Source organism: Cupressus sempervirens, chromosome 4 (assembly GCF_028749045.1).
Source record: "Cupressus sempervirens isolate cs-2001-9-10 chromosome 4, ASM2874904v1, whole genome shotgun sequence".
NCBI classification, from domain to species: Eukaryota; Viridiplantae; Streptophyta; class Pinopsida; order Cupressales; family Cupressaceae; genus Cupressus; species Cupressus sempervirens.
In genome coordinates this window covers 399,984,443-400,056,531 of record NC_143121.1, presented here as the reverse complement: position 1 = coordinate 400,056,531, position 72,089 = coordinate 399,984,443, and positions in this window count along the sequence as shown.

Sequence of the window (72,089 nt, the reverse complement as noted above, 5' to 3'; positions counted from 1 at the left end):
TGCCAACACCTAAGGAGACAAAACCACTATTGACACAGTTGTTAGAAATTGTGAACAAGTGAGCAATGAAGACCAAGACACAAATGCCAAACTTTTAGAATGGTTAGAAAGAAAATTTCAAGGGAAAATCAATGAGAAGATATCTAGTGACATAGTACTGACACAAGTTGCATTGGCAACATAGATTGAGAAAGTGAAGAAAGTAATTGAGAATATATTCTCATTATATACCGAAATGTGTGACCCTAAATTATTCGCTCAAGACACAAGCCATATAATTCTAAGTTTGGAGAGGAATTTAAAAGTGTTAGGTATGCAACTACCTCAAAACCCAACTTAGAGTGAGAAGTATTTTCATACATTACTTCAATCACAAAGTCAACTAGCTGTGTTAATAGTACAAGAGGCTAATATAAGAGCCAAATTGACCAATATCCAAGCCTCCTTTACACCCCATATGGAAATACTTCATAAAGAACTAGGATATGAAGAAACTTTGTTGAAGAAAGATCCTAATCTTTCTATATTAGATGGACTAATTCACCGTACTACAAAGATAGCTATCCAAATAAAGTCATTGGATGTTGCATGTGACAACTGGGATGCTGCTCTAAAAATAATCATGGAAGTTCATAAATCTTTCTTGGACAAATATCCTCTAAGTATATAGACCATTTGAAATAAGTGTCAAAAAAGGGGGGGATAAAGAATAAAAAAATAAGGGGAGATAAAGGAAAGATAAAGGAAAGGGGGAGAAAAAGAGACAAAGTAGATTCAAAGGAGAAAGAATACAAAATGGGGGAACAAACAAAGGAAGAATGAACAAAGGATGAGATAAAAAAATAGAATAGAAACAAACAATATCAGATGAAAGTGTATAAGCAGATTGAAGTCAAATAATATCAGTAGAGGAAAACCTACTCAACACGGAGAATAAATTTTGGATACAAATCAAGCATATTAACTCACTGGGGGTTATAAAATTTGAGGTATAAAGGTTATTACAAAATTTTGCACTTTTGAAGTTTTGTATACAAGCCGGTTTGTGAATATATTATACTTGATAAGATTAAAATGATTATGTATAGTTAAGTGATGGGGACACAACCCAAGCACAGAATGGACACAACAGGAAAGGGAAAATTTTATTAACTTTGTCAATAAGCTAATACATTCAGTATAGAGAAAATAGACTTCAAAACATGCTCTATGGGCTTACAATAGCATAAATCTGGAGATAAATTCTTCTCCTAGTACCTTCTCTCAAACTCAACTCCGAACTACTTTTTACAATGCCAGAAATGCTCTTAAATAGACCCCAGAGGGTTAAGGATTAGGAATACATTCTAGAAAGTGCTAGTTGGCATCCACCAACCAAATAGAAGTCTCTAGAAGTCGCATTAGAAGTTGGCACAAAATTAGAAGAATCTAGAAACGGTAATCGGACTTCCAGGAGGCATAACTTTTGAACCGTAGCTCCAATTGACGAATCATTTACATTTTCAAAAAGCTCTCGAAGTTTTCTATAGCCCTATGGACCAGATTTGCACATCCCCTATTTTTCAGCCCTATTTGAGGTCATTTAATGCCCCTAACCTGTCTTTGAAGCATTCTTACGAGGTCTCCAAAAACTGAAAAACTGCGATAACTTTCAAACTGTGGGGCCTTTTGACCTGATTCCTTTTCTGGAATGCTCTAAATTACAATTACAATCATCCGACCAATTTACTCCTTCTAGTTCACCAAAATGATGGCTCAATTACATAATCCTATTTTTGTGGTAGTTACACGTATCCCAAGGTGCTCAAACACTCTATCTTAGAACACTGATAGTGGAACTGAGAGAGTTGGAACCTTTATTTGACCCAAATGGGTATCCAAATATAAAAACACATGAAACATAAACTAAGTCTAAGTACATTTTTTTGGTTGACACAGGATTGCCCTTATACCTCTAGATGCTCCTGCATCATTAAGTGTTTTTGACACTCATGTCAAAGGGGGAGATTGTTAATCTCATATTAGTTTTGACAATTGAGTGCTAATATAGTTAAGACATTTACTTAGTTTATGTCAAACTAGTAATGAATGCCAATTATAATATGTAAATACAAGACCATGTTGAGTCACAATGAGTGATGAATCATTCATGTGTTGATTCACTCAAGTGCCAAGTAGATAGACCATGCTAAGTGATTCAAGTGTTGAGCAAGGCAATCAATGTTGAGTAGTTAAAGTGTCAAGCTCAAAACAAAATTATAGTATGTGTCGAGCATCAGTAACTTCAACTGTTGAGTAACACAAATTTGACATACTTGTTTGTAATGGCACAAAGAACTATGTAAACCATTTTTATTCCAACTTATGGATAAATCTTGATCTTTTAAAGATAAGGATGAATCTATTTGAATTCTCTATGCAATTATATGAAACCAATCAAAAAATATGAAGAGTTAAGTGGAAAAATGGATGAAACTCAATTGTAGATTCATACCTAATCCTAAGCCATCGAAGTCTTTATAAGGAAGACAAAGCCCCAAAAATTTAGTATCAAGAGAGCAATGATAGAAGGAAGATATCAAAAGGTGAATATTGAATTGTTCAGAGAACATTCAAGGTGACTTAGTAGTGTGAAATAATTGCAAAATTGGTTAAGTATAGAATAGAGGATCAAGGATACAACATTGTTATATCAGATCAAAGAGGATCAAGAAGGACTGAAATGTGATCTCAAATCTATAGGATAAAGGTGTAAGTTGTATCAGATCAAAATCTCTACTATTACTCTCTAGTAGTTGTATCATTTAGGGTAAAATCCTTTGCACTAAGGTTGAATTAACAGTCATTAGAAAATCCTTTAACTGGGTGGCATTCCAAGCAAATGTTCTAAATTCCTTTAACCATGCACACTTCTAATAGGGTATTAAAATCCTCTAACAGGGTGGGACTTAATTGTCTTTCTAAGCCTTTAACATGGTAGGCCTTTCACAGGTTAGATCATGTTTCATGGTCAACTTATTGTAACCTTAATTGGCTACACTTTAGTGTTGTAGGAGTAAAGATTTGTGGGTATCATCCCCACCCCATTTTTATCTTCTCATTTGGAGGGTTTCTAGGTAATCATATTGGCATCAAGTGTGTATGTGTGATTACATGTTTTAGATGCATATTTTTTTAACATGCTATTTCAGTTTATATATTGAATGCATCTAATAAATGGTGAAAGTTTTAATTGCTAAAGTTTGAACTTCTAATTCACCTCCCCCTCTCAGAAGTATATGTTTCCTATTTGTAATTTCAACATAAGTGATAACTTAATTTATATTTAAATAACCTTACATTTTTCATTTTATTCAAAATATGATAAAAAGTTAAAAATATTATGGTGATCATGATATTTCAATAAATTTACATTTGATTTGAAAATAGGAAGTAATCAATAAATAAATTAAGATTCAATATTTTATATGAACATTTATATATAAATATTCATTTGAACTTTTTATTTTCAAATCAAACTTCAATATTATTTATTGGTCTCCTGTTGGACATTGATAAAATTATCTTATATATCTTATCTTATACAATTTAAATTTCATGATCATTGACTAGGATTGAAGAATCAGGAAACTAGATTCATGAATCATGAATCATGATGTTACATGTATCATAAGTTAAACTTTAACAAACAATTTTTTATCTATTTAATATTTTAAAATAAATTAATAATAGTTAAAACTATTATAACTAATAACTATTAACTTGGAAGTATTGAAATTTAGAGGACATACATAAACATATTAGTATATTAATATTACAAATTTTCATTGGATAATTTTCAATTGAATAAATTTTTACTATAAATCATTAATCAAATATGAAACCATAAAGGGATTTTTGAAACCATATTTTTGTGTCTAACTTTATAATAGTTAATTTTTTATAATAGAGTCATGGACTAACAGGAATAATAATTTGAGAAGCCAAAAATTATTGTTTTCTTTGATTATATTTGAGATTGTAAAATGTATACACTACTAATTCATAGCATAGATATTCAAAATAGCTTATTAAATTAACCTAATTTTACTATTTTATAATTTACATTAAAGGAAAAGGCCCAATTTGAAGAGAAAAATATCTTAAAAATATTTTTTCCCGAAAGGGAAAAGGTTAAGGAAACAAGAAACAAGGAACAAGAGAAATAAGAAACCTAGAGTATCAGCAGGCTAAGGGCTTGAAGCCTTCAATCAAAAATGTCTTCAAGCGCCTTTGCAAGGAATCTCTTGAAGATGATAATGCCACTAAACTCATATAGCCATGTGAAGTTGGTATCACTAATGTCATCCAACAACAACCACTTCTGTAGAAAATCCCTCCCAAGCCATGCCCACTTCTGATGGTGAGTCAATTGATGTTCATTCATGTCAAGAAGGAAGGGATGCTTCTATACAATGCTCCCTATGCCTTTCTACCAACACTTGTCTGCAACATCTGGAAAAGGGATGTCAATGCCTAGCCTTGGTAACTTCTCCAGCAATACAAGAATTTTGACATCATCTTCTAAAAATGTTTCCTCAAAAATGTTTCATAGAAGCATCAAAATGTCTTCTTGATTGTCTCCAAGGTTGAGAAGAGACGTGAGGAAGTAGGAGGTAATACCTATAGACATGCAATACCTCTTCTCATTTCTTAAGAATTCATGGCCTAGGACCATGAACAAATCATTATGGATAAAAGGACCTATGGCATCTCCCTAGAAAACCATGGCTAGGACATCCTTAGCTATCATGCCTAGAAAGGGCTTTTGTAGACCAATTGTGGTGCATTTCAATCAAATTGGTGAATCCATGGCAATTGATAGTTACAATTTACAACCCTAGGATTTTAAGAAACTCTACAAACTAGATTGAGATTCAATAATTTGAGAAATGATAATAGAAGGGGAATTGAAGAGACTCTTTAATGGTAGTTGCATTAGATTGTTTGACATTCATGATCTTTCATATTTTTTTTTTCATATATCTAGTAATTTGCAAGTGTGGGAAATGTACTAACATTAATGTCAGACAGTTAGAGTGCTTGCAAGGGTGGCTATATATGGAATGTAATAATTGTAACTATCAGTACCACATTTATGATTTTAATCTCTATGTGATGTTCACTACATTCCAGTTAATGGTTTCCATTAAAACATACCATGTGTTTCTATTCCAAAGATTTTCATGCCACTCTAGCTCTTTCCAAGCAACTAGCCCCAAAATATATCTTTTGTCATTGATCTCTAATTAATCAATGGTTGATAAAACTAACGTATTGATGACACAAAAGTGAGTCATATAGTATCCAAGTTGGTAATTACTAATGGTGACCACTAGTATTGATGTTATTAATAATAGATAGTACACTAGTCAGTAGGCAATATAGTTTGTCAGTAGCCAATAGTGACATTGACATTATTAATAATAGAAATTACACTAGACAATACAATTGGTTACTAATGGTCACTAGCCAATACACTTGCAATTTTTCTTTCAGATTAAAAAATAGTTTTCCACTAAAGATTATCCAAGACCATTATTATTCATTTTCCTACAAAACACATCATTCATACAATCTCATTTTTTCCAAGGAAAAAATAGCCATTATTTATTTATCTATCAACAAGAAAAATCTTTAATTCGCCACATTTAAAATAATTTTTGTTAGGGCAAGAAAAAAATCACCAACATACAATATTTTATTTTCCTACATGGAACAAAAAATTTCCCTCGACATTAAATTTTTCCCTCCCACAATAGGCATTTTTTTTCAGGAGAGGTTTCTTAAAGTTATCCCTAATTGGATGCCCATAAAAAGTAAACTAGTATTTTTGCTCTATGTCTATCTTGGAATGATATTCTAAAACTTGCAATGGATTTTATTTCTTAGTTGGAGCCTATTATGTGAAATGGGTAGTGATGGATCAAGGAGAATGCATTGAAATGAGAAATTAGGTGGATAGTTTCAACACTCTCGATGGTATAAGCATAATCTATTTGTGGGATTAAAAAATGAAGGAGGCTTCCACTAGAGGGATAAGTTGTATGTTGTGCATTGAGTCATAAGACACATGTTTCCAATAAAAATGGAACTCATTCAAATAGCCTACCAAGTAACTTGGATGCATAGACAAAACTCCTTGAGCATGTCATCTACAAGTTTCCATATACTTATGAAGTATTCTACAAATACTGGTATAGTGTCAAAGCCTCAGATCAAGGATGAATGCGAGTTGAGTTTTATTTATAGTTGGAGATTAATTCCTTCGTATCTTTGCAAGTATTTTCTAAATAAGAATATAATAAAAAAATCAAATGTTGGTAGATGGGGCGATTCATATCAAGGTGTGTATGCAGATGTAAGCACCATTTTTCATCAAATTACATACACACATATAGAAACTATGTTTTAGTATGAACAGGCGATACTTTGAAATCATGGAATGATGTCATTTAGGATGTTGATCAAGTCTTAGTGTGAGTGAAAGCTATGGGGTGTCTTCCCTACTCACAAAAGGGTTTGGTTATAAAGAGAACATCTTCCATATATCCTACAATGGTTATAGGGGGCTTACTTTATGTTGTTTTCATATACATATACTTTTTACTTAAGTTGTCTTAAGACACACACTTTACATCAAGGAGAACTCATGTGGTGGGACCTAGGTTGACTGAGGAGGTGAGGAAGTAAATTTTGAACAAACCCACAAGTGGAAACATGATGGTGACTTGGACCTGTAGACAAATAAGTAGACTCAACATGACTAGCTAGTAAGGAGCGACATGTGGAAAGTAGTTGCTTTGTCACTAGTGATTTGGCAGATTCTAGAGTTCATAGTGACAAAGCAAGGGATTGACATGTGGTAAAACATGCTTGGAGATGGACCAACTAAAAACCTCAACATGGCATAGTTTACAAGGCACAATGACTTTGTAGAGGATGAAACATGGTGAAGCATCACTATATCACAAGTGACGTGGCATATGCTATCGTGACTTCATGAAAAACTAACATTGTGACGTGTGGTGAGGTAAACTTGATGACCAAATGCAATAGGATTTTGACACACGATAGTAGATCAACCACTATCATTTTTTCACTAAACAAAGTTGCACACTACTTAACCATTGTGACAAGGCGAGCCAATAAGAGGTTGCCACATAGTAGCAGGTACAATTGTGATGTGGCAAAATTTTAGATGAATTAGGAAACACCATGTAGTGCCTAGGTGGTAGAGGGCCTTGGTAGATGTTGACATGGTAGTTAACATGGAAGTGAGAAGGACATAATGGGTCAATGAGGAGATGCATCATGTCACATCAAGTCAACCAAGTTTGACCAAAATTGGAAGGAAGCCAAAAATCACAAAATGATTTTCAACATAATTTTGTAATTTTCCCTCATAGAAGTTGAAAAAACATAAATTTTTAAATGAAAGGGGGTTTTATCATAAAGTTTTAACTTTGTAGTAAAGTACATATGAGCAAAATTTAATGGCATGATCATCTATTTATCTAGGAACATCAACTAGATTCCCTAGGTTAGATTTTTAAGAAAATATATGAATATCATATATCATTGGAAAGCTCTTAGAGTCTAGTTTTTGGTTTTACTACCAAACCATGTGTAGGTAACAATGGGTGAAAGTTATTCCCAGATTTGTTTGATGTGCTTCATTTCCAACAATATTCTAGTTTGGTACTCAAGTTTCAGTTTGTGACCAAATGGTGAAGTAGGTAGTCACCAAATTTGGAGAAGATATTGATACAAGTGTTATTATGCCTTCTAATTAGTTTGGTGAGAATTTTGGAAACATTTTGGTAGAAAATATGCTATTCTTGGCCAAGAGGGTTTCTCATCATTTGGGGATTGATATTTGCAAGTTTTTTGTGCCAAATGATGAGATTTTATTTGGTTTTTAGTTGTAGAGAGAGGAGAGAAGCTTTACTTAAGTAGTAGATGAAGATTCAAGTGGACAAGTGGAAACTATTGATTAGATTTGGGATTTTCATTCTTCTATATCTTCTCCTTCTCTTTCTTTATATAGGGTTGGTTCTAGTATTTTGGACAAGTTTTTCCACCATTTTCTCAACATTCTTTCTTGTATGAAAAAGAACAATGAAGTTATAGTGTGAAAGTTCTTGTCTATTTTGTGTTTCATGGGTTATTTCATGTATCTTTAATGTATCTATTTCAAGAGAATGAATATAAAGTATAAAATGAAATTAGTTTCATTCTAATTCTTGTCTCTTATATATGTTGTTTGCAATTTCTTGGTGATTTGTGGACAAAAAACATAGGTCCCAGTTGCAACTCATTTTGGGTTGTACATTTTGATGTGCTTTTCCATTGATTCAAAGAATCAAGTAAATGCTTGATATGTCTTGTGAGGGTTACAAATTTCATAGAAGGATTTTGATGAGCATGAGATTCATTATAAACATTGATGTCTAGTTAAAAAATTGAATCGATAGATCACCGATATCCTATGTGTGTTGTAATTTGTGGAATGCCCAATGGATAAGACATTGATTAGTCATATGATCTACATGCTTCTTGTTTTTTCATATGTGGGTTATATTGAAATCAATCAATATCAAAATATTTTCCTTTTCATGTTGTGGAGTTGAAAAGAATAACCACGCTTAGCTTGTCAATATCATTGGTCATGTTAGTAAATATTTCATGCCTTTGTCATTTGATAAGTATAGAAGAAATTTAGGTTTTCATCTACTTAATATAGATTTAGATTTATGCTTTTCACACTGGTGACATAAAGGAATCTAAGGTCTACCCAGCTAGGTTTTGCAGAGCTTGAAGTCTAGAATGAGTTTATCCTTATAGTTGGCTCAGATTCTATTTTAGATTGCATCTATGATAGGAGTTAGCTATCCTTAGATGCATTTTGTTACAACTACTGGTAGTTAAAATTGCTATTAAATTAGGACCCAATAAAATGACAACTCTACTAGGGAACAGGGCTATGAGGTCTTGTAAAAGGAGCTTGACTATCTATTCTACCTTGTTCATTTACAATAGTAGCTTTGAGAGTTGAATTTAAATTATATTATTACCAATGAATTCATCATCAATCAGTTCAACTATGTGCAAAGGGATGTGGTAAAATTTAGAGTCAAGAATGATCAAGTTTGTTTTCTCTTGTCCAAGTGTGTAAATCTTCAAAATTGGTTTGATTATCTGCAAGTTTCCCACAAGTTGAAAGTCTAGATCAAATTTTTCATGTAGTGAATCATGTTGTAAAATTTTCTCACAAATGTGAGTGATGACTCAAAGATCTCCATACTAGGTGCAATTGATTTTGTATATAATATTTAAAAGAATTTCAACATTTTGTTGGGTAGATCTAAAGCTTTTGTAAGTAGTTCTTGAAAAGATAAGTTATAAGTTCTTGATTGAAAAGTTTGATTGTTGTTTTCTTCTGCTAATTTCATGGTAGTTGAAGTGCTAAAAAGAAAATAACAGTGGTGATTTCGTAGTCCCCATTTCAAGGAGGTGGTGGCTCTACATTATTTTCATGTGATATGAAATAATTTACATCTACAATGGTACCCAATCATCAAATTAAGTCTTAGCATCAAAACTTACAGTATTTTGATTTTCATGTGTTCTCATTTTATGCAAACTAAGTGGTAAAAGTAGAGCCTCTATTTGATGTTTTTAGCACTAGGAGAAAGAGGTATAGGTTTTAGAATGGAGTCAATTTTTAGATCTAAAAGTGGTTTACCAACTTATGAGAGTGTGTGTGAAGGAATTGCGGTATTAAGAAAGGATCTTTGGAATTAGGTAATCATTGTTATAAGGTATGAGGTAGGAAGTGTTCAAGGTTTAAATGATGTTCAAGTTTGCATGAAATTTAAATTGGCAGTCATGATTCTTAATTTCTCTTTAAGACCCAAAGAAATCATTATGGCCTATTGTCTTCCTAGATGTTTTCATGCCTGATTAAATTAATTGGTCAACATATTTGAGATTAAAAAGGCTATACATATTGAATAATCTATAAACAGGATTGAGAGGTATTTGCTTAAAAATAAGTATTATATTGATTATTTAAATGGTGAATGTGAAAGTGTTGAGAATCCTAGTAAGTATGATGGATCTTATGATGATTATACACCTTATGATTTTGAAGATAAGGATTTCCAACTTGATGAATCAAATGAATGTAATAAGTAGTTTGAAGATAAGTATGTGGTAGGTTCTCCCTTTTATGACAATGCATATTTGAAGGAAGAAAAGTATGAGACCAGTGAGGATCATTGTTCTTGTGATAAATATGGCAATGTAAAGAAGAGAAAATGTGTTGTGATAATGCTCCTAATTACTCAGATTATGCTATGGATGATCCTACTATTTAATTTTTTCACATCATTTGGATTGTATTCACATCCAAGGAGAGAATAATTATAATGAAATCATACTAAATACTAATGAAATTTTGGTACTATTGGCTCATGACTTTGAAAGGTATGCATCTAATGATCATTCAAAGCTTTATTTACTAGTATATGTTAATTCCAATGAGGGTGAAAGTGTCACTAGAGCTATAAGGTATGATGCATATCTAGATTTTTCTTCCTTTCATGATCAACATGCATTTTGTGAAGAGATTAAACATAAATATGAAGTATTTGATGAAGGAGCATCCTGGATGTAAGAGCAATCTTGCATCACCCAAAAATATTTTATTTTTAGTCTTTTCTATTTTAATAAGGACTACTAGACATGATGGTTACTATTTATGGGAACCTGCTATATTTAGTAAGTTTGTCATATGAGCTCAAAATGTTCTCATTTTCTACAAGATGGTTCATTTTAGAATTATAAGCTTACCATAAAAAATATCATTGCTCAAGCTTAAGTATCAGAGAAGTTATTACAGATTTTTGGTGGAAAAAATTGTAGAAAAATCTTCAGGCTCACCATTGGAGGCCTTAGAGTGCTTGAATAAGGTCTAAAAATTTGACACAAGGGCACTAGTGTGGTTTTAAGCCTATAGTTCAGGTGCTAGCATTTCTTAAAAGTGGTTATGATAGCCAATCAGAGAAACAGTTCAAGAGTTATGAACTTAAAAAGTTGGGCTACCTGAAATATCTAAAATAATTGTCAAAGATGTATTTGACCAACTCTATATGTATCGTTGGGGTTTGTCACCCCTAGGTATTAAGTTCCAATGTCTAGAGCCTTCCTGGGTGGCATAAAATTGCCTATTTAAGAAAGACCTAAACATTGTCTAGGACAACTCTAGGTAGTAGTTTCCAATGTAGTCTTGTAGATTTTTGTAATGAAGGCACCCATGTGGGTTATCATATTGTACTTATGAGTTCTATAATTCCACATGCAATGCAAATAAGAAGTCCATATTTTGTTCTGACGTTTGTTGTTGTTTCTTTGTTTTTGTAATTTGTTTATGGTATTAAGGGAAGCACCCTTCATTAGTATTGCATAGTAATAGTGCATGTAGTAAAGATGGATTTATTGCTACCTCATAGGATGAAGAATTGAAGTTAATATTTGCACATATTATTAAAGACATTCATTATTTTCCTTATTATATTTTCTCATGATGGAGTCATTCTTCCAAAGTTTAATGTTGAGGGTAGTGAAATATTAGAGTACTCTTTGTCAAATATTGAAGGTGTAATGACAATATTTCAAATATATGTGTCCATGATCATGATGACTTATGCAATAAAGATAGAATCCATGATGATGTATCTAGTTCTGATTTTGATGTCCCTTATATTGAGCACACTTTAGTGATGTGTAATGACCAAGATGATGGAGAAGTTGTTCCTTTATCAAAGTTGGGCAAGGTAGATGATAGTAGTGTTCATTCACATGTGATTGAATTTGATAAGTCATGCCAAGAAGAAGATGGTAATGAGAGTTGGGGATCAGATTGAGAATTTTCCTCCTGTGTTAATAAAACTCATGACAATAAGTTTGATGAACTCAAGGTTTTCCATAATGACCTTTATAATGATGTAAATGAGGTAAATAATATTTTAGAGCATGACCACTTTCATAACATTTCTTTTAGCTTGGTGATTGTGAAGGAGTTCCAATACTTTTTGAATATAGTTGGATGAGTAACAAGGTTGCAAATGAGGAGAAATAAGATTTCATATACCCTTCACAGATGGATACATAAGGTGAGTTGCAAATTTGTAATGTATGTGACTCCTTAGATCAATTAGCGTATGAAGCCTTTGTGTTTCTGTTGGATAACATGCATCATTCATCTATTGATGAAAAATTTTAGTTTAATTTTGAAATCCAAGAGCATTGTGACCCACATTTTCATAATGAGCAAGTTGTACATAATCATCCTAGTATTTCTATGCACTATGAAGGCGAAGAAATTGATTTTGCTTTTCCTAATGAGTTGATTGAAAATGTTTATATGGTTGTGAAATTGACATAAATGATACTTTAAATCTAGCTAAAGAAGTTTGAAATGAAAATAAGGTGTTTCCTAGAGGTAAGAAGTTGTATTGAAGTTTTGGTGGCTCAATGCCATTATTTTATATAGTTTAGGAGTATATTTTATAGCTTTCAATAAAATTGTTTAGAGAGAAATGTTTGAGTGGTTTGCTTCCTCTAGAGATCTATATCCTTGCCATGCCCAAAAGGGACATGCATCTCCCAAAAGAGCCATTGTTGGGACTCAAAATTGCAACATTTATTTTGAGTACCATTCCAAACATTAAGTCTTAGTGAGCCCTTTTAAATGCTTTCCATGCATATGTACCTGACTGCTATTTTGAGGCCTACGATTCATTTCAGGTTCTTATCACCTTTCATTTAATATATGCATGTGTTTGATGATGATAACTTTATATTCTGAATCATTTTGTGAAGTGTCATTTTGAGCATTAGAGAAATTTGTATTGTCCTTCCAAGTGTCAAATAGAGGTCAGGGAGCTAGTTTTCCTTTGAATATCTCACTCGGTAAACTTTCATAATATACCAATTTGGTATACTTAGTATGCATATTAGATAACCTTTGTTTCATATTTCAAGTCATTTCAAGTTTTGAGCTCTCCAAATTTGGTTTTTTATTATTTTCATGTTCATGCACATTGTTCAAAATTCTTGGAAGCTCTATTTGAGAGTGCATATTTTGTGACCTATAAAGTATTTTGGAGAAATATTCATACCACTATGGTGTAGTCATAAATGATGTCTATTTTTACAATTTCAAGGTCTGTGGAATCTGTTTGATGAGTTTTCCAAGTTGTTTCCATTTGCAAAAACTTAAAACTACCTAGTTGTCCTTTATGACACTTAGCTGGTAGCCCACTTTGATTGAGTATAACTTTGACCCAATTGAACCTATTAATAAATTCATTTTTTTGTTGCATTCTAGGGGTCAGAGAAAGTCTTTGATCTGATTTTGAGCTTATGAATAATTTTCTTGACTAGTTTCCAAATAGGATTCCAAATGCAATTTCTAACATTTTGTTGGCAATCAAATATGTAGATTGATTAGGAGGCCTATTCAGGATGATATGATTTTTAATCCATGATAGATGAGGCTAGATGGATTTAAATAATATAATCTACTCTAAAAATACTTCTTGGTATGCCAATTTCCAAATCTTGAAGAATCTATATGCATATTTTCCTAGGTCAATTCCATTTGCAAGAATCACTATTTTTCCATGATTCCAAGTTCTGCGAGTTCTAGAAGCTCACTTTGTGCACTTTCAAAATGTGCCCAATCATTTTTCATTAACCCAAATTGAACATTTACACTCTCCATATGAGAGTCTTCTATTGTTCCAAATTTTGTTTCACAAAATGATTACTTGTCCTATTTTCAAAGCCAAAACCAAACGCAATTTCTTATTTCTAACATGTTGTTTGTAGGATCAAATTAAAAATGATAACTTTGAAAATCAATATCTTTTGACCTAAAATTCATCATGAAGTGAAAATTTTTAGAATGAGAGTATGTAGATTAGGGAACATGAATGTGAAATTTTAGGGTTTGGTTGCTTGATTTGGTTAGTTTTTAAAGCTAGTTTAAAGACCTCTTTGCACAAAGATGAAAATTTTCATAAAAGGTGAAAATGAGTTTTAAAATTTTCAAGAAGTTATCAAATTTGAATCTAATTAGCGAAAGGAGATCAATGGATTGGATTAATAGTTCCAGGGATTGACGTTGTTCTATGGCCTAACATGCATCATTGGATTCTTTACTTTTTCATTATGGTTAGGAGCATATGTTACAAGTATTAGTAATAGAGTGCTAGGGTAAATATGAGGTCAATTAGATGATTAAAAGTCCCAACTAGAATAGATTACCAAGTTTTATTCTTTTCCTCTCTATTTTCAAACATTTCAACATTTGGAGCTACATCTATTGTGAATTGAAAAGTGGTGTCAGAAAAGTGAATGTAAGAATTTTATGGTTGAGACAGAAACTTCAAAAAAGTGACAAAATGATAGACATTGTTTTGGAAAGCATGTAGTTTAAAGTGAGGTGATAAATGGGTGTTGATTGAAACATGAGGACAATAATTTTAAATATAATTTTTATGATGTTTTGACTATTGAAACCAATCATTAGTAGAATTCCACCATAGACTTGATAAACTTAGACTTTTGTCTAGTGTAATAAATGCCATATTGATATATTGGCCCTCCTAAAAAAAATATATTTGAACCCATCAATGAGGTGATGCATCCTAAGATGTTTACTAGCTGTGTTATGCTTATCATGATTATATTTGAAGTTGAGAGTATACATTTGTGAATGTTTTTCCCAATCTAAAGATGGCATTGGCATTTTGTTTCCAAAGGGAACAACTAGCTTGTATGTCTAGTGACTATATGCTTGTCTAAGTATGAGGAAGATGCATGTTGGAAAGACAAAGGGGGTACATTTCAAAATTTTGGGGCCATATAATTGTAGAGGGATCAAGTGTTTATTGAAAAAATCATAGCAAGGTGTTGTGCATATCCTCTATGAGCATGGGAGTGTGGGGCCATGAAATTAAAAGATGAATTCACCTTTCCAATATCTTAGTTTCAATGTAGCCAGTTGCACGTTGAATATATATGTGGTGCCTATGAATACTAGGAATAAACAAAACACAAATCGCTTTTCAAGAGAGGAATGAAAACATTTGAAGGATTGGATGCCCAAACAAAGTAGCCCAATACGTTTTCTCTATGTCTGTATTGGAATGATTTTCTAAAACTTGCAATGGAGTTTCTTGCTTAGTTGGTGACTATTATGTGAAATGTATAGCGATGGATCAAGAAGAGTGTTTTGAAATGAGAAATTACATGGATGGTTTCAATGTTCTTCATGGCCTAAACATAATCTATATGTGATGAGGAGATAACAAGGATAAATTCTATAATAGCTTCACTATGAGATGGAAAGAAGAAATTGGAGAAGACTATAGGAAAACCATCAAACATGAACAACACATTACAATTTGCATCTATTCATTCACAAAAAGTACATAGAGATATAGCCTTACTAAATAAATGTTTCTTCAAATTGTAGCCCATTCCTAAAAATGACCATGGAGAAAGTATTGTACATTCCTCCTACTCACTCTCCACCACACTCAGGCCACTTCACATGGTGTTCATGCGAGCAATAGGCATTTCTACCCAAATTATCTCCCAAAGGTTCTTGTGTGAGTATGGCTTCCTACAACAATAACTTCTACACAAAAAATGAATGCCACTACTATTTTATTCAAAAGAAACCAATAAATATGATATACATCTCTAATCAATTTGTGGTGTGAACAAAAGATAAAGTAAAGTAATAGGAAACCACCAAAAAGTGTTATTTATTTTATCTATTCAAGGAAAAGTACAAATAATTTTTACAATATCTTGGCCTTCTTCCCATAGAAAAGAAAAAAAAATCCTCACCCCAACCATTGATTTTGGAGAGAATATATAAATAATGACAAATAGGTAAAAACTATTTTTGGCGACCACCAGATCTGTAAAGATTTTATTTAATCCTTTACTAAAATGATAACAAAACATTAAAATATTCCCTAAAGTAAAAAAACATTAAAACATGTCCTAAAATAATAGAACATTAAAGAAACATTATTCTTATGCAACTGTAGCTACTCCTATAGCTAACTCCCGAGGGTAAATTTTGTCTCAAGTCCTCTTGGAGACCAACTATTGTAGATCCCTACCTTACCTTAGAATTTTTTTTTTATGATAACCAAGTGGCTTCATAATCTGGAAGGCCCTTCCACTTGGCCAAGTGCTTTATGTGCACTTTGTGACTTGTCCTCATGGCCTCTCTACTATTGATGATGCGCTCCATCTGTGGCTTCTCTTTAGAAGGAAATTCTTGAATCTAGTCATTTAATTAATGTGTTGTTTCTTCTATTCCAACTTCTTCATTTGAACCTTTATACCTTGTGAGATATGAGACATTAAATATAGGTGAAATAGCCACATCAGGAGGCAATGTCACTTTGTAATCATTTTCTTTGTACTTTTCCAAAATTTCACATGGTCTAATTTTATTCATCATCAAATTTGTATGGCTACCTTGAGGTAATCAATATTTGTTTAGGTGCACCATAAGCAAATTCTTTACTTAGAACTACACATTCCTTCTCTTCAAGTTTTCCTTAGCCTTTAGCTTTAGGTTATTTTGTTGCAAAGTTTTCCTAATGTGCTCATGCAATTCCACCATTTCCTAAGAAAACTCTTCTATATGTCCACTCCTTTTCTCCAAACCATCCACATTCCTAAGTTCAAAAACTCCCCTTGGATGTCTCTCATAAACAACTTCAAAAGGACTCATACCTATACTATGATTCACCAAGTCATTATATGCAAACTTTTTCTGAGGTATGATGGCATCCCAATTACCTCTATGTTCCTATGTCAAACATCTCAATAGGTTTCCCAAGGATCTATTAACCACCTCATTTTGCCCATCTGTTTGAGGATGATAGGTTGAACTAAAAGATAAATTCATGCCCAACTTCTTCCATAAGGTCCTCCAAAAGTGACCCACAATTTTTTTGTCCTTGTTAGGTACAATGCTCAATGACAAACTATGAATCAAAAAAATTTCTTTAAAGAATAGTCCTACACTATAACTAGCACCATTTGTGGTTTTCAAATGGAATAAAGTGAGCCATTTTATTGAATCTATCAAAAACCACAAATATGTTGTCATAACCTATCTTTGTCCTTGGTAATCCCATCACAAAATCCATACTCAAACAATCCCAAGGTCTATTCGGTATGGGTAAAGGTTGATAAAGTGCAGCATTTGTTGACACTTCCTTTGCCCTTTGACATACAAGACAACCTTCCAAAAACTTCCTAATGTCTATCTACATCACAGGCCAATAATATAGTCTTTGTACCAATTCCAATGTCTTGTTGATTCCAAAATGACCACTAAGACCTCCACTATGTTTTTCTTTAATGCCATTGTTCCCCATAGAAAATTTGGTAATACATAGTTGGCTACCTTTAAATAGTAGTCTATCTTACACAATGAATTTAGAAAAATTAGAATGAAAACTATCTTCCAATTTAGTGCAAACCTCATATGCTTCATTGAAATCTCCATCTTCCACATACATTCCCTCTAATGCATCTACACCCATGCTTTGTAGTTGTACTTCTTGCACTATTAGCACTCTCCTACTAAGTGCATCAGCCATTTTATTGGCTTGTCCCTTCTTATGCTTGCTTGTGAAGGTATAAACCTACAAACACTCAAACCATTTCATGTGCCTACGATTGAGTTTTTCCTATCCATTCAAGAAACTAAGAGCATGGTTGCCAGTATACATAATAAACTCCTTAGGAAACAAATAGTGCCTCCATTTTTTTAATGCCTAAGCCATGGCATACAATTCCAAATCATAAGAAAAATATTTCTTCTTTGCCTCATTCAACTTCTCAGTGAAAAATGCAACCGGTCTACCTTCTTGACTAAGAATAGCTCCTATTGCAAAGCCACTAGCATCACATTCTATTGTAAATTTTTTATTAAAATCTAGTAAAAAAAGAATAGGATACTTGGCTACCTTTTGTTCAAGTTCCTTAAAACTCTTATTTGCTGCATTATTCCATTCAAACTTCATTTTACCTCCTCCTTTGATGTTGTTTAAAATTGGTGCACAAATGTTGTTGAAGTTCCTTATGAACTTCCTATAGAATGTGGGCAAGCCATGGAAAATTTCAACCTCTCCAACAACCCTTGGTGTTGGCTAATTAATGATGGCCTCCACTTTAGAGGAATCCATTTTTAGATCTCCCTTGGATATCACAAATCTAAGATACACCAACTCTTGTTTCAAAAAGTCACACTTCTCAAAGTTTATCTTCAAATTTTGTTCTTATAGCCTTTGCAAAACCATCTTGAAATGATGTAAATTCTCTTCTTATTCCTGCTAGACACCAAAATTTCATGAAGGTAGACAACAACATACTTGCCAATGAAGTCCTACAAAACTTCATTCATTAATCACATAAATGTACTAGGAGAATTTGGTAAACCAAATGGAATAACCAGCCATTCATACAACCCTTCATTAGTTTTAAAGGTTTTCATCGATTCATCCCCCTCTCTTATCATTATTTGATGATACCCACTTTTGAGATCTATTTTAGAAAAATATGAAGCTCCCGCAAATAATCCAACAAATCTTCTATTCTAGGGATAAGAAATCTATATCTTATAGTTATCCTATTAATGGCCCTAGAATCAGTACACAACCACCACTTACCATCCTTCTTTGTAGCAAGAACTGAGGGTATGACACATGGGCTAAGACTTTTCCTTATGAACCCCTTATCAAGAAACTCTTGTATTTTCCTAGCCATCTCTTCATTCTATTGTGGTGTTATCTCATACACTACCTTGTTGGGTAGCATTTCTCTAGGAATAAGATCAATCTAGTGACTTATGTCTCTTATTGGTGGTAGAGACTCAAGCATTACCTTAGCAATGATGTCCTTGTATTGGTTCAACAACTCTTCAACTTATTTTGGGCTTGTTGTTCTTTGTTCCTTCTTCTTATCTTCCTTAGGCTTCAACACCAATGCAAATACTATTGTATCTTCCTCAAGAGTATTAATGAACTCTTTCTCACCCACCATCAACACACTTGGTCCAACTTGACCAACCCCTTTCTCTTCTCCTTCATAATTTAATTTGTATGTTACTCAATCCTTTTGGAAGCTATAAGAATTCTTCTCACCGTCATGGCATGCCTTCTTGTCAAATTTCCAAGGTCTTCCTAGCAAGAGGTGGCAAGCATGCACATGAAAGATATCACACAATATTTTATCCTTATATCCTCCTATACTAAAATCTACCCAAGCTTGCTCATTCACAACTTCCTACTACAATTTGTTCGACCAAATGACCTTGTATGGACAGGAATGTGGAAGTCTCTCCAACTTCAATTTGTTTATAGCCTCAAGTGATATGATGTTATCTATGGAACTTGAATCAGTTATCACTTTGCACAACTTTCCTTTCACCTTGCATTGAACTTGAAAAAGAGCCCTCCTTTGAGTGGTATCTTCTTTCATATTTCCTTAAGAAGTGTCTTCCTTATCATGAGACTTTCTCCTTTATCCTCTATCATCAACTAAATTTTTGGTGAGTTCATAATCACATTATCTTCTTGCACATAAGTATCTCTCCTTTCATCATTTTGAGATGTAGATGCCCTTTCTGGACACTTATATTTTGGGTGCCCCATTTGACCACAATTGTAGCACCTCATTCCTAAGAACGTGGATCCTCTGCTTGATCCACCCAACTTGACTCCATTAGATCCCCTTCCACCATAGCCTCCTCTACTACTTGAATCACCTGCTTGTTCCTTAGGGTTAGACTCATCTTGGGATCTCTGGCCTTGTCCTCTATTGTTCAAGTTTCCCCTACCTTGGTCATTCCTTCCACTTCTCCCTCCTTGTTGTTGATCACCCTTCCTCTTCAACTTCTCTTCAACTTTAAGAGAAATTTGGAAAACTTCCCCAATGTATCCTGGGCCAAGAGGTTGATATCCTCTTGTATGCTCATTCTTAGACCATTTAAATACCTGGCCACTCTTTCTAGTTCCTCCTCTTATTTCTTTTCCCTAAGAGTTAACCTATGGAACTCCTCCATATAAGTATTCACATCCATCTCTCACTATTTCAGGCTTTGCATCTTTTTGAGCAACTACACCTCATGATCTGCAGGAAAAAATTGTGCCTTGATTTTTCCTTCATTACTTCCCATGAAGAAATTAGTCTTTTATTATTTTGTAACCTTTCTCCTTCAATATAATTCCACCATGAAAGAGAAGATCCTCTCAATTTTCCTTTTGCAATCCTTACCCTATCATTCTTTGGAACTTCATTCAAGTCAAAGTGAGTGATGATTGCTTTAATCCATTCAATCACTTCCTTACTATTGAGACTACATCCATATGTAGGTAGATTGTTAGCAACATCTCCTCTTCTTAGCGTCAATGACTGCCTTTTGATTTGTAGGAAATTTTGTTGCTGGATCCTAGTTCTATTCTCCTTCTTCATCTCCACTAGCACCTTCTTCCATCTCATTCTCCTTATCCTTGTCACTAGACCCCTTCTTGGAATCCTTCAAGTTCTATTCTTGAAGTTCCTCCATAATCTTTTTGATGGCATCTAGAGTCATACTTTTTAGAGGCATGGTGTGAGCCTCAGCTTTAGCCTATGATTCTTCTATAGACATACACTTCCTAGCAAGACCTTGTCTTGCTCTAATACCAATATGATGAGGAGATAACAAGGATAAATTCTATAGTAGCTTCACTATGAGATGGAAAGATGAAATTGGAGAAGACTATAGGAAAAACATCAAACACAAATAGTACCTTACAAGTTGCATCTATGCATTCATGGCAAGCACATAGAGATGTTGCCTTACCAAACACATTTTTCTTCAAATTGTAGCCCATTCCTACAAAAGACCATTGAGGAAAGTACTATACATTCCTCCTACCCGATCTCCACCACACTTAGCTTCCTACAACAATAACTTCTACACAAAAAACAAATGCCACTACTATTTTATTCAAAATAAATCGATAAATATGATATGCATCTCTAATAATTTTTTAGTGTGAACAAAATATAAACTAAAGTAACAGGAAACCACCACAATGTTATTTATTTCATCTATTCAAGGTAGCATACAAATAATTTTCACAATATCTCGACCTTCTTCCCATAGAAAAGGAAAACAAATCCTCCCCCCCAGCCATCAATTTTGGAAAGAATATATAAATAATGACAAATAGTTAAAAACTATTTTTGGCAACCACCAGACCCATAAGGGTTTGATTTAATCCTTTGCTAAAGTGATAAAAAAATGTTAAAACATGCCCTAAAATAAAAAAAAACATTAAAAATTTCCCTAAATTAGTAAAACATTAAAATACCCCCAAAAACAATACAAAAACGTTATTCTTGTGCAACTGTAGCTGATCCTACAACAATATGGGGGATAGAAAAATGAAGGAGGCTACCAAGAGAGGGATAAGTTGGCTAGACATGTATTGAGGTATGAGGAACTAGTTTCCAATAAAAATGACACTCATTCAAAGGGCCTGCCAAGAAACTTGGCCACATATGCAAAGCTCCTTAAGTATGTCACCTACAAGTTTCCATATACTTATTAAGTATTCAAAAAATATTGGTATAGTGTCAGAGCTACCGATCAAGTATGAATGTGATTTGTGTTTTATTTAAAGTTGGAGATTGATTCCTTCATATCATTGCAAAGATTTTCTAATTGAGAATACATTGAAAAAAGAAAATGTTACTATATTGAGCAATTCATATCAGGGTATGTATGCAGGTGCATGAACCATTTTTCATCAAATGACATAAACACATATAGAAACTATGTTGTTGTATGAATGGGTGATACTTTGAAATTATAGAATGACCTCATTCAGGGTGCCAATAAAGTATTCACATGCAGGAAAGCAGGGGGTGTCTTCCCTATTTATACAAGGGTCTTGGTTGTAAAGAGAACATTTTTCATATAACCCACATTGATTACATGGGTTTTCTTTATGTTATTTTTATATATAGATGCTCTTAGTTAAAGTTTTCATAAGGAACACACTAGTGAGATAAGGAATCCAAGGTATATTGACCTGGGTTTTGTAGACATTGAAGTGTAGAAGGAGTTTAGCCTTATAGTTAGCTTGGGTTCTATTTTAGATTTTATCCATTATAGGAGTTAGCTTCCCCTAGATGCATTTTGTTACAACAACCTAGTAGTTAAAATCATTGTTAAACTAGGAGCCAAGACTATCAGTGGTATACGCTTATGTGATATCCATATGAGGAGTTGTCTTGCCTTGTAGTTCTAGTAGTCTCAGTTTTTATTCTTTCTTCCGCAACCTTCAATTATTTTTCTCTAAAACTAATTAATTTCCCTCATCTTTTTTGAATGATCCATTGAATGAGATCTTGAGGGTTGTAGACTATCGTTATGATGTAGTAGCTCATAATTCAATGTGGCAATATTCTCGTGTACCTCTATAGTGAAAGTTGTGAAAAAAATATAGAATTTTATACATTGTGTAGAAACATTCAAAGAATATTTCATCTGTCAAAATACTTTAGATAGCTCAAACTTTAATAAGGTGATTTTAGTTAACAAATTTTCAACCATTTCTTGTTCAATTCTCTCCTCAACTTTCTTTGCCAAATCTATCTCAAACTCATGTCCGATGTTATGAATGAAATTAGTGTAAAAATTTAACTGATACATCAAGGGTTAATCTTCATCTATTTTTACATGTGATACTAAATCTTTAAATAAATATAATATTTTTCTTAGCACCCTTCTCTTCATCTTCTTCCATTTAGGTCTATCAATTCTAGCCTTTTTCTTGACTGCTTCACCATATTCTATTTTCTCTTTGTAACTCATCTTATTTAGATCTCTCTTAAGTATAGAACATTTAGGATTATTATAGTGAGTAGGTGGATCATTGTCATCTTCTTCTTCTTCTTCAATTCTTTTCCTTTTTTCCTTTAATGTCTTTTAATTTTTTCTTCTCACTTTCACATGTATTCATGTCTTTTTGTTTATCTAATTTATCCTCTATTTTTTCCTTCTCCTTACTTGTCCTCTTCCTCATTCTCACTACTAAAGTCTTTTGGGGCCTCTAATTATTAAGTATTATCATGTCGTTCTTGACTTTAGTCACCTATTATGTTATATTGTTTTATCCTAAATTCGTGTTCAATATACTTTTGAACTTCTTGGGGAGAGTTCTTATTTTCAAAATGTGAATGTGTATTAGTCTCATCATTTGTGGTTTTGGCTTCTTTTAAAGTCCCTTTAGCTTACTTGTTCATTTCCATTTATTGCAAAGTAGGTTCACCAACTTGTTCATCTTGTTAGTTCTCTTCCTTCTTTGTTTCCTTGTTCATGTCAATGTCAATTTTATGTATTTACTATGCAATAGGATTATCTTGCAATGGTTCTTGCATGTTCTCACTTTCAGAATTAGTCTTCTCAAGATCAGTAGTAACTTTTTGTATAACCTGTTCAACTTGATCCATAGACACGTCAATTGTATCCTTTTCATTTCTAACTAATTAAGTTATTGTAAATGTGTCATCCATAGTAGATGGTCCTGCTACTTCATATGTATTCTTTTTTATCTATAGAATTTATATATTCTTCCATTTATAAGTAATCTCTTCTTCCAATTGGGTTTCAATATCTTATAACAACATAGAAGTCATGCTCTATCTTCTTAATTTTCATTTGTGTTCCTCCATATCTATTTTTGTATCATTGATAGACATTTTTTGCATTAATATTTTCAATATCTTCATCCTTATTTATTCCTCATGTGATTAGGTAGAATCATGTCTATCTATAAAGCTTCATATAGATCTCTTCCTTGAAGATATCCATGATATGTCTTAAACTTATAGAAATGTGATGCCAACGCATTCTCAATCAATTTCTTATCTTCATCACATAACTTGGAAAACATGGCACCATATTTGTTCCCTATGAATCTAGTTTCTCTTATGCTCTCAAAAATTTCAATAGGGGTTTCAAGAAACTTGAATGTATTTCTACTAGTTTTTTTCCCCAACTTAATAACTTCTTGTTTTGAATCTATTTTCTTTTCATCAACTTTTTGTTGGAATTTACAAGTGGGAAGTATACTTCTGGCGGGGTGAATTAGAAGTATGAAGCTTAACCAATAATTTTCTTTAGCTTAAATCAATAAATGCATGAAACATAGCTAAATAACATGAAAGTAAAAGCATGCATGAAAATAGTTGACATAATATTTGATCACCTAGAAACCCTCCAAAATGAGAAGATAAAACTGGGGTGGGGATGACACACACAACTTATCACTATAGCAATAGTGTAACTTGTTAAGGTTACAATGTTTCACCATTAGTAATGGTCTGCCCTATGAAAATCCTACCCTATTAAAGGCTTTCACACCTTGGTAAAGATGTATCTTTTTGAAGGATTTACAAAAAAATCGCTTGGAATGTCAACCTATTAAAGGATTTATACAATGACTGTTAAACTAACCTAATTCCATAGGATTTTATTTTGATAATACAATTGTTGGAGAGTATAGTAGAATGTGTTGACCTAATCACTTACAATATTTAATTATTGCTTTCATATTGCTATTCAATTCAAATTGATCCTCCCTAATCTGATGTGATGATGTTTGAAGTGCTGATACTTTGTTGTGCTAACTGATCTTGCAATTCCTCTATTTCGCTAAGTCACCTTTTAATGTCCTTTTAATTCTTCACCCTCTTATCCTTTTTTTTGTTTGATTTATTTCACTCTATTCTTCTCTCTTCTCCACTCTTGAATTATTGGGCTTTGTCCTCCTTAAAAGGTCTTTGTGACTTAGGGTTAGGTATGAATCTATGACTAAGATTCATCCTTTTTGCCTCTTTAGCTTTCCATTTTTCTGATTGGTTGCATGATGAATACATACAAAGTAAAATAGATTTGATCTTATCTCTAAGCTTGAATATATATCCATTAGCTATCATACAACATGATTTACATCTTAGTTTGTGAAGGCACAAACTCTTATGTCAATACTGTGTTAGTTAGCACTTGCTAATCACTGATGCTTGACACATACTAGAATTTTGTCTTGCTCAGAACCTATTATTCACTCAGTATATACACATGCTCAGCATTATTTAATTTCTTAGCACCTGAATGACTCAACACTTACTATCTTTCTAATTTGGCACCTATTGCAACTTGACACTTGTATATGTATTATACTCAACATATATTGCTAGCTCAACATGAACTTAGCAAATAGCTTAAGTTTGTTGACACTCAATTGTTAGAACCATTCTAAGATCAACAATATACCCCTTTGATATGAGTTTCAAAAACACTTAACTATACATGATGAGTCTAACTTCCTCAAGTATAATACAACTATTGTTTGACATATATACAAAACTTAAAAATTTGTGAACTATATAACTCAAAATTTGTAACTCCCCATGAGTTGATGTGCCTTCACTATATCTAGAACTTCCTATGGTGAATTTTTCTCATGCCGATCCATTGTAATACTCTTTCTCTATGCTTCCTTTGTTGTTGTTCATTCGTCCTTTATCTACTCTTATTCTCTATTTGTTTTTACTCCCCCTTTTACATGTCTCCCTTTGCAATTTTAGTTTCCTTCTAGCCTTAGCTCCCCCTTTTCAGTTTCTCCCATTTCATTTTCTCCCCCTTTTTTGACACTTATATCAAAGGGTCAATATTCTAACTAAATATTTTTCCAAGGTTCTATTCACTTCCATTACAATCCTCAGTGCGGTATCCCAATTTTATAATGTAACTTCTAGAGATTTAATTTGGATGGTTATCTCTACTACAAGGTGAACTAAGCCATCTTATGTAGAAAGATTTCAATCTTTCTTCAATACATTTTCTACATAGGCTAGCTCTTTTTGTAAGATCTCCATGTGAGGGGTTATGGAATATTGTATTTGAACTAATTTTGCCTTAGTGTTAGCCTTATCTACTATTAATATAGCTAGTTCCTTTTGTGTGTGAAGTGTTGTGTGAAAATGTTTCTCACTTTGAGCTAGATCTCTTGGAAATTGTATGCTAGATATTTTCAAGTCCCTTTCCAAGCTCATTATTCTTTGGCTAGTTTCCTGAGTAAAAATTGAAGGATCACATAATTTTTTGTACAATGAGAAGATATTCTCAAGTACTTCCTTCACTTTTCTATTTTCTTAGCCAGTTCTACTTGTGAAAGTGCTATATCACTAGATATTTTCTCATTTTCCTTTGCCTAAAACTCCCTTTTCGACCATTCCAAAAGTTTTGAAATGGTGTTAAGGTCTTCACTTTGCACCTGGTCCCTTATATCTAAAAGTTGCTCCATAATGGGCTTTGTTTCTGTAAGAAATGACAAGATAGAGCAAGGAACGAGAAACAATCTAAGTAAGTTAAGTGTAAAACAATGTTACCATGAGATAAGCAAAATCCAAGAGCATACACCAAGATGATTCAAAAATGGAGACAAGGATTTATAAGGGGAAAGCAAAAAAAACCCCTTGTGAGTATTATGAATGAAGGCAAATGCTAAGAGAAGAGAGAGAGAGTGTGTATTGGAGAAAAAATAGCTCAATAAAATAACATCAAAATGATGTGTAAAGAAGAAAGAGAGAGGACCATCTCTTTTAAAGAGATGAGAAAGGAGTTGCATGTGTAACTCCCATTTCTATAAATGCCACATTCATAATAGGTGTGTGCAAAGTGTCACAATCCTCTTAAGGAGGATACACTAAATTCCTTAATAAAAGAATTATAAAAATGAGTTGTCCTCACATGTGGAATAAAGGACAAATAATGACATGTCCTCCAAATGTGTACAATAGGAAAAACTACATTTAGGTATCCTTGGAATATCCCAATTAAATACATCCAAGGGAAGATTAATGTTTCTAACACCCCCCCTTAATCTTTACTTGGGGAGTTTACATCAAAGGGTTGTAAACCCAAATTTTTACAATGAAATTCAAAATCTCTCTTTAGAAAGTGGTTTTGTCAAAATATCAGCCACTTGATGTACACCTTTACAATAAAGAAGAGTAACTTGCTTGTCTTCAACTTGTTCTCGAATGAAGTGATGTTGAAGTGAAATATGTTTGGTTCTTGCATGATAAACTGGATTCTTTGCCAAGGCAATAACACTTTGATTGTCACAATGTAGAGGTGTAGGTGCTTGTGGAGGTAGACCCAAATCTTCAAGAAGTCTTCTAAGCCATAAGGCTTCCTTAGCTGCATTGGTACAACCATTGTATTCAGCTTTAGTTGAGCAGAGGGAAATAGAGTGTTCTTTTTTACTTTTCCAAGAAATTGCACCTAAACCAACAAAGAAACAATATCCACAAGTGGATTTCCCATCATTGGGATCTCCACCTAGATCAGAATTAGTACAGCCATGTAAAATAAATTTAGAATTGGCATCATAAAATAATCCCATATTAATAGTTCCTTTAATGTACCTTAAGATTCTTTTATTAACTTTAAAATGAGTTTGTTGAGGTTTGGACATAAATCTAGAAACTAAACCAACACTATAAGAAATATCAAGTCTAGTAAGAGTTAAATAATTTAAACTTCCTACCAATTGCCTATACAAAGTTTCATCAACAAAAGTAGTATTCATATCAGCCATTAATTTAGTTCCTAATTCACATGGAATTAAAACATGGTTAGAATCATTCATCTTAAATTTTTCTAAAAGATCATGAGCATACTTGCTTTGAGAAAGAAATATACCCTTAGGAGTTTGCCAAATTTGCATACCTAAGAAGTAATGTAAAATACCTAAATCTGTCATCTAAAATTTTTGTTTAGTTGAAACTTAATATCAGAAATCAAAGCATCTGAACTAGAAGTGAGAATTAGATCATCCACATAAACAATAACAATGATAATATCATCTTCATTATGTTTAATATACAAATTAGGATCATTCTTACTTCTAGAAAAGCTTTGAGAAATAAAGAAGGAATTAATTTTAGAATACCATTCTCTAGGTGATTGTTTAAGACCATAAATAGATTTTTTTAATTTGCAAACTAGATTTTCACTACCTTTCTTAACAAATTCAGGAGGTTGAGCCATATAGATTTCTTCATGTGAATCACCATGTAAGAAGGCACTTTTAACATCCATTTGATGAATAGGCCAATTCATTTTAGATGCTAAAGCAAGGACTAATTTAATAGTAGGCATTTTAGCAACATGAGCAAAAGTTTCATTATAATCTAATCCTTCTATTTGTGAAAAACCTCTAGCAACTAATCTAGCCTTAAATTTACTAATTTCATTATTAGCATTCAATTTTGTTTTGTATAACCATTTACATGAAACTATATTCTTGCCATGAGGTAACTTGACTAAGTCCCAAGTTTGATTAGCAATTAAAGAGTCATATTCCTCTTGCATGGCCTTTTGCCAATGAGGTTGAGAGTTAGCTTGATCAAATGGCTTAGGATCATTAGAATTCATAATAGTAGTCATCAAAGCATAATTACAATAGTTAATCCTTCTATGTTTAACTCCACCAAATCTAGAAATGTAGTCATCACTTTCATTGATTAAGTTTTGAGCCCATTTAGGTTTATATTTAGTTGTAATGGAATAATCACTAGAGGAAGAATCATTATCAATAAAAGCATCATTAGTAGCTACTTGAATATCATTACTAGTAGAAGTAGAAATAATAGGTGGTGCTTGAGTTGTAGGGTTAAGAGGAGGAGTAGGGTTAAGAGAAGGAGGTTGGTCCTCCACTAGCACAATTTTAGTGCCACTGAATTCTGCATCATGTGTGGTAGAATAGTCATTAACACCATTTTCTACAATGCAAACATCTCTAGCAACTTGAACTTTGTTAGTAGTAGAATCATAAACACGATAGCCCTTAGTATTTTCATCATAACCAACAAAAATATAAGGAGAACACTTAGCATCTAATTTATGTCTTTTCTATTTAGGAGTATGAACATAAGCAACAGATCTAAAAATTTGCAAATGATGTAAATCAGGTTTCCTACGAAACCAAGCCTCTTCTGGAGTAATATCCTTGAGAGCTTTGGTAGGAGTCCTATTAAGAATATAAGTTGCACAAAAAATGGCTTCAGCCCAAAATTTATAATGGAAATTCTTAGCATGTAACATGCATCTAGCCATTTCAACAATGGTCTGATGCTTTCTTTCTGCCACACAATTTTGCTATGGTGTATAAGGAATAGTAAGCTCGTGTTTAATTCCACATGATTTCAAATAAGAATGAAAAGCATTATTCACATATTCCTTTCCATTATCAGTTCTGATAATTTTAAGTTTAAAACCAAATTGCCTTTCAACATAAAACTGAAATTCAATGAATATATCAAGAACTTGATCATTGTTATGCAAAAAATAGATCCAAGTTTGTCTAGAAAAATCATCAACAAAGGTAAGTGCATACCGAGAACCTTGGATGGAGTTATTCTCCATGGGGCCCAAAATGTCACTATGGACAAGGTGCAACTTATGAGTTGCTCACCATGATTTACCACTTGGAAAAGGCTCCCTATGCATCTTACCACTCATACAACCAGTACAAGCAATGTTAGAAGGAATAATGTGAGGCAAGCCATCAACCATATTGCTTTTGTGCATTAAAGTAGTATAATATGAATTTAAATGGCGAAGTCTTTTATGCCATATATTGAAATCAATGGAAGTATGTAAAGAATATCGTGAACTAGCAAATTCATGGAATTTAAATAAGTTGTCATTATCCAGTTTAGCATGAGCAATCACTTTTTTAGTTTGACAATCTATCACATAGCACGTATCTTTATAGAATTCAACTTTATAGTCCTGAAATAACTTTGAAATAGAAAGCAAATTAGTTTTTAGATTAGGTACATACAATACATCATGCAATTTACCATTAGGAATAGTTACATCACCTAAACCTACAACTTTACATGTTTGATTATTAGCTAACTTAATAGGAATGTTAGCAATATTAGGTTGCAGAGAATCAAAAATTTCTTTATGATAAGTTACATGTTGTGATGCACCACTATCAACAATCCACTCTAAAGGTCTACAAATATTAAAGCTACAAGTAAAAGCATGACAAGAATTGGAACCATTAGAGTTACTCTTCTTTATTGTAAAGGTGAACATCTAGTGGCTGATATTTTGACAAAACCACTTTCTAAAGAGAGATTTTAATTTCATTGTAAAAATTTGGGTTTACAACCCTTTGATGTAAACTCCCCAAGTAAAGATTAAGGGGGGGTGTTAGAAAAATTAATCTTCCCTTGGATGTATTTAATTGAGATATTCCAAGGATCCCTAAATGTAGTTTGTCCTATTGTACACATGTGGAGGACATGTCATTATTTGTCCTTTATTCCACATGTGAGGACAACTCATTTTTATAATTCCTTTATTAAGGAATTTAGTTTATCCTCCTTAAGAGGATTGTGACACTTTGCACACACCTATTATGAATGTGGCATTCATAGAAATGGGAGTTACACATGTGAACACATGCAAATCCTTTCTCATCTCTTTAAAAGAGATTCTCCTCTCTCTTTCTTCTTTACACATCATTTTGATGTTATTGTAGTGAACTATTTTTTCTCCAACACACACTCTCTCTCTCTCTCTTCTCTAGGCATTTTCCTTCATTCATAATACTCACAAGGGGTTTTCTTTGCTTTCCCCTTATAAATCCTTGTCTCCATTATTGAACCATCTTGGTGTATGCTCTTGGATTTTTCTTATCTCATGATAACATTGTTTCACACTTAACTTACTTGGATTGTTTCTCGTTCCTTGCTCTATCTTGTCATTTCTTACATGGTATCAGAGCTATATTTAGGATTCCTAATAATTTGAAATGATTAAAAAACAACTTATAATTGACAAGATGTGAAGTTAGAAATTAAATTTATAACTTCATTTATAGAAGCGCTTAATCAATTATAACTAATTAAAGATAAACTAACAAATTCCTTAATGAAGGAATTATAATGAAAGCTTAGAATTTAAGTAACCAAACTTTGGATAAAATTTATGATCCTTATAAATAATGAATAATATAAATAAATGTTTAATGAAAAATTTATATTTATAAACCAAAAGAAATGATAATGTGAAAAGGCTATATAAAAGCTTGATAAATAAGAGGCTATTCAAAAGTGATTAAAAAAACATGTCAAAAGTTATTAAAAAAAAGCTATTAAATTTTTTTATATAAAACTAAACTATATAAAAGCTATCCAAAGCTATTAAAAAGCTATGTAAAAAATATTAAAACAATGAAAAAAACCAAATGAGTAATAGCGATATGAGAGAGGGAAAGATAATAACAAACGAAAGAAAAGCATACAAAAAACTACATGCAATTGTAAAAGAAAATGTCGCTGGTACACACAGAGAAGAGGGCACGAGCAGGTCCCAAGTAGCGACAAAAGGGTGAACAGAGGAAAGAGGCATGACAGGGGTGGAGATGAAACTGGGGTGCATTCAATACTAAAAACTGAAGGTCCACAGTTTGATCTTGCGTGAGGGGGATAGGGTTCGAACCCGAGAGAGGAAGAAAAACAATGTGGGATACAAATAAGAAAATGACTTCAAAAAAAAAGGTTATGATAGATCAGACTAGTGATCAATCGAAGCTTGAAGTGCTCAAACCCTCTATGGATGCTATAGACCTTGTGTGCGGCCTGGAGCACAAGCGCCCTTGAACAAACAATGAAAACATGAAAAAAAGAGCAGGTTTGGGGCGAGATTCACAAAGGAGGTATAAATGGAAGGAAACTAATGAGATTTAGAAATATGTAGGCAAACAGTAAGATTCTAAAAAAAATTGAACGAAAAGATTAGAAAGAATGCGATATTAAAGATTAAAATCTCATAAGATTAAAAAATAAAAATTTTATATTTCAAAAATAGATATTTTAAGGTAGAGATTAGCAAATTTTTATTTTTTAAAAATATGAATAAGATAATTTAAAAAAATAAAATAAAGTTTAAATATAAATAAGTCTAATGAATGTAGGATATCAAATAATAATAAATCCTAAGTATCCCTACTATAATAATATTAGGGAATTCTTCTAAATTTATAAAAACAATCTACAAAAAAATGTACAATTAAATGCTACTCTCCACTTAAAAAAATTAAAATATTTAAAATTAAAATTACATAATAAATGAGTGCTATGTAAGGAATGCTCCTTGTTTTGGTGGCATGCCTTCCAAAACAAGAGAAATTTTTTTTCTAAAATTTTGATAGGAAAACCCTTTGGTGGCAAGCCTCCCAAAGAGGGTTAGTAAAAAATGATAAAAGATGATAAAATAAAACCTGCACACACAAGATGTTAGGATGAGCTAAAAAAAATAGCACAAACTTCTTCTCTCAATAATGTCTCCAAATAAGGTGTGCTCCAATGAATGGCAACCTTCAACACAAAAACTTAAAATGAGGATTAGTACCCATGCTCTGATACCATGTAAGAAACGACAAGATAGAGCAAGGAACGAGAAACAATCTAAGTAAGTTAAGTGTGAAACAATGTTACCATGAGATAAGCAAAATCCAAGAGCATACACCAAGATGGTTCAACAATGGAGACAAGGATTTATAAGGGGAAAGCAAAGGAAACCCCTTGTGAGTATTATGAATGAAGGCAAATGCCTAGAGAAGAGAGAGAGAGAGTGGTGGAGCAAAAATAGCTCAATACAATAACATCAAAATGATGTGTAAAGAAGAAAGAGAGAGGAGCATCTCTTTTAAAGAGATGAGAAAGGAGTTGCATGTGTTCGAATGTGTAACTCCCATTTCTATGAATGCCACATTCATAATGGGTGTGTGCAAAGTGTCACAATCCTCTTAAGGAGGATAAACTAAATTCCTTAATAATGAAATTATAAAAATGAGTTGTCCTCACATGTGGAATAAAGGACAAATAATGACATGTCCTCCACATGTGTACAATGGGACAAACTACATTTAGGGATCCATGGAATATACCAATTAAATACAACTAAGGGAAGATTAATGCTTCTAATAGTTTCATTAGGTGATTGCAAGCTAAAGGCATCTAAGAAGATGTCATTTATCTCATGTAGTGCTTGATTATGCTTATATTCATTTCTAAGTGTCTCCTATTTATTTTTCCTTTCTAATTCCTCTTGCATTAGGTTTATTGTCTCCATAGCGAAGTACCCTTGCTACTCCTATGGAGCTTGAGTCTGTACAGATATTTGCAATGGCATCACATAAATGCTTGGCTTCTGAAGCATAATAGGGGTACCTATGGTAGGAAAATTAACCAAGTTTCAGATTGCCACCTACTCCTTTTGTTTAGGACTTTTCATGTCCTCTTCTGATCTATCTTTGTCAATTACAATTATTTGTGGGGTTTCACCTTGTTCATGTGTTGTAGAGATAGAAGTGTCTATCTACCTTGTTTTATCCTTTGTAGACTCTTTGTCTTCTCCACTCTAAGTCTTGTGCTTAATCATCAAGAATTTAGCTATGGAGTCAACCTTGGTAGATGTATCATATACTATTTGTTCTGTAGGTTTTCTACTATTAGCTAAAGGGATGTTAGAATGTGCTTCTTATGGATTTGCCTTATCCCTTGTCAAGTCAGCTATAGCTTTCTATAGTTCTTCCACACTGACCAAAATTGAATTATTGCACAATTGATCTTGCAAAGTGATTTGGTCAAGGATCTTCTTGAGATCCTTTGTAGTCAATGAATTAATGATTTGACTAGAGTTGTCAGGAACATCTTGCACAATTATGGTATCTATAGGTATTGAGGTGTCACATGGAGGGATCAAGGGTGGTAGTTGTGTGTCTAGCACACTCTATTATGTTTGATAATCCTTAGTAGTTGCCATTTTATCTATTCTTTGTGTCTACTCCACTATCTTGTCTCCTTGTTCCTTCTTTGCTTCCTCTTCTTTGTCATTTTCTTCCTTTTCCTCATTATTCTTTCCCTCAAAGGGATCCTCTTCTCCTAGTTTTATAGTTGTTAAACTGTATATCAACTTCCATATCTTAGTTGATTTATTAACAACATCCTCAATGTTGTTTTGAAGAATTTTGAAGGCTCTACATTTGGGATAGAATTTTCTCCCATGCATCTTGCTAGCCTTGGTGATTTGACCTTTAGTAAGCTCTAGCATTACTTTGGCTAAGGTAGATTCTTTTATTTATTTTTCCATGTTAAGGCAATATGTCATGTCCCCTTTTCGAATAACTAAAAAATAATAATCTTTGCTAAGGCAAGCAGGCCCAAAAAGGCGAAGTTTCAGCAAAAGGGGATAATATTTGGAAGCGAATGGAATAATAAATTAAAATTATTATTAAAATATGTTTTATTAACCCCTCTTGGACATGAGTTAGGGTTATGCCCTCTTTTAAGGGGTTTGGAGGCATTTTGGGCTCATTCCAGAACTTGATTTTTGCTCATTTCTTTGTTGTTCTTCAAAGGCTGCCAAACCTATGGAGAAGGAGACCCAAGAATGGGAGTTTGCAAGTTTCTAGGAAGGCTAAGGATGGGATTTTGAAGCCATTCCATGTGCATGATCATGCAAAGTTTTCCTTTGTGCTGAACGGTGCAGATTTGTGAATTTTTGGGTGTGTTTTTTGTAAGAGTTTGGTGTTTTCGGTTGAGTATTTCATATCAGTTTGGGTTGCTGATATATTTAAGCTATTGTGTAAATGTTATAAAGATCTAGAAATGTCATTTTTTAGGCTGTTATTCTGCTGAAATTTCTATAAAAATGTCCACTTTCAACTTTATTAATAATATGTGAAGCTGTGAAGTTTTTGGCACTATTTTCGGCATACCCAATTTGGGGTTTATTGAGAAATTGGTGGATCTTTGAAATATTGGTTGTTTGATTTTAAAGATCTGATTAGAAGCTTGAAATACCATAGAAAAACAAAGAAAGTGACATTTCAGTGGTATCAGAGCTATGCCAGCCTGAGGGTTTGTAGAAGTTTGCATGTCAATTTTGAATACTACCCAAATCTTGCATGTCATAATTTATGGTTGCATGTTGCTTCTAATCAGCTGCATGTCAAACTTTATGGTTGCATGCTACTTCTAATAATTTGAATGTTAGTTCTTGGTGAATTTGGTGGTTGCATGTTGCTTCTAATTAGCTGCATGTCAAAATTTATGGTTGCATGCAACTAAGTGAAAGAGAAAAGCGATATTTGCAACGAGAAAAGAATAAAGAAATTTTGATCACACCTCCAGTTGAAAGTAAAAGTAAAAATCCAAGGAAGGAAAAAGTATGGCTTATCTAGATGAGATGGCAAAGAAATTCTTCCAAGACATCCAAGGTATTTTTCATAATTACTAGTTGTTGTAGCTGCATATTGCAAGTAGTTTAAGTCTCATATTTGTATTGAATATTGCCAAATTAGTTGCACATTCATGTTAAGTTATTGTTTAGACAATCTGGAGTCTTTTTGTAAGCATTCTCTTTGATGCAAATTGAAACAAGAGTCCTTGTAGAAATCTAAAAAATTATATCAGTCATATGACCCCTTGCTTGCAAAGTGTTTGACGAAATGTCAAACAACTGAAGTATAAAGATTCTTGGTGTTTGAAGAAGTTATAACATATTAGGGTTACACTCTACTTTATCTAGAATGGATAGGTATAGTACAGAGTCTCAGAGAACACGATCTTGGACAATTGATATCCAAAGTCAGAATAGTAGAAAGGATGGTTATTTGGACATTCAAGATAAACTTAGGAAAATAAGCCATGACATGTCTGAACAGTTGGTTAAGCACCACCGTATGATGAATGACATGCGGTCTGACCCAGCTAAGGTGGATAAGTTGACTGGATTTCTATTTGGAAAATTTTCTCATAGGATAGATGACACAATTCCCAAGAACTTGCATGAGGAGTTTAAGAAACTAGCTTATAGCCAGGTAGAGGTCTCAAATTATACTCTGCCACAGGAGGTAGTAAGAACGAATATTATGTAGATTGATAGTAATGGTCAACTTGATACTCAAATTGAGACAATTGTATATAGGTCATCAAAGGGTGATGTCATAGGTATTCAGGATGGTATAGTTACAACAGGCAGTGACTAAAATGTAGTGGGTTCAGATGATGATTATGAGGATGTTGTTGTGCATGATGGTGAGATACCTGGTAGAGATGAGCAGACATTGAGCATTCATGAATTTGCTGAGAAAGAGTACCAGGCATAGTTAGATGCTTCATCACATGAGGTTGAGGCTGGTAGTACTTCACATGATTTTTCTAGCTAGCTGAAAGTGAACAAAGATAGTATTGTGACTTTATTATCTCATCATGACAAGTATCTGGAGTTTGGTTGAGTTGTAATTGTCAGTTTGATTATGGAATCCTCTTGGTCATATTGCAGAGAATATTGCAGGAGCCTGTGTTAATTGGTAGTCGTATAGTTCATGACTACATTTGGGATCCAAGTGGATTGATTGGTTTATTGTTCAGCCATTTCTTGAGGACAAGCAATATTTGGGAGGGGAGGACTTGTCATGTCCCCTTTTCAAATAATTAAAAAATAATAATCTTTGCTAAGGTAGGCAGGCCAAAATAGGTGAAGTTTCAGGAAAAGGGGATAATCTTTGGAAGAAAATGGACTAATAAATGAAAATTATTATTAAAATATGTTTTATTAATCCCTCTTGGATGTGAGTTAAGGTTATGCCCTCTTTTAAGGGGTTTGGAGGCATTTTGGGCTCATTCCAAAACTTGATTTTTGCTCATTTCTTTGTTGTTCTTCAGAGACTGCCAAACCTGTGGAGAAGGAGACCCAAGAATGGGAGTTTGTAGGTTTCTAGGAAGGTTAAGTATGGGATTTTGAAGCCATTCGATGTGCATGCTCATGCAGAGTTTTCTTTTGTGCTGAACAGTGCAGATCTATGGATTTTCGGGTGTGTTTTTTATAAGAGTTTGGTGTTTTCGGTTGAGTATTTCATATCAGTTTGGGTTACTACTGTATTTCAGAATTTAAGATGTTAAAATAGAGCTAAATATATTTATTGGGTCATGATTATACTTTTGTGATGGATTATTAGTATTTTTGTGGTGTTTCTGGGCTATTCTGTGTTATTTTCGGGAGCCCGAAGAGCATTGTTCTTATCCTTTGTTTGGGAGCTATTGTGTAAGTGTTATACAGATCTAGAAATGTCATTTTATAGGATTTTATGCTACTGAAATTTTTATAAGAATTTCCACTTTCAAATTTATTAATAATATGTGAAGCTGTGAAGTTTTTGGCACTATTTCCAGCATACCCAATTTGGGGTTTATTGAGAAATTGGTGGATCTTTGAAATATTGGTTGTTTGATTTTAAAGATATGATTAGAGGCTTGAAATATCATAGAAAACCAAAGAAAAGGACAATTTAGTGATATCAGAGCTATGATTTTGCCAGCCTGAGGGTTTGTAGAAGTTTGCATGTCAGTTTTGACAACTACCCAAATCTTGCATGTCATAATTTATGGTTGCTTGTTGCTTCTAATCAGCTGCATGTCAAAATTTATGGTTGCATGCTACTTCTAATCATTTTCATGTTAGTTCTTGGTGAATTTTGTGGTTGCATGTTGCTTCTAATCAGCTGCATGTCAAAATTTATGGTTGCATGCAACTAAGTGAAAGAGAAAAGGGATATTTGTAGCGAGAAAAGTATAAAGAAATTTTGATCAAACCTCCAGTTGAAAGTAAAAGTACAAAATCCAAGGAAGGAAAAAGTATGGCTTATCCAGATGAGATGGCAAAAAAATTCTTCCAAGACATCCAAGGTATTTGTCATTATTACTAGTTGCTGTAGCTGCATATTGCAAGTAGTTTAAGTCTCATATTTGTATTGAATATTGCCAAATTAGTTGCACATTCATGTTAAGTTATTTTTTAGACAATTTGGAGTCTTTTTGTAAGCATTCTCTTTGATGCAAATCGAAATAAGAGTCCTTGTAGCAATCTAAAAAATTATATCAGACATACGACCCCTTGCTTGCAAAGTGTTTGAGGAAATGTCAAACAACTAAAGTATAAAGATTCTTGGTGTTTGAAGAAGTTATAACATACTGGGGTTACACTCTACTTTATCTAGAATGGATAGGTATAGTACCGAGTCTCAGAGGACACGATCTTGGACAATTGATATCCAGAGTCAGAATAGTAGAAAGGATTGTTATTTAGACATTCAAGATAAACTTAGGAAAATAAGCCATGACATGTCTGAACAATTGGTTAAGCACCACTGTATGATGAATGACATGCTGTCTGATCTAGCTAAGGTGGATAAGTTGATTGGATTTCTATTTGGAAAATTTTTTCATATGACAGATGACACAATTCCGAAGAACTTGCATCAGGAGTTTGAGAAACTAGCTTATAGCCAAGTAGAGGTCTCAGATTCTACTCTGCCATAGGAGGTAGTGAGAAAGGATATTACATTGATTGATAGTAATGGTCAACTTGATACTCAAATTGAGACAATTGTATATAGGTCATCAAAGGGTGATGTCACAGGTATTCAAGATGTTATAGTTACAAGAGGCAGTGACTACAACATAGTGGGTTGAGATGATGATTATGAGGATGTGTTGTGCATGATGATGAGATACCTGGTAGAGATGAGCAGACATTGAGCATTCATAAATTTGCTGAGAAAGAGTACCAGACATAGTTAGATGCTTCATCACATGAGGTTGAGGCCGGTAGTACTTCACATGATTTGTCTAGCTAGCTGAAAGTGAACAAAGATAGTATTGTGACTTCATTATCTCATCATGACAAGTATGTGGAGTTTGGTCGAGCTGTAATTGTCAGTTTGATTATGGATTCCTCATGGTCATATTGCAGAGGATATTGCAGGAGCCTATGTTAATTGGCAGTAGTATAGTTAATGACTACATTTGGGATCCAGGTGGATTGATTGGTTTATTGTTGAGCCATTTCTTGAGGACAAGCAATATTTGGGAGGGGAGGACTTGTCATGTTGCCTTTTCAAATAATTAAATAATAATAATCTTTGCTAAGGCAGGCAGGCCCAAAAAGGAAAAGTTTTAGCAAAAGGGGATAATATTTGGAAGTGAATGGACTAATAAATGAAAATTATTATTAAAATATTTTTTATTAACCCCTCTTGGACGTGAGTTAGGATTATGCCCTCTTTTAAGGGGTTTGGAGGCATTTTGGGCTCATTCCAGAACTTGATGTTTGCTCATTTCTTTGTTGTTCTTTAGAGGCTGCCAAGCCTGTGGAGAAGGAGATGCAAGAACAAGAGTTTGGAGGTTTCTAAGAAGGCTAAAAATGAGAGTTTGAAGCCATTCCATGTGCATGCTCATGCAGAGTTTTCCTTTGTGCTGAACAGTGCAGATTTGTGAATTTTCGGGTGTGTTTTTTGTAAGAGTTTGGTGTTTTCGGTTGAGTATTTCATATCAGTTTCGATTGGTGCTGTATTTCAGAATTTTAGATGTTAAAATAGAGCTAAATATATTTATTAGGTAATGATTATACTTCTATTATGGATTATTAGTGTTTTTGTGGTGTTTTCGGGCTATTCTATGTTGTTTTCGGGAGCTTGAAGAGCATTGTTTTTATCCTCTGTTTGGGAGCTGTTGTGTAAATGTTATATACAGATCTAGAAATGTGATTTTGTAGGCTGTTATGCTGCTAAAATTTTAATAAAAATTTCCACTTTCAGTTTTATTAATAATATGTGAAGCTATGAAGTTTTTGGCACTATTTTCGGCATACCCAATTTGGGGTTTATTGAGAAATTGGTGGATCTTTGAAATATTGGTTGTTTGATTTTAAAGATCTAATTAGAGGCTTGAAATATCATAGAAAACCAAAGAAAGGGACATTTCAATGGTATCAGAGCTATGATCTTGCCAGCTTGAGGGTTTGTAGAAGTTTGCATGTCAGTTTTGACAACTACCCAAATCTTGCATGTCATAATTTATGGTTGCTTGTTGCTTCTAATCAGTTGCATGTCAAAATTTATGGTTGCATGCTACTTCTAATCATTTTCATGTTAGTTCTTGGTGAGTTTGGTGGTTTTATGTTGGTTCTAATCAGCTGCATGTCAAAATTTATGGTTGCATGCAACTAAGTGAAAGAGAAAAGGGATATTTGTAGCGAGAAAAGAATAAAGAAATTTTGATCAAACATCTAGTTGAAAGTAAAAGTACAAAATCCAAGGAAAGAAAAGGTATGGCTTATCCATATGAGATGGAAAAGAAATTCTTCCAAGACATCCAAGGTATTTGTCATAATTACTAGTTGTTGTAGTTGCATATTGCAAGTAGTTTAAGTCTCATATTTGTATTGAATATTGCTAAATTAGTTGCACATTCATGTTAAGTTATTGTTTAGACAATCTGGAGTCTTTTTGTAAGCATTCTCTTTGATGCAAATTGAAACAAGAGTCGTTGTAGCAATCTGAAAAATTATATCAATCATACGACCCCTTGCTTGCAAAGTGTTTGACGAAATGTCAAACAATTGAAGTATAAAGATTCTTGGTGTTTGAAGAAGTTATAACATATTGGGGTTACACTCTACTTTATCTAGAATGGACAGGTATAGTACTGAGTCTCAAAGGACACAATCCTGGACAATTGATATCCAGATTCAAAATGGTAGAAAGGATGGTTATTTAGACATTCAAGATAAACTTAGGAAAATAGGCCATGACATGTCTGAATAGTTAGTTAAGCACCATTGTATGATGAATGACATGCTGTCCGAACCAGGTAAGGTGGATAAGTTGACTGGATTTCTATTTGGAAAATTTTCTCATAGGACAGATGACACAATTCCCCGGAATTTGCACAAGGAGTTTGAGAAACTAGCTTATAGCCAGGTAGAGGTCTCAGATTCTACTCTACCACAGGAGGTAGTGAGAAAGGATATTATGTAGATTGATAGTAATGGTCAACTTGATACTCAAATTGAGAATATTGTATATAGGTCATCAAAGGGGGATGTCATAGGTATTCAAGATGGTATAGTTACAACAGGTAGTGACTACAACGTAGAGGGTTCAGATGATGATTATGAGGATGTTGTTGTGCATGATGGTGAGATACCTGGTAGAGATGAGCAGACATTGAGCATTCATGAATTTGCTGAGAAAGAGTACCAGGCACAGTTAGATGCTTCATCACATGAGGTTAAGGCTGGTAGTACTTCACATGATTTGTCTAGCCAACTGAAAGTGAAAAAGGATAGTATTGTGACTTCATTATCTCATCATGACAAGTATGTGGAGTTTGGTTGAGCTGTAATTGTCAGTTTGATTATGGATTCCTCTTGGTCATATTGCAGAGGATATTGCAGGAGCCTGTGTTAATTGGCAGTAGTATAGTTCATGACTACATTTGGGATCCAAGTGGATTGATTGGTTTATTGTTCAGCCATTGCTTGAGGACAAGCAATGTTTGGGAGGGGAGGACTTGTCATGTCATGTCCCCTTTTCAAATAATTAAAAAATAATAATCTTTGCTAAGGCAGGCAGGCCCAAAAAGGAAAAGTCTCAACATAAGGGGATAATATTTTGAAGTGAATGGACTAATAAATGAAAATTAATATTAAAATATGTTTTATTAACCCCTGTTGGACATGAGTTAGGGTTATGCCCTCTTTTAAGGGGTTTGGAGGCATTTTGGGCTCATTCCAGAACTTGATTTTTGCTCATTTCTTTATTGTTCTTCAGAGGCTGCCAAACCTGTGGAGAAGGAGTCCCAAAAATGGGAGTTTGTAGGTTTTTAGGAAGGTTATGGATGGGAGTTTGAAGCCATTCCATGTGCATTCTCATGCAGAGTTTTCCTTTGTGCTGAACAGTGCAGATTTGTGGATTTTTGGGTGTGTTTTTTGAAAGAGTTTGGTGTTTTCGGTTGAGTATTTCATATCAGTTTCGATTGGTGCTGTATTTCAGAATTTTAGATATTAAAATAGAGCTAAATATATGTATTGGGTCATGATTATACTTCTATTATGGATTATTAGTGTTTTTGTGGTGTTTTCGGGCTATTCTATGTTGTTTTCGGGAGCTCGAAGAGCATTGTTTTTATCCTCTGTTTGGGAGCTGTTGTGTAAATGTTATATACAAATCTAGAAATGTAATTTTGTAGGCTGTTATGCTGCTGAAATTTTTATAAAAATTTCCACTTTCAGTTTTATTAATAATATGTGAAGCTATGAAGTTTTTGGCACTATTTTCGGCATACCCAATTTGGGGTTTATTGAGAAATTGGTGGATTTTTGAAATATTGGTTGTTTGATTTTAAAGATCTAGTTAGAGGCTTGAAATATCATAGAAAACCAAAGAAAGGGACATTTCAATGGTATCAGAGCTATGATCTTGCCAGCTTGAGGGTTTGTAGAAGTTTGCATGTCAGTTTTAACAACTACCCAAATCTTGCATGTCATAATTTATGGTTGCATGTTGCTTCTAATCAGGTGCATGTCAAAATTTATGGTTGCATGCTACTTCTAATCATTTTCATGTTAGTTCTTGGTGAATTTGATGGTTTTATGTTGGTTCTAATCAGGTACATGTCAAAATTTATGGTTGCATGCAACTAAGTGAAAGAGAAAAGGGATATTTGCAGTGAGAAAAGAATAAAGAAATTTTGATCAAACTTCTAGTTGAAAGTAAAAGTACAAAATCCAAGGAAAGAAAAGGTATGGCTTATCTATATGAGATGGAAAAGAAATTCTTCCAAGACATCCAAGGTATTTGTCATAATTACTAGTTGCTGTAGTTGCATATTGCAAGTAGTTTAAGTCTCATATTTGTATTGAATATTGCTAAATTAGTTGCACATTCATGTTAAGTTATTGTTTAGACAATCTGGAGTCTTTTTGTAAGCATTCTCTTTGATGCAAATTGAAACAAGAGTCGTTGTAGCAATCTGAAAAATTATATCAATCATACGACCCCTTGCTTGCAAAGTGTTTGACGAAATGTCAAACAATTGAAGTATAAAGATTCTTGGTGTTTGAAGAAGTTATAACATATTGGGGTTACACTCTACTTTATCTAGAATGGACAGGTATAGTACTGAGTCTCAAAGGACACAATCCTGGACAATTGATATCCAGATTCAAAATGGTAGAAAGGATGGTTATTTAGACATTCAAGATAAACTTAGGAAAATAAGCCATGCCATGTCTGAATAGTTAGTTAAGCACCACTGTATGATGAATGACATGCTGTCTGACCCAGGTAAGGTGGATAAGTTGACTAGATTTCTATTTGAAAATTTTTCTCATAGGACAGATGACACAATTCCCAGGAACTTGCATGAGGAGATTGAGAAACTAGTTTATAGCCAAGTAGAGGTCTCAGATTCTACTCTGCCACAGGAGGTAGTGAGAAAGGATATTATGTTAATTGATAGTAATGGTCAACTTGATACTCAAATTGAGACAATTGTATATAGGCCATCAAAGGGTGATGTCACAGGTATGCAAGATGGTATAGTTACAATAGGTAGTGACTACAACGTAGTGGGTTCAGATGATGATTATGAGGATGTTGTTGTGCATGATGGTGAGATACCTGGTAGAGATGAGCAGACATTGAGCATTCATGAATTTGCTGAGAAAGAGTACCAGGCACAGTTAGATGCTTCATCACATGAGGTTGAGGCTGGTAGTACTTCACATGATTTGTCTAGCTAGCTGAAAGTGAACAAAGATAGTATTGTGACTTCATTATCTCATCATGAAAAGTATGTGGAGTTTGGTTGAGCTGTAATTGTCAGTTTGATTATGGATTCCTCTTGGTCATATTGCAGAGGATATTGCAGGAGCCTGTGTTAATTGGTAGTAGTATAGTTCATGACTACATTTGGGATCAAAGTGGATTGGTTGGTTTATTATTCAACCATTGCTTGAGGACAAGCAATATTTGGGAGGGGAGGACTTGTCATGTCCCCTTTTCAAATAATTAAAAAATAATAATCTTTGCTAAGGCAGGCAGGCCCAAAAAGGAAAAGTTTCAGCATAAGGGGATAATCTTTGGAAGTGAATGGACTAATAAATGATAATTATTATTAAAATATGTTTTATTAACCCCTGTTGGACGTGAGTTAGGGTTATGCCCTCTTTTAAGGGGTTTGGAGGCATTTTGGGCTCATTCCAGAACTTGATTTTTGCTCATTTCTTTATTGTTCTTCAGAGGCTGCCAAACCTGTGGACAAGGAGACCCAAGAATGGGAGTTTTTAGGTTTCTAGGAAGGCTATGGATGGGATTTTGAAGCCATTCCATGTGCATTCTCATGCAGAGTTTTCCTTTGTGCTGAACAGTGCAGATTTGTGGATTTTTGGGTGTGTTTTTTGTAAGAGTTTGGTGTTTTCGGTTGAGTATTTCATATCAGTTTCGATTGGTGCTGTATTTCAGAATTTTAGATGTTAAAATAGAGGTAAATATATGTATTGGGTCATGATTATACTTCTATTATGGATTATTAGTGTTTTTGTGGTGTTTTCGAGCTATTCTATGTTGTTTTCGAAAGCTCGAAGAGCATTGTTTTTATCCTCTGTTTGGGAGCTGTTGTGTAAATTTTATATACAGATCTAGAAATATCATTTTGTAGGATGTTATGCTGCTGAAATTTTTATAAAAATTTCCACTTTTAGTTTTATTAATAATATGTGAAGCTATGAAGTTTTTGGCACTATTTTCGGCATACCCAATTTGGGGTTTATTGAGAAATTGGTGGATCTTTGAAATATTGGTTGTTTGATTTTAAAGATCTAATTAGAGGCTTGAAATATCATAGAAAACCAAACAAAGGTACATTTCAATGGTATCAGAGCTATGATCTTGCCAGCTTGAGGGTTTGTAGAAGTTTACATGTCAGTTTTGACAACTACCCAAATCTTGCATGTCATAATTTATGGTTGCATGTTGCTTCTAATCAGTTGCATGTCAAAACTTATGGTTGCAAGCTACTTCTAATAATTTTCATGTTAGTTCTTGGTGAATTTGGTGGTTTTATGTTGGTTCTAATCAGCTGCATGTCAAAATTTATGGTTGCATGCAACTAAGTGAAAGAGAAAAGGGATATTTGCAGTGAGAAAAGGGAAATTTTGATCAAACTTCTAGTTGAAAGTAAAAGTACAAAATCCAAGGAAAGAAAAGGTATGGCTTATCCATATGAGATGGCAAAGAAATTCTTCCAAGACATCCAAGGTATTTGTCATAATTACTAGTTGATGTAGCTGCATATTGCAAGTAGTTTAAGTCTCATATTTGTATTGAATATTGCTAAATTAGTTGCACATTCATGTTAAGTTATTGTTTAGACAATCTAGAGTCTTTTTGTAAGAATTCTCTTTGATGCAAATTGAAACAAGAGTCCTTGTAGCAATCTAAAAAATTATATCAATCATACGACCCCTTGCTTGCAAAGTGTTTGACGAAATGTCAAACAATTGAAGTATAAAGATTCTTGGTGTTTGAAGAAGTTATAACATATTGGGGTTACACTCTACTTTATCTAGAATGGATAGGTATAGTACTGAGTCTCAAAGGACACGATCCTAGACAATTGATATCCAGAGTCAAAATGGTAGAAAGGATGGTTATTTAGACATTCAAGATAAACTTAGGAAAATAAGCCATGACATGTCTGAATAGTTAGTTAAGCACCACTGTATGATGAATGACATGTTGTCTGACCCAGGTAAGGTGGATAAGTTGACTGGATTTCTATTTGGAAAATTTTCTCATAGGACAGATGACACAATTCCCAGGAACTTGCATGAGGAGTTTGAGAAACTAGCTTATAGCCAGGTAGAGGTCTCAGATTCTACTCTGCCACAGGAGGTAGTGAGAAATGATATTATGTAGATTGATAGTAATGGTCAACTTGATACTCAAATTGAGACAATTGTATATAGGCCATCAAAGGGTGATGTCATAGGTATTCAAGATGGTATAGTTACAACAGGTAGTGACTACAGCGTTGTGGGTTCAGATGATGATTATGAGGATGTTGTTGTGCATGATGGTGAGATACCTGGTAGAGATGAGCAGACATTGAGCATTCATGAATTTGCTGAGAAAGAGTACTAGGCACAATTAGATGCTTCATCACATGAGGTTGAGGCTGGTAGTACTTCACATGATTTGTCTAGCTAGCTGAAAGTGAACAAAGATAGTATTGTGACTTCATTATCTCATCATGACAAGTATGTGGAGTTTGGTTGAGCTGTAATTGTCAGTTTGATTATGGATTCCTCTTGGTCATATTGCAGAGGATATTGTAGGAGCCTGTGTTAATTGGCACTAGTATAGTTCATGACTACATTTGGGATCCAAGTGGATTGATTGGTTTATTGTTCAGCCATTGCTTGAGGACAAGCAATATTTGGTAGGGAAGGACTTGTCATGTCCCCTTTTCAAATAATTAAAAAATAATAATCTTTGCTAAGGTAGGCAGGCCCAAAAAGGAAAAGTTTTAGCATAATTGGATAATCTTTGTAAGTGAATGGACTAATAAATGAAAATTATTATTAAAATATGTTTTATTAACCCCTCTTGGACATGAGTTAGGGTTATGCCCTCTTTTAAGGGGTTTAGAGGTATTTTGGGCTCATTCCAGAACTTGATTTTTGCTCATTTCTTTATTGTTCTTCAGAGGCTGCCAAACCTGTGGAGAAGGAGACCCAAGAATGAGAGTTTTTAGGTTTCTAGGAAGGCTATGGATGGGATTTTTAAGCCATTCCATGTGCATTCTCATGCAGAGTTTTCCTTTGTGCTGAACAGTGCAGATTTGTGGATTTTTGGGTGTGTTTTTTGTAAGAGTTTGGTGTTTTCGGTTGAGTATTTCATATCAGTTTGGATTGGTGCTGTATTTCAAAAATTTAGATGTTAAAATAGAGCTAAATATATTTATTGGGTCATGATTATACTTTTATTATGGATTATTAGTGTTTTTGTGGTGTTTTCGGGCTATTCTATGTTGTGTTCAGGAGCTCGAAGAGCATTGTTTTTATCCTCTGTTTGGGAGCTGTTGTGTAAATGTTATATACAGATCTAGAAATGTCATTTTGTAGGCTGTTATGCTGCTGAAATTTTTATAAAAATTTCCACTTTTAGTTTTATTAATAATATGTGAAGCTATGAAGTTTTTGGCAATATTTTCGGCATACCCAATTTGGGGTTTATTGAGAAATTGGTGGATCTTTGAAATATTGGTTGTTTGATTTTAAAGATTTGATTAGAGGCTTTAAATATCATAGAAAACCAAAGAAAGGGACATTTCATAATAATACAATTTATTTTCTAAAGTAGAGTATAAATATTTTGGTATTGAATTATCAAGTTCAAGTGGAGTATTTTTGAACTTGGCCATCATGGTATAGACAGATTCTTCAACCATGTTCGACTCTTCTCTACTTAGTTTATTGAATTCAATGTTCTTCAAGCCACTTAAGTTAGTATTGTCTTTAACATTATCACAAATGTTTTCTAAATCATATTTCAATGCATTACTGACCACTCTAAATTTGTTTGTATCTTCTAACTTTGTTCTCTCTTTATCTGAGTCAGGTTGAGCAACATATTTTCCTCTTAGTCTCTTGTTTGATGAACCTTGTTTCTTAGTTGCCTTCTTCTTCTCTTTGACCTATTCTATGGCCTTTTGAGTAGTAGCCCTTATGCTGGCTCTAGTAGTGGGCTTTGTAGGGCTTGTCTTGGTAGCCTTGTTTGGTTTTGCTATTGGTTTTGTGCTTGCTTTTCTCTTTTTGGGTTGTGGTTTTGTAGTCGCTTCCTCAGCATGTTCTTCCTTGACACCTTCTTCTTCATCTTCTCCCATGCTTTTTTTCAAGGAAAGTGTCCCTTTATCCTACTCTTTTTCTTCTTCATCTTCTTCTTCATCATCCACTTCACCCTCTGTAGTTCCTTCTCCAAATTTGGCCTTAAGTTTCTTGACCAATTTGTCTTTCTTCTTTATTATGGATGCAATTTTTAGTTCCATTTCCACCTTTGACCACAAAATCATAAGTGCCAAAGTGTTTTACACTTTTGTTAATTTCTTCTATAAGAAATGTTGTGATTGTTGCTGAGGCTTCATCAATGTTTATTTAATAACCAAGTGGCCTTAGCTATCTAATTCTTGGTACTGTAGCTTGGATATATGTGTAGTCAATATCAACCAACAAGAAAATGTCATTGATATGTTTCTCTACAAGGGAAATGGGTATTCTTAGCCTTTTCTTCATAAACTCCTTGAAGTCTTCAAAATAGCTTGTCATAATGCTTTCAAAATTGTCTCCCATCTACTCCATGTATTAATTAATTTGTACAGTTATAGACCTACTAGACTTCCAAACTATTTTTTCAAAAGGAGATTCATTCTATGCATAGAAAAATGTGCATATCAATATTGACCCAAACTTGCACTGAGCACTTTTAGACCTTCTTATGGCTCCCAAATTCTCCATTATCTATTGTAGTTATAGCTCTGCTATATCATATGTATGATCTTTCTTAACAATTTTATAGCCTACATCTACTGCAATATAGGGAACATTGTTCAATCTACTTGATTGATAGTATTTGTGTGAGATGACTCTTACAGAAAAATCTTTGTGTCAGTCTTTAATTGTCTCTATAGTCATACCCCTTTTGTTCCATTGTGCACTAGTATTTTTCTTTATGACTTCCTTAGAGTCAATTCTCAATATCTTAAGCTGATCTAGGGTTGGGTAACCTATGACTCTATCAATGATTCTCTTTGTTATTTTTATAGGACCACCTTCCAACCACAAACATCCGTAATGAATTTTGCTCAATACTAGCCTAATCCATTTCATCTTGAAGACCATAGGGAAATCTAGGGCACAAGTAAGTCCCTTCTTCTCAAAAATATTGTAATCTTCCTTCAATACACCATTATCACACCAATTATTATATGCCTCCCTGATCTACATATAACCTATCCATCCAACTTTACAATTGTAGCACTTCCTAATGTCTTGGACTATAACCACTTTTGGTAGGATGATGGATAACACACTAGGAGGGTTATTTTTATAAGAAACTTTTGGGATTGGCTTAAACTCTAGTTGTTTTACCTCCTTGCTACCTACATGAATTTTGAAGGGTTCCTTATCCTTAGGGTTTCTTGAGCTGGAAGCCATTATTGCCAACTAGAGTTTTGGAAAATTCAAAACAACATAGCTCGACACTTGAGAAAATACCTTTAATCGATGAAATCACTCTAAATCTTTGCTTGAATCCACTCAAATGCATTTTCTTCACTCAAAATAACTTCTTTGCCTTGTTCTCCCTTCACTATGTGTTCATCATAATGAAAAATGATCAAAAAATTAACCTTACACCCTTCAATATACAACATTAAATGCTTAGTACATATATAGCTAGACACTTGGCTTATATGCAATTTCCCACTTTACTCAACATCAACATGAATTTCACTTCACTTAGTAGCTAAAGGAGTAACCCTTACTCAGAATTAACTAACATTATTTTGCTTAACAACAAATTCTCACTTGGCTCCAACTAGTCTTTGTTGACAACTCGACATACACTAGAATTTTACTCAGTAGCTAAAGGTATCTTGTAACATTAGGTATTAGGATGAAAACTTGAAGTTTTAACCTTGCATCTTTGTTCATGCTAATTTATTCTTTTTAGTGCTAACTTGTTTTGGAACTGATATATGATAAAATATATTGACATATTAGTCATGTTTGTTATTCGTAACACACACTTATTCAGATTTTAGATGACTATCAAAATCATTGAATAGTCTATAGTGTTTGCCATGTAATTCAATAGCCACCAAGTACTACAGTTACTACCAAATCTTCTGGACTAATTTAAGTGGTTACCAAGTGAATTCAATTGTCATGAAGTCTAGTAGTTCAACACAAGCATTTCAATTGTTACCAATCATTATAGTCCCTATAGAGCCAATAGTTCATGTAAAGTGAAGCTAGTGTTAACCAATCTATATGATGATTAGTGTTTATCGAGTATAGTCATGGTAAATAGGTAATCCAGTTTATGTTGTGTTATATAGTATCAATTGAGTCACCAATAAAGTTTGAGTTCAAGACTACCTTGAGTTGATTAGCATGAACTGAGATTCTACTTCTATTGAGTGCATGATGATGCTGAGCAATGACAATGGGCATTGAGTATCAGAACTTCACCAAGTTAGTCTTCAAAACCTAAGTGTCTTCATATGGACCAACTTTGTAATATTGGTGTTAACTTGTAAAATGATTGAATTGATAATTATGTCAATTAGATTGGTATATATGTAATGTATTGTATCATATCCAAGTGTGATTTTATGAACATAAGTGTGTAAGAATGCAAATGTGAACAAGTAGTAGATAAAGAGTATATTGTAAAGAGTATATTGTAAAGTCCATGTCAATATAAAGGAGTAGCAGAGACATATCCATCACAAAAGGTGATCAACACATCAAAGAATCTCTATCAGTAATTTAGTTATAAGTCATAGATCTACTATTTCATCCTAATAGGTGAACTAGTCTAAACACTTTAACAAGGTAGACTTGACAATTCTTTGTTAAATATGTTTACCAAGTGCATACTTCATTGTGTGTTTGTAAATCCTCTAAAAAGGTGGACCTTGTAGTCCTAATTTCTCCTAATGGGAAAATCATCAAAAGTGATCAATGTAAGTCTTAACAAGCCAAATTTATGCTACAGTATTGAATTTTTATGGGTATCATCCCCATCCTAATTTTACTTTCTATTTGGAAGGTTTCTGGGTCACCAAATCATTATGTTCAAGTGTTATGAATTTTTTATGTTTTTAGTTTCTAATGTATGCAATTGGATTAGATATGATGAACTAAATGATAATTTGTATATTGTTATTAAGTACTAAAATTGATAAAGTTTTTAGAGGTTACTAATCAACCCCCCCAGTAACCTAGCATAGTGTTGAATATTCCCAACAATTAGTATCAGAGCTTTGTAGTTCTCAAGAGAAAGTTTGACATCTTGAGCAAAGATCAAGGATAATGGAGATATTTAGACTTGAAGGCATTGACAATGAAAAACTAGATCTAGAAATGGTCATTGCCCAACTAAAGAAAGAAAAGGAACATTTTTCCCAATCTCTAAGAAGGAAGGAACTTTCAAATTAGATGAATAATAATCAGTAAATTAAAGAAATAATTGAAGACATTTTTCCTTCAGGTAGCCAACATGGAGCAAATAATATAATCAAAGAACTCCTACAAAAGAATGGTTCCCTACAGGAAGAAGTAAGGAAATTGAAAAGAGAACAAGAAATTCAATCAATAAGATTATGTGAAATCTTGGAATAGAGAAACAAGATAAAAGAAGAAATGGATGGAAGGAATAATGAAATTCAAAATCAATCCCTTCAACAAGTAGACCTTAGTGATCAACTCTCCAATGCAAATGAAGAAATCATGAGCTTAAGATCTGAAAATGAAAAGATAAGGAATGATCTAAATTGTGAAAGAAAAATCAATGAAAGATTGAGGAATGATCTAATTTCTAAAAAGCAACTCAATGAAAGGATAATAGGATCCCAAACAAACATGAGTCAATTGAATCAGCTAAATGAGCAGAATCTCAATAGATAAAAGGATAAAGTAGGAATTAGATGTAAAGAAGAAGGTGAATCCTCCAAAAAAGGTGTTCAAAAGAATAAAAAACCTACTTGCAATCACTATGGTAAGATAGGTCATACATCAAACAAATGTGGAGTAATGGAAAATCTAAATTCAATGGAAAATGCAAGAATTGCAGTTAGCATGGTCATAGAGATAATGAATGCAAAGAGAAACCAAAATTTGAGGGCAAGTGTCACAAATGCAAGAAACAAGGTCACAAGGCATTAGAATGTAGAACTAAGTCATTCAATCTAGCAGAGAAAATTGTGAAAGCAATATTTAGTTGGGACTACAATACTTGGTGTAGATGTCATTACTATGGAGAATTTGGACACATTGGACTGAATTGTGTTAAACATCACATGAGGAGAAAAGATACCACCATAAGATGTTTCACTTGTACTAAACTAGGTCATCTAGCCAAGAATTGTATGAATACAAGTAGAATTGAAGATGAAAAGAAAGAAAAAGCTGACAATATCTAAAAGCAGATGAGACAGTAATGGATTCCAAAATCTACTGAGGATGTTAGTCCAAGAAATGATGGTCATCTCACTCATGAAATGAGTGACTCTACCATTTTAAACTAAGTTTTCAAAGAAGAACTAGAAATATGTTATCAAGATCACATTCAAAAAGTTCCAATTGAAGCATAGATCCAAATCAGTATTTAAGATACAAAGGGATCATTGAGGAAGACTAGTATAAATTATCACCAAGTACTCTTCTCTACTAACTAAGGTTGGGTCACAGACTCTAGAAATAAAAGTTAGGAATAACAAGGATACCTTTGGTTACTAAGTCATAAAGCATTTATCGAGTAATAAAAATAGAATAGTGAATGACATCTTATCAAGCACAATGTTAGCTACCTTCGTACTGAGCATTAATGGTGAATTTTTTTAAAAAGGGAAGAAATCAAATTCATTTTTCACTGTTTAATCTAAGTTCTATTGCAAAGAAGAAAATTATAGTGTAGTGAAGTGACCATAAGTGAATTTGTAGCAAGGTTTTCAAGGTTTTGATAGCTTACTGAGTAGAATGGTATCAAGTAGTAGTAGCAAAGCAAGAAAAGGGTCTGAGATGTTGGTCTGAGGAGTTGAGTGTAAAGTGCCAGACTTCAAACTTGTGCACGTGATTGCAGATGCCCTTGACCCGAGAAGAGCTCAATCATAGATTCCTCCTAAGGTACTCCTTATTAATGATATTCAAACTCATTTCAAGTGTTCTATTCAAGAAATTGGTACCCTAAAAATACATGATGCCCTAGGTGAATTGTGTGTTGATGGATTTCTCAAACCTGAGTACAAGCATCTGGAAGCAAAATGTTCAACCCACATTCCCCACATGCCCCAAGGTTTTCAAATCAAATGGAGTAGATAGATTCTAAGTTGGGTCCATAATGGTTAGCTATGGCTTGAGCAACAAGTTTTGATCACAAAGAAAATGATTCATCGTATTACTGGCCTTCTTAAAACTACAAAAACCCTAGGTTGGGTGGAATTGGAAAAGAAAACCCTAGCCAAGTGGGATGGAAGAGACATGAAAATTAGTAGTGTAACTGATGTAGAGTTAAAATATGAGATTCATGTGATAGCACACAAAATATATAGTTCAAGCCATCTCAACAGTGTGAAATGTGGAGCTGTTGACTTGGCATACAATGTTGTGAAGAAGAATTTGTCATATGATCTTACAGATTTATTGTTAAAGAAATTCAACAAGAACATGGAAAGTATCAGGACTTCCAAGAACAATCTCTATAAATTTGGTTCACTTTTGACCTATTTTTTCTTCTATGTTTAGAAGTTCTTCCCCTCTAAAGGCACGGTAGTATGGAGAAAAGATATACCTATGCTATATCAAATTAATGAATACATTTCCAAAATGGATGAGAAATATATAAGAATTATGGAAAAATACTTTGATGCTTTCAAGGAGAAAATGACCAATAGGTTCAGAATACCTAAGAAGATAGTTGAAGATTAGAAAGACAATGTATGCTTCATGGTAGATAGTGACAGAGTCTACATTTAGGCAGTAAAACCCAGAGTTATGTGGGTGAAACCTCTTCCTTATGAGGTAAATATTGATGAAATAAAGGACATTATTGAAGCCCTAGTCAATGAACCTGTTGATCCAAAGGACCCTTACTTTGGAACCTATGATGAGGCAAAGGCAAGGATAGAGCTAGAAATAAAACTTCCTCAAGTGTTTAACAAAGGAAAGAGGAGGATAGCCAAACTTAAATCTAGCACACCTCTTATGTTAATCAAGGGAAAAGGTGAAGTTTTAGAAGAAGTTGAGGATGATGATGAGTTTGAAAATAAACAAGAGACTATGAAGAAGAAAGGCAAGGTGATCATCGCCAAGCCACGTAAGCCATCTACTATAGTTTTTACAAGGAGGACAAGGAAGAAGGTAGACAAGGAAAGTGGTGATATTATATTTAGCCAACCTCCACCTACATTCTAGGATAGACTAAAGTTATTGAGAGAAGGATCTAGTGTAACCAACTTCAAAGCTTTCAAATATGAGACCAAAAAAGAGGCTAAGTAGAAATAGATTGAAGACATGGTCATGGACAAAATTAGCCAATCCAAATACTCACTTGATGAGCTAGCATCATAGATTCTCAGTGTCTTATTAGAAAAAATCAAGGTAAGATAGGAAAATACCAAACAAATTATCAAAGATATTTATGCACAAACCTTAAGATAGTTGGTACCGACCATGACATATGCTTAGGTGAACAAGTCATTGAAGGATAGTGAAAACAAGACGACACTAAAATTTAATACTTTATTTAGTTCTGATGAAAGACATTGAATATATTGTGAAGAATACCACAAAAACTTGGAGAAATGTCTATCATCTTCACAAAGACAAGTGATCAACCAGTGGAAATAAAAGATGATGATGATGATAGTGACAAGGATGAAGAAGATTATAAAGAGTCAACTCAGTTTGTCACAGTTGATTATCAAGAACTCATGAAGGTAGATGAAGAAGACAAAGAGGAAGAAGCTACCAAGGAAGAAAAGAAAGATGAAAAGGAGATTGACCTAGTTAAGATAGCTATGGTAGTCATTGCATCACTTCCTCACTCTCTAGCCAAACCAGTAGCCACACCAAGCTTGAAGGCTACTTCAACAAGTTTGATTGTGACAACTACAAACACTTCAAATGTCCAATCACTCTTCACCCCCACATAGCTTAGTACATCATAAATAGAAGTGACTACCACTTCATATATCAAGCTATAACCTCCCTCTTCTTTAGCTACCGAGTTAATATCATCAACAATCGATTTTGTGTTTAGTAATAAGTACTTTAATTTTGTATTCTACAATTTTGTCTACTTTAGTTATGGATATTTTAGTTATGAATTCTTCATTTTTGGATTCAAAAAGCATTCCTTTTAGTATTCCATCAGTTAGTACTATATCAATTTTCACTATAAGTCCTAGTATATCAACTATTATTTCCATCCTAGATACAAAGGCATTGAGTACAAGGATAGTTGAACCCCTATGGCTCAATTGAGTACCAAATTTTTGAGAAAAGGAAAAGAGATAGAGGATGATATAGATTTAGATTAGGAAATAAAAATTCCCAAATGAGATATTCATAATATTTTTGCATACCAAATGCACATATTTGGTGAAATTCTTCAAAAAAAGGAAGAACAACAAAAATTAAGAGAAGAAAGAGATAGAGACTGTAAAATTATAGATGATGCCAAGAATATTTTGTCTAATACAATAGGTATTGAGGTTGATACTTCTCAACCTATTTTTTTGCAGTTAGTAGAAGTAGTCCAAAAGTTCAATGAGGGCAGTAGTGGATACAATAAGTTAATTGAGAAAACTAAAAAGAAATTTGAAATAAAATGCTTGAGCACATTGCTCAGCAAATTGCTATGCATCAAGTTGAGCTTTCATCAATTTTGACAAATCTTGAATCATCTTGCACCAATGTGACATCACTTTTTGGAAAGTTATGTGATGTTACCAAAGTCAAAAAGGAGATAAAGAGAAAACTAACAAAAATTGACGAGGATCTAAAAGCTAGTGCATAACAGTTGCAACTTGACTCCAATTCAAGCTTTGCACATCACATGAAGATTAGATTTTTGTTAGACATGCTAATTGAATTGTTAAGAGAAGAAGCAAGGATTTGGTTTACATTGATATATATTTAGAATATGATCCTTCCTGTCATGAATCCAATATAGAAGAATATTATTTACTCAAAAACATTGATCTATGATACCAAATTCTCTATTGTAGACCACATGATAGAACTTTTTGTAAAAGTGTAAATTTCTCTACATACATGCAAGATTTTGCAAGAAATGTTGGAATAATCAAATGGGAAGAATACTTTTGAGAGTGGGGTGAATTAGAAGTAATACATTAATTCCACAAATTTTTTTAACTAAAAATAAACTGCATGCATGTAAACATATCAAATGAACATAAAGTAAACACATGCAAGTAAACACATAAGACCAAATTTGGTGACCCAAAAACCCTCCAAAATGAGAAGATAAAATTGGGGTGGGGATAATGCCCACAAAATTACTGTAGTTATAATGTTTCACCATTTCTAATGGTTTTTCCTATTAAAGGCTTGCCTTGTTAAAGGCTTTACACTAAGTCAATAATGACCTATTTAGAGGATTTACAAACACTTTACATGAAGTGTCACCATATTAAAGGATTTAATCACCTCTTCAAAGGATCTACAAACTAGCTATTAAGCTAGCCTATCATCATAGGATTTTTCTTCTAATACAATTGCTAGAGAGTATTAGATTCATAAATTTGATTGCTTACAATCCAAGATTGCTGAATTCAGGCACTTAATCTACTAATTCTAATGTGATCCTTGCTTGATCTAATATTTGTTTGATGCCCTTGCTCTATTATGATCAACTAGATATTCAATTGCTGATCAATTCACTAAGTCTCTAACACCCCTGCTGCTTCCTCTTTTCTACAATTCACTCTTCTTAGCTTTTTCATGTGCTCAATAACTCCTTGTCATGGGGTCTATTCCTTCTTATAAATCTTCGTAGACTTAGGGTTTGAAATGAATTCATGAGCTTAATTTTCCTACTCAAATCCTTAGATAGATTTAGCCTATTGGTTGCATGCAATCTCCACTTTTCTTATTGGCTACATGCTGATTGCATAGGTAAAAGAAAAGATTCAAACTTATTTTTTAAATCCTTCAAGATTCATCCAAAAATAGTTTACATCTAATATTGTGAAGGCACAAACTTATATGCTAATTTTGGGTTACTCGGCACATACTGGATTATTGGTGCTTGGCACATAGATGATTTTGAATTGCTCGACACCTATACCATTTTGTCTTTCTTGGCACATGTATCATTCTAGATTGCTCAACATTAACTATGACTTGGCACCTATATATCACTTACCTCATATGGTTCACTTAGCACCTGAAGTCACTCGTCACCTGTATCATGCTCAATACATACTGTAGCTCAACATATATAGTGTACTCGACTTCTATGTGAAAATTGGTTAAGTGTGTTTAGACTCAGTTGTCAAAACCAATTTAAGACCAACAATCTCTCCCTTTGACATGAGTGTCAAAAACACTTAACTAAGCTTTATGGTTGATCTTATGAGTACATTATTCATTCTGCTTGGCATATGCACAAAATTTCAAAAACTTGTTCAAAATTTTGTTAGGAACAATATACCTAAAAATTCTTATAACTCCCCCTAAGTTGATGTTCCATTTCCATTCTTATAACCAAAATTCTTGTGCAGATGTATTTGATACTCTTTGCCTTTGCCCTATTTTTGTACTTTGTAACTCCTTGTTGACCTATTTTTTTTGTTCTAGTTTTACTTCTTCTGCACTTGCAAATTTTATTCATATCTCCCCTTATATATATATATATATATATATATATATATATATATATATATATATATATATATATATCTCCACCCTCTTCGCTAACATAGAATACATACAATATTTCCCCCTTTATTCTCTAAAAGAATGAAAGAATGTAATTATTTAGTATTCTTTAGTATTCTCCCCTTTTATATGTGTCTCCCCGAAAACATTATCTATCCCTTTATTATATCTCCCCCTTTTTGACACTTATGTCAAAGGGTACTAAAGGGTAATACCATATTTTCCCAAAAAAGTACTATTTACCTCCATACTCATCTTGAGAGCTACATCCCAATTATTCAAAGCAATTTCCAATGACTTGTGCTGGATGGAAGTTTTTGCAGCAAGATGTACATGCCCATCTAAAGTAGAAAGATTGGGATCTTTCTTTAAAATAGTTTCAGCATATGCTTGTTCTTTATCGAGTACTTCCAAATGTGGGGTTATGGAAGATTGAATCTGCATCAATTTGGCCTTGATATTGGCCTCTTCACTTGTTAGTGTAGCTAATTCTTTCTGAGTGTGAAGTGATTGAGAAAAAAGCTTCTTACTCTAAGCTAGATCTTTGGGTAGCCGAATCCTAGAAATCTTTAGATTTCTCTCCAAGCTTAGGATCCCTTGGCCTATCTCCTGTGTGAAGTATGAAAAATTACACAACTTTTTATACAATGAGAATACATTCTCACGTATGATTTTTACCTTTTCAATATTTTTGGCCAAATCAACTTGTGAAAGTGCTATGTCACTTGATATTTTCTCATTTAACTTTTCCTTGAAACTTGTTCTCAGACCATTCTAGTAGTTTCACATTTGTTTTCTAGTCTTCATTTGTCACCTATTCTACAATGTCTCATAGTTTTTCCATTATTGGCTTTGTCTCATTAGGTGTTTACAAGCTGAAGGCATCCAAAAATATGTCCTTGATCTCATGTAACACTTTCCTTTTCTTATACTCTTTCTTGAGTATCTCTTGCCTTTTCTTCCTTTATAGTGCCTATTGCATGATGTTTATTTGTTCAAGGCTCATGGTTACATAGTCAAATTTTGGTATCGCTATTTCTTCATCCAATGTAGGGTCTCCATAGTGGAGTACCCTTGCAGCCTTTGTAGAGCTCAAGCCTGGTGTGGAAATTTGCAATGGCATTGCATCAATGCTCAGCTTCTAAATGACTTTAGTAGGAGTGCCTATTGTTGGTAACTCTACCAATGTTTGTATTACAACCTGCTCCTTTCCTCTGATGTGTTCTTTTATTCTTTTGATCTACCTAAATCAATTAAAATCATTTTTGGTGTACCTATTGTCTATACTATAGGATCAGATGTAGCAATCTATCCTATTTGCACTATTGTTGTGTCTTTTCCTACTTCTGCACTTGACTTTTGTACTATGGTGCCACCTTCTCCTAATGTGTCAACTCTTAGAGATGGTGGTGGAAGCATTAGGAGTTTTACACTAGTATCTATAGAAATGATAGAGGGTGGTTCTTTTGGATTCACCTTGTCTCTAGTTGAATCTGCTACTACTTTCTACAATTCATCCACACTAACCAATACTAGATTATTACACAATCTTGCTTGCTGAGTGTATTGGTTAAGGATGTTTGTGAGATCCTTTGTATTCAATGGGTTGATGTTCTAACTAGATTTTTCAATAACATCCTTTATAGTTATAGTGTTTGCACATGTGATAATGACATGAGGAGGGCTAGGAGATGGCAATTGTGTGTCTTGCACACTCTATTCTTCGTGTCGGTATTGCCATTTCCTCTCCTTTGTGTGTCTCCTCCTCTTCTCCTTTTTCTTTCTCCTCTTCATCTTTCTTCTCTTCTTCTTCTTTCTCTTCTTTTTTATTTTCTTATTCTTTCTCTTCTTCTTTCTTCTCTATTTCCTTCCCTCTTTTTATTTCTCTACCTTCTCCTTCTCATTGGCCTTTGCCTTATTTGCTTTTGTGTCCTTCTCTTCTTTTCCATCATTGTCATCAATCAATTTATATATTGACTTCCACAATTTTTTGGACTTATTAACAACTTATTCAATTTTATTTTGTAAAATGCTAAAGGATCTATACTTTGGTGCAAACTTGTCCCCATGTTTCTTATTAGCCTTTGCAATTTGCCCTCTAGTCAAGTCTGGCATCACTTGTGCTAAAGTAGATTCTCTTATTTCCTTTACCATCTTTAGACAATAATTCCATTTTTTTTCAATAATCTCATACAATTCTTTGGGCATTGTATTGTCCAGTTCTATAGGTGTATTCTTCAATTCTGCCATTTTTTATTCCTTTATCTTATTTTGATCTTCTCTACTTATTAAATGAAATACTTTTCAAATTAGTAAAATATGCATTCTTAACATTTTCACAAATTATATCAATGGCTAATTTGGGAGGATGGCTTACCACTCTGAACTGGCTAATGTCCTTAGATTCTATCTTCTCCTCATCATCAGAATCTGGTTGTGCAACATATTTCCTCCTTGATTTCTTTTGCACTTGACCATTCTACTTAGTAGCCTCCTTCTTTTCTTTAGTTTTCTCCTTGGCCTTTTAAGTAGAGGCTCTTATTGTGGCTCTTGTTACTGGTGTTGGCTTGGCAACCTTCTTGGCTTTGGGATGGTCTGTAGGCTGAGTTTTAGCTTTTCTTTTCTTTTGTTTGGCTTGAGCTAGTGCTTCCTTAGCTTCTTCTTCCTCTATATATTCTTCCTTATCTTTGTCCTCAACTAAGCCTTGTGTGATCTCCAATGGGCCTTGCCCTTGTTCTTCTTCTTCACTCTCATCTTCTCCATCTTCCTCCTCAACTGCCCCTTCAATACCCTCACCAAATTTCTTCTTTATCTTCCTCACTAACTTGTCTTTCCTCTTCATTAAAAAGGCTATCTTGAGCTCCATTTCCACTTTGGACTTCACAACATCATATGTTCCAAAGGGTTTGGCAGTCTTGTTTATGTCTTTTGCTAGAAATGCTATAATTTTTGTTGATGCTTCATCAACATCTAGCTCATAACCCAATGGTCTTAGCCATCTCACCCTTGGGACTACCACTTGGATATAAGTGTAGTCAATGTCAACTAAGAATCAAACATCATTGATATGCTTATCCACTAGGGAAACTAGTATTCTCAATGTCTATTTCATGGATTTCTTAAAATCCTGAAAGTAACTTATAATTTGTGCTTCAAAGTTGTCACCCATTTGTTCAATATACTCATTGATTTGAGTAATTGCAGACTTTTTTGATTTCCAATTCACTATGCCAATAGAAGAAAAATCTTCCAAAACATAGAAGAATATGCATACAAGAACTAATCCAAACTTACATTGAGCACCTTTTGATCTTTTGATTGCTCCCAAGTTCTCATTTATCTATTGCAAAAGCATTTTTGCCAGATCATATGTATGGTCTTTCTTTATATGTTTATATGCCACATCCACATCAATACAAGGCACACTATTCAATCTATTAGATTGATAGAACTTTTGAGATATCACTCTCACTATAAAATCTGGGAGGGGGTCTATGACAGTATCAATTGTCATGCCCCTTTTATTCCAATTTTCCCCAGTATTCTTTTCAATAGCTTGTTTTGAGTCACTTCTCATGGTCTTGTCTGATCTAGGGTTGGAAATCCCATAACCCTATGCACTATTCTCTTTATTATCTTGATAGGTCCTCCTTCTAGCCATAAATAACCATCATGGATATGGGTCAAAACAATTCATATCCACTCAGTTTTGAAAACTGTGGGGAAAACTAGGGCACTAGTTAAACCTTTTTTCTCAACTATTTGAAATTCATTCTACAAATTCCCATTATCACATAGTTTTTCATATTCCTAAAACTTTTCTAGGTCTCCTATTGCTCCTACCTTATAATTATAACACTTCCTTACATCTTGCACCATAACAACTTTGGGAAAAATAATGGAGAGTGCACTGGCTGGGTCATTCTTATAGGCTACCTTTGGAATTTGCCTAAACTTGGGTTGTTTGACTTCATTATTGACTAATTGGACCTCATGACCTTCCTTATCCTTAGGGTTTTTGGAACTTGATGCCATATTTTAGATCTAGGGTTTCAAAAGGTTTCAAACTTTAAAACTATGCACCTCGGCACTTGAAGAATAACTTAGATCGATGAGAACCATGCTGAATCTTTGTTGAAATCTGTGCTAAATCTTCAATGCTTCTCTTCAATCTCTCTTGTGCTCTTCTCATCATTTCTCTATGTTTGAATGATGAGGAATAATCAAAATTTAACCTTATACACTTTCTAAACCTATCATTAAATTCTTAGTGCATATAGCTGTACACTCGACTCTTGAAGATTTCAACATAACTCAGCTTTTATTGGTTTTCCATCACTTGGTTTCAATTGAATTTCTTCTTCACTTGGCTTCCATTGAAATTCCCCAACTCAGCATCAACTATCAACTTGGTCACAACTGACTACTTAGCATGTATTGACATTTACTTAGCATCTGAGGACAACTCAATAGTTCTTGTAGAAACTTCAAACTTTGACTTTTCATCTTTATTCATGTTGTTTTCTCCTTTGCAGTGGTTGTTTGACTTGGGACTGATGTATAATATAACTTTGTATATCAATCCCATAAACCTATCCTTTCTTAGTTGGATGAGGTGTGACCACTTTACCTCTTAGGTGAAGTGATCCCTCTATTGGATGTGCTAGGTCCATCCCTTCTCTTCCATGTCCTATTCATTTCTCCTCTAATTTGTTCAACATCTACTTTTGCTTTCCCCTTGCTAAACTTAGAACTTGGTGCCTTAGACCTTTTTGGGAAATTTTTGCTAATATGACCAATCTTCAAGCAACTAAAACATGTGGTTTGACTTAACCACTTGCTCTAGTTTCCTCTAAAATTTGTTCTTATGCAATTTTCAAGAACATGCCCATACTCCTGATAGTTGTGATAGCTCTACCTGGTATTGTAATCCCAATTGTAGTGATGTCCATTGTTATTTCTCCTTGCAGGCTAATTAGTTGTCTACATAGGCTTTGATCTACACTCAAAATCTCTATGACCATAATTTTTGCAATTGTAATAGAGACCATCGAATGTTGGTGTCCTCATGGCTTTGGTTCTATAGTCTTGTGTCTAGTGCCCCTACTTTTTGTATTTGTGACAATGACCCTTGTTCTTGGACTTGTCCTACTAATTGGTCTTCCTACTCTTGCATACATTAGAAGTATGTCCCTTTTTACTACAAAAATGACAAGTGGGTTTAGAGTTCTTACCTTTGTCACTCCTTTTCTCTACACTCTTTGATGACTCTCATTCTTTAGTGCTGGAAAAACCTAGTTCTAAAGTGTCATTACTAGATCTTGGTGATTTTAGCAATTGTTCAAAGTGCTTGATGGCTTCACTTAATTTGTTGAAGCTTTTTGATATCTCCTTCTCTCTTCTTAATTCATTCTATAATTATTCATTTTGCACTTTCAAAGTGGAGATCTCAATGTCCTTGACATTAAGTTCATGATGGACATTCATCATTTGGCTAAGGGTATCTAGCTGCATGTTGGAGACTTTTTCAAGTTTTTTTAACTTCTCCTCCAATCTATTAGTGAGGTTTATTTTATCATCCTCAAGCATAGCCCTATCCTCAATGGCTCTTTTCTTCTATTCAATTATCTCACATAGCATCATGGCTTGTGATTCTTGCTCTATTTTGAGAGATATTATCTCTTCTGCTTGAGCTCTGTTCTTTTCCATTAGTTTTGTTATTGCTGCATCAAATTCCTTGGAATCTCCATTGGCAAACACTTTTGTGGTACCAATCTCCTTGTAGTGTGTGTCATTTTCAGCTATGGCTATATCCTTCCTTCTTTTCAAGGATTTTCTCAATTCTTCTTTGGCTTCCTCCAAGTTGTATAGAGCGAGTTGCACATCAATCACCTGATTGTCTATGATCTTCCCAAGTTTGAAGACTTCTATCTTTAGATCTTTTCTCTATGCTATTAGGCTTTTCCTTTTGAGAACCTTGCTCTAATAATAATTGTTAGAATGATCAAATGGGAAGAATACTTATGAGAGGGGAGGTGAGTTAGAGGTAATACATTTTATCCACAAATTTTTTTAACTAAAAATAAATTGCATGCATGTAAACATATCAAATGAACATAAAGTAAACACATGCAAGTAAATACATGACACTAAATTTGGTAACCTAGAAAACCTCCGAAATGAGAAGGTAAAACTAGGGTGGGGATGATACCCAAAAAATCACTTTAGCAATAATATTTGACCACTTTTGATGGTCTACCCTGTTAAAGGCCTGCCTTGTTAAAGGCTTTACACTATGTCAATAGTGACTTGGTTAGAGGATTTACAAACACTTTACATGAAGTGTCACCATATTAAAGGATTTTATCACCTCTTCAAAGGATCTACAAACTAGCTATTAAGCTAACCTATCACCATAGGATTTTCCTTCTAATACAATTGCTAGAGAATATTAGATTCATGAACCTGATTGCTGACAATCCAAGATTGCTAAATTTAGGCACTTGATCTACACATTCTAATGTGATCCTTCCTTGATCTAATATCTATTCAATGCCCTTGCTCTATTCTGATCAATTGGATATTCAATTGTTGATCAATTCACTAAGTCTCTAACACCCCTACTACTTGCCCTGTTCTACAATTTGCTCTTCTTAGCTTTTTCATGCACTCAACAACTTCTTCACTAGTATATTTTAGCCAATATGTGACTATGTGACTAAAAATTTTAGTCACACCACTAAAAATTTTAGTCATGTGACTAAAATTGATCATATTGTACTATTTTTTTGCAATTTACAAGAACTTTGATCACTGGGAAAAATAACAAGATCAACCAAATAGAAATGACTAGATAGACTACCAAATAAATGACTAACTAAGTGAGTAGATAATTAGTCACCAAAAAATAAGTGATTAAATAAGTTACAAAATAAATGACTAAATAAGTGTCTAGACAATTAGTCTGTAATAATTAGTCATTTGTACTTTCTCTCTTCACTTTTTCTAAGGTTTATTTATCAATGGCTAAGGTTAATTTTATTTTCCTTAACTCATTCATGGTCCTTCAACCTTCTCTTTCTCATACTAATTGTGGTCTCACTTACAATTTTTAGATATAGGATGCTTTGTTAAATGGCTTGGGAGATTTTATTCACCATTTTGGGATATTTGATCAATATTGCAAACTCAAACAATTTTCTTGTAAGAAGTCTATCAATAAATGAGCGGATTGATAATTTTTTTATAATTAGTTCTCTTCTATTTTTATTACTCATTTAGATTCTCATTTTTCATTCCAATATTCATAATTAAATAAGTTATTTATTTATAACTAATAGTTAAAAAAATAATTAATAACATGTAAATGTTTTTTTTTATATAATATATTTAAATACATAATTTACTAAATGTAATCCTAATTAACCTTCCACACGTACTCAACATCACATTGCATACATAGGTTCAATTGCTAGTTTGCATTATCTTAAGAACTATAATATTTTACCTCTATAACAAGCTTACATAGACACCAAATTAAATTTCTCTAGACATCCTTTAATTATGAATAAGAGGTTGGACCATGGTTTCCACAAATTTTTATTTTTTGATATTTTACCTTCAAAAGGCTTTGAACCTTCTATTTGTGGATGACCTTAACGTAACATTCTGAAAATAAATGCCAAATATAACAAATATATTCCCAAACATTAAAATAAGACTCCATAACTTCTTCATCTTCATTTGGTGGATAAAAAAAAATTCTTATCTTTTCTTTTGGGGTGGGGGTGGGGAAGGGGAAGGGGGAATGGGGGTGGGGAGGGGAGGGAGGGGGGAAATGGAGGAACACATGGTGAATGAGGAGTACAATATATGGAAGAAGAAAATGTCATTTTGGTACAATTTTTGCCTTCTACCATGGAGAAATTTACCAAATTTTCTTTAAGGTTTTCCTTATGGAGATTTTTGAGAGATGATGGTGATTAAAAATAACTTGGTAAGCTTTCTGAAGGTTCAAACTTTTAACTTTTCTATGTATTTTTGTATATGGTGGCATGAATTTACCAAAACACTGGCTTCTAATCATGGGTTTCTTTTGATAATCTCAAGTTCCTTCATTTTATGTTGGATTAGATATTGTTTGTTACTAAAATTTTCCCTTTGTTCTGGATGCAAACTTTACTAGAGACTCTCTATTTTATGATAACAAAAATCTTCCTTTGTTCAAGAAATATTTTCATGTCACCTTTGTTCTACGTATAGCCTCTAAAAATGTGGCCCTCTATATTGTTGATTTCTTATCTTCTGTTAATCAAGTGTTTTAAGTGCTTTACTAAAAAGTCATGACCTTTGTACAATTTTGGTGTGAATATGAAACTATGCTATTTTATTAGAATGAATTGGGACTTTTCCCCTTTTTGTTATGATATGTATGCAATGATTTTAGCTTATATGAAATCCATTGATCCATACCTTGTAATTGTTGTACTACTCATGTCATTGCTTGTACTTTCTTCTATTACATCTATTGCTCATCTCTGTAATTCCACTATGGTAATTCTCCCTCTCTCATTGTTGTACACACATCTTCTATTTATTCATTCCATTCTGGCCAAAATGTTGACTCTTTTCCACTTGTGTTACTTTGTGTGTTGGCTATATCATTGTTCTTTTTGCAGCATGCTTTGTTCAAATACATGTGATTTGAGTGCATTCTAAGTGAAACAATTTTTTTGTGTATATTTTAGCTATGTATTTAGTTAATGTTTTTATGACCATATTAGAACATACCATATAGTTTGTTGAAGTTTGACCCATATTTTTCTTATTTCAAATTTTAACTATATGAAACCCTTTACAAACTTTTGTTGCTTCACTAATCATTGTGGTTGCTATACCCCAAAAATTTTATTGTGACTTTAAAATTGGATATTTAAATCTATGTCATATCCCATATCTTTTCTTTGAACATGTATTTTCATGTGCTCTGTTCACTTTTACTTGACTGCTATGCTGAAAAATCTGATGTAAAATTATTGTTGAAAAACCTAGTTCACACAAAGGGGAATAACTTCCACATTGAAGCTCTATTTTGAACAAAATTTAATGAGTTTTTGCATTTATATAGTCATCCTTGAACATAACATTTTTTGGCATAAATGACCATTAATATTTTCCTCGAGTCTAATTTACAATTACTAGCAATTCTAGTGATTTAGGGCCTTAGATTTGTGGGAACATAGGAGTTTTAGCAACTTCAATTTTCCATAATTTTATTTAGTTGTGAGCATGGGTTTATCTAATTCAAGTTTTCATGTGAGCCTATTTTAAAATTGGAATTAAATTTGCAATTTTGGCCTTACATTTTATCTAGAACCTCAAAGACATTGGATTAGGTTATTTTCATTTTCTTACACAATTTTACCCCAATCTTTCTTTCTTGCAAGCTACTTTCATTAACAATTTATAATATTAATTAGTGAATGAATTAAGATTGATGACTAAAACCAAACCACCTTCAGAAGAAACACATAGGCGAGAACCATTTGCAAAACAAAATGAACATATTGGAGATTGATGAATGGGAATGACAAAAACATACTGGAAAACCATTATTCCCATTGTAGAACCTAAATTTGCTTGAAATCTTCACTAATAAACAAAGAAGGCCACAACTTATATTAGTAGATTTGGCACCTAGTTTATAAAGTCTCACCATTCCCTATTCATTACTCACAACCAAAATGTTAGAAATTGGACAAAACTCCATTAATGTTATTGAAATATTACCTACAAGTAAATTGAGATTTTGTATCTTATTTATGTAGAACAAGAAGTCAAGGAAGTGACACTAAAGCATCCCAAACTCTAATAGACCCATTTACATGCCTAATTATGTAAATCATCTCTACATTCCTACTATTCTCAAATGATGATGACTCATGAATTCTGCCAATGACAGGCCACTTTGCACCCACGGGAGATTAGATGGTCCAATGATTTAAAAGGTTTTTTGTAAGTAAGAAAATATTTTAGAATTGTTTACATTCTTAGGTATAAGCACAAGTGTTGCCTTAGTTATACATGGTTCAACAAATGTTTCTTGTACAAGAACTAATTGTGAAGGAATGAAATGTCTATCTTCTTTTGAGCAATTTGAAACCTCTGATATGATAACTTTATCATATGCATGCAAATGGCTCAGATTTGGTAAAACAAGAAGGGCAACATATTTTTTGTCTGATGTACTTCCAACACTTGGTAAAAGTATCATGTCTACAAAATATCCATGGAGCACAATATCAAGGTGAGAAGTGTGAATCAAATTCACCATCCCCTGAGACCATTTGAGGCACAATGCCTCAAATTATTCCTCACTTGAATGAATATCGATGTGTCCAAGCATTAGAGGTCAAAAATCATTATAATTACATTGACATTTTGTCAAATGGTTCATATTCATCCTCTGCACTTGGCTTATTCCTTTTTAACTGTGAGACCCTCCTATCAGAATCATACCCTATTTATATATGCAAACAAAAAAAACATAAAACTATACAGGCAATTCCACTATTGATGCCAAACCATTCTCTATCATCACTTCATTTACAATAGTATGTTATTTTGAAGATTGAACTCAATGTCTTTATTTTCATTGGCTATTTGTGATAGTATTTCTAGCTATGAGTACAACAAGGAAATACAGATGATTCTATTACAACACTTTAAGATGATTCAAAAAATGAAACACTAGGTTTTGTCTTCAAGATTCTTTGATGATGAGTGCTAATTGAGTTCATAAGGCTTGGGAAGGATTTCCATTAAAAGTAATAAGAGTTGGATGTTTGGTTGAAGAAATATGGCCACTTTATCATGAATAGCTACTACTAGCTTTTGGGAGCAATGGACAACTTAGTATATAAATTACAAAGACATGCTTAAACCTAGTGTTACTTTTACTACCCATTCTAAACCTTTAACTATCAAGGTTGTCTTGTATATGATACTGCAAAGTCCAAACTATCAGTCTACCTTCCTCTACACTAAATGTAAGAAGATTATTGTTGTCTTGTATTTAAAAATACAAGATAAAAAAACAAATCTTGAACATGACATAGTTTTAATCCATGACCAGCTTACATTTTAGGAAGAATTTTTTTTCTTGAAAGTTCTTGTGAGTATGATTTTTTCCAAAAAATAACACTATCTTTTTGGATGGTACAGGTATTTTTTGGCATTACTTATATCCACACTTGGGGGGCTAAGAAATTATTCCTATTGAACAACTTGGATTTATGCTCATGGTAGGAAATTTGTATTCTCTATTGCATGGTTTAGATTTTACTTGGATGAATTCTAATTAAAATCTAAGTCAATACTTGTTGATTATTTTCCATTTTGGTAAATTTTGGGCTTAGTGTTTTGATTTAGTATGGCTCCATGTTTTTTAATATGGCCAATCACATATTCAATCTCATCTATCGTACTTTGATCATTTATTAAAAAAATATGAGTCAATGTTGTGATGGTTATTTTTCATTTTGGTGATTTTTGGGCTGGCTATTTTCATTTAGTACAACTCTATGTAGTTTTGGACCCATGGATTTGAGTCGTACCAAATTTCACAAATTTTTTTACAATAATGTGTGCAACATTGGTAGGTGAAACTAGAAAAAATATGAGTTTATGTGCATCCAATGACCTCCCATCTTCACAAAGTAATTTAGAAATAAAATTTGGATAATCGAACTCCCTACTTAGGCCTAAAGAAGGGAGAGGCCAAATGATTCTATTTTTTTTTTCCCTAGAGAATAATTCCAACCTGATATATTCTAAAAATAAAAGTAATGCACAAATTTGATTATAAGAAATGCCATATATATATCTCTTCCTCAACCAAGGATCTCAAACCTAATCTATTATCATTTATGAAAATTACAAGAATAGTTATTATATTTCCAAGGGTTGGAATCTGATATGAAGAATCAAATTTAGAGGGTAGACACTCTATTATTTCATGAATTTTTTTCACTATCCAAGAAATAAAAGGAGTGATATAAGAATTAAGAAAGCTCCAATTTTACATATATAAAAAGGTTTCTTTTTATTAGTTCCCACCGATGATAGGATACTTTTCCCATTGTTCAATGCCATAAAAACTAGTCAATTCTGTTGACTAGCCAATAGAAACAAAGAATTTTTGTAGGTCTCTAACTTTTTGATAAAGTTACAATATTTTTAATATTTATTAGAATATATAAATCCTATTTATTTTGAAGCTCATTGGTTACTACCAAAAATAGCAAGGAGAAAACTAATTATTCTCCATAAAAAATTAGAGAAATTTTGAAACAAAAGCAATACTAATACAAATATCATAATCTTATTAAAATTTAGAGGAAGCATTTCAAATTATTTGAAGTGTTTAGAATAATTTAATTAATGTTTTAAATTTATAGTCTATGAGAATTAGAGGGACATCGCTCACAATAGTATATACAATAGAGGATTTCCAGGGACAACGTGATGTGAGATCAACAACCTTGTCTGCCTGCCTGACCTGCCAATCTCCAATAGTACTACTTAAAAACCCCTAGAAGTAATAAAAAAATGATCATAATAATATTAAACAGTGGGCTTTTATCCATCTTGGTCCATTCTAAAAAATATCTCTTGCTCTCACTCAATCAACCCATGCTTATCCAGGCTTGAAAAAAACCTATGCATAAATATTATTCATACCCTTGAAAGCTCAAATATCTGTACAAAATACTATCAATTACACCAAATATTGTAAACCTTGTCACATTTGAGCATCACAATTTGTGGCACCAATGTTTTCTAGATGACTTCTTGATACCACTAAGTTGCATCTAAAACACATCCCCCAAGCTGATCTATACAACATGCCCATTTCATGGCATTCATATATTAGTTTAGTATATCCTTTTGACTTGAGGCACATGCCATATAAAAATATTTATACACATTGAATATAACAATTCTAGTTGTTAATGATCTATTTTTGTAGCATCTTGTACAATTGTTTTCCAAACAAGTAGAATTAAATGAAATGAAATAGAATACAAAATTCACACACAAAGTTCAAGAAGTAATTATCAAGTAGCAAAGCCAATAAAAGTTATGATATTGCTATCATGATTCAACTATGTAGTTTCCACAAGTCAAACTCATTGATCCATATTTCATGATTGGTGGTTCAGAGAAACCAATCTCTCATGAGAATAAATGGAACACTTTTGTGTAATAATTTTAAGAGTAGGTCTTCTGACATCATTCCTCTCTTTGAATCCTCCTTGACATATTGCTTTCTCAAATTCTTATAATGTTTGTACAAATCACTATCCTCTCCTAATCCTATTAGAATATGTCCTTTTACATTCTATATGCCATATATTGTGGATGATTAAGCACAAATAAATAGTGTATGATGATGTCATTTTCATTTTCTGGGCCAACCACATAGTATGCTTTTTTTGAATGCTTTTCCCTTGACAAGATTTCACAAAGAGAAATCATAGAATACTCTTTTGTTACTATCCCCATTGTCAAAAGTAAAGACCTGGAATAGGAAATTGAGGTGCCCATTTCACAAGAGGAGTGGATGCCATTCTCACATGTATTTCTAGTACTCATGTATTTTGTATCACTCAAGCATATTAACCCATTCCTTATGGTAGAGTACTAGATCACCAGAGGACTTCCATGGAAGGAAAAAATAGATCCTTTAGTTTTCTCTTGCTACTTATAAGCATTCTCATTATCAGAGTCATACAACACTACAAGCTAGTATAAATAGTTATCAAAATTTAATCTACAACTTTGCTCGAGTGGACGCAGTGATAATCTATTCATAAAGAGAATATATGTAAGGATCTTGTAAGGAAGCCTTAATTTTACGCTATTCTTCTTCAGATGAATTAGCAGAATTATTGTTATTTTTCAACCAACACATTCCAAGCATTAAAACCAACTCCATTTCACATGAATCCTAATGCATTTATGAAAGAGGGGGAAATAAATTTATCAACTTTACAAGGAGCTCAATATTTTTATTGGATAGATGTTTCTATTTTATATAAGGACTTTCACATATCTCTGAATGTGTGCCAAGCTTGTAAGTGCTAAAAAATCCAGATCAAATTCAACATTCCTCTCTTTTTAAAAGAAATGCTAGATATGATTCAAAGACATCATGGTTGTTGCCACACTTTTTTGGAGGAAAATAAAG